At 45.1% G+C, this 60,948-nt stretch overlaps 1 protein-coding gene across 2 annotated transcripts; it reads left to right on the top strand.

Annotated features, from left to right (window-relative positions):
* Positions 1-945: 945 nt before the first annotated feature.
* pkp3b (plakophilin 3b) lies at positions 946-55,987 on the top strand. 2 transcript variants are annotated; one of them, XM_079497040.1, is made up of 14 exons: positions 946-1,442; positions 23,132-23,223; positions 27,917-28,240; positions 28,659-29,044; positions 30,419-30,542; positions 31,224-31,428; positions 34,567-34,741; positions 35,767-35,884; positions 37,698-37,862; positions 41,634-41,816; positions 43,907-44,060; positions 46,918-47,113; positions 49,259-49,346; positions 55,510-55,987. In XM_079497040.1, the coding sequence occupies exons 1-14, from the start codon at positions 1,175-1,177 to the stop codon at positions 55,549-55,551; spliced, it is 2,520 nt and encodes an 839-aa protein (XP_079353166.1). In that variant the 5' UTR covers positions 946-1,174; the 3' UTR covers positions 55,552-55,987. The 2 variants fall into 2 exon arrangements, with proteins under 2 accessions (XP_079353166.1, XP_079353165.1); XM_079497039.1 differs by having other exon boundaries at positions 28,656-29,044.
* Positions 55,988-60,948: the final 4,961 nt, after the last annotated feature.

Below are 60,948 nucleotides of genomic sequence, written 5' to 3'. Positions count from 1 at the left end.
CTTTTTAAAATATAATATAGGCCAGGGATTCTCAACCTGAACCAGTGGTCCATGGACCACCAGTTGTCCTTGACGGAGTTCCAGGTGGTCCCCAGCTAAGAAAGTCTACACAATTTGAGAATGTCAAAGAATTTTTATTTTGATCTACGTTTGCCTGTTATCTCTCCTATACTATACCAACATCAATAGGCCTACAGTATGGAATTGTGGACAAATCTTATCCAAATATAACAAAATATTCTAAGTTTTGGGTCTGAGAGGATGAAATTAATCTCATCAAATGGTGGTCCGTGGCTCAAATGCCGAATAAGTAGGCTAATGAAAAAGGTTGAAAACCAGGCTTTACAGTCAGTATGTTGTTGTGGTGACTCAGTGGAGATTCTCCAGCTTGGAACCAGACAGTACACACACACACACACACACACACACACACACACACACACACACACACACACACACACACACACACACACACACACACACACATGCGCGCGCGCGCACACACACACACACACACACACACACACACACACACACACACACACACACACACACACACACACACACACACACACACACACACACACACACACACGGCTAGCAGCAGGTGTATTCGGGGACATCACATCTGCCAGTCAGGGTGACGTGGTCAGTAGGCCCCGCCTCCTCCAGAACTTATCCAACACACATGAAGTGGGAGCGACACGTACTGAGCACACAACACGGACGCACACACACGGACGCACACACGGTCCCGGACGCACACTGGAGTCTGGATAGAGTCTGGATTTACAATTAAACACACTAACTAAGCTATCTTTCTTTAAAGCAGTGGATTATTTCACCACCAGCACGTCAAACCAAACGTTATAGAGGATTTTACATAATTACCATCATGTTTTTCCTAACGGGTTTGTGAAATAACATATTTTATTTTCACGTTATAATATTTCCATTTGGAGCAGAGGAGCGGAGCAGAGGGCCACTCACCTCTTTTACCGGACCCGAGAAAACATTTTAACCTACTTTTTCCACTTTCTAATCGGATATCTTAAAGAACCATCAACTCAACCCCTCTACCGGATTCCGGAGGATCTTTTCACTTTGATATCATCTTTATATATTTTTTTAATTCCATTATTTGTGGGTGCATTTTTAATTCTTTCTTCCCACAATGAGCGCAGCCGTGGCCACTGGGGGGAGAGACGGCTGCTTTCTGTCCGCCCTGCAGCCCTCCAACTCGGCCTGCACCGCCTACATGGTGCCGTCGGACCTCCAGATAGCGGCCGGACCACTGGGGGTCCCGTCGTCAGCGGCTGCGGGCGTCCAGGACCCCTCGGCCCGGGCCAGGAGGGTCCAGGAGCAGGTCCGCATGAGACTGGCCGAGAAGAAGTCGTCCTCACTGCCCAGGCTCAACGGCTCTGTGTGCGGATCAGCAACAGGTGAGAGAATAGAGAAGAGAACCGTATGGTGGTGGTGAGACAGCAGTGTCACGAATCGATTCTTATCATTTATCAGCATACAGGGACAGGGTTTCTCAAAGTGAGTGCCGTGGCATCCTAAGGTGACTCAGAATACTTTTATAATAGCCTATTTATGTAGGCTATTTTCACACTGGTTTAGATTAATGTGCCTGTCTGTCATATGATTTCAGCTTTCAGTACAGTTTGTTGATTGTGTGTAGATCAGCATAGCTGTATAGTTCTCAAACGTTTTCATGTCAAATTGATGCATTTTTAAAGGTTTTGTGCAGGGACCCCCCAGAAGAGAGAAAAATTGGCTATTCCAAACATTTTCGATGTCTTTCAAACTATGTGAGCTTGTACATCAGTTACTTTTTAACTGCCAGCATATAAAGTGGTTAAAATGATTGTGATGCTATATTAACTACTTTGGCTGGGGACCCCCTGGAACCTCCCCAAGGACCCCTGGGGGTCCCCGGACCCCACTTTGGTGTAGTAGTATTGACCGTCGTCTTATGTAGAGGTTAAAATCACACCTGTGTGAAGTGAGTGGTGCAACTCCATGTGGGGGTCCCCAGGGGTCACCGGAAGTTCCAGACCCACAGGACCACGCCCGTGCCGTGCCGGCCCGGTTCCGGTAAGACGCACCGCATCCGAAACGGTTGAGAAATGACAGAGTTACCGTGTGGGGGTCCCGGGGGGGTCAGTGACACAGGTTGCAGTGACACATGGTGGTGAAAACCAACCAAATGCTATTTTCGTGCTCGGACCCAGCCAGGGACCCAGGGACACTATAGCTGTCTAATAGGAGTGGTTGCACCACTCAAAAATGTAATTTAGATAATATTACTTGTACAGATTGACCTGTTTTAGTCGGTTAATTGTTTACCTGATCCTATAGGCCCTACTACAGAGTCTATATGTGATCCTATAGGCACTAAACTTATATGTGATTCTAGGCACTACACTGTATGTGATCCTAGGCACTACACTGTATGTGATCCTAGGCACTAAACCTATATGTGATCCTATAGGCACTACACTGTCTATGTGATCCTAGGCACTACACTGTATGGGATTCTAGGCACTACACTGTCTATATGTGATCCTAGGCACTAAACTTATATGTGATCCTAGGCACTAAACTCTCTGCATTCTATTGCATCTGTTTACATTGATTAGTGTAAGTCACTGGATATACAGTAAAGAGCGTCTGATAAATGACTAACTTGCACATTGAATATTGATGATGTCGCCGTTATCTTAACATGACAGCGTGGCCTGCATGTGTTTTTATTACCTCATCATTTTGCTGGTTCTCCATCTAGTTCAGAGTTTCTTAAACTATGGTTCGGGAGCCCCAGTGGGGTCGTGCGAAGATGAGGGTGTGGCTGCACATTGACAACTGTAGTGTGTAAATGTAAAAAGGTTGTCCTTTTCCGTCAATTATGTTTTATTTGTTACACATCAATTACACATTTGAAGCCTTTGATTCATGGAGAATGTTTAGTTTTTGTCACATTACTGAGCCAATAATGTGATGAGCGGGTCATGGGCCAATAGGAGACTCAATAATGTGATGAGCGGGTCAAGGGCCAATAGGAGACTCAGTAATGTCATGAGCGGGTCATGGGCCAATAGGAGACTCAGTAATGTCATGAGCGGGTCATGGGTAAATGGTAAATGGTGCATTTATATAGTGCCTTTATCCAAGGCGCTTTACATAGATTGTGCATTACATTCACCCATTCACACACACATTCATACACGGATTGCGGCGGAAGCCATGCAAGGTACCAACCAGCACATCGGGAGCAATTTGGGGTTCAGTGTCTTGCCCAAGGACACTTCGACATGTAGCCAGGAGGAGCCGGGATTCGAACCGCCGACCCATGGATCATTGGACGACCTGCTCTACCTCTTGAGCCACAGTCGCCCCTATGGGCCAATAGGAGACTCAGTAATGTCATGAGCGGGTCATGGGATGTTATGAGTACCTCACGATACGATATCTGTGGCGATATTAGGCCCTCGATAATGATCATAATCACCATATTCGATATATTGCTATATTCAATATATTGAATATACACGATATCTGTAACTTAAAATAAAGAAATAACCATAAAAGGCAAAAATCTGGAATTATCTATTTATTCCAACATCTTACAAGATTTTTTGTGTCACAAACTGGCCAATAAGTAGGCTACATGAATCTAAACTGGCCAATAAGTAGGCTACATGAATCTGGCCTCCTCCAAACTGTGAAACACTGACTGCAACTTTGCAACTTGTCCACAACTTGTCTGTCCACAACAATGGGTAGCCTACTACTACTAGTACTAACTAATCAATATACAATGGGTAGCCTACTACTACTATTACTAACTAATCAATATACAATGGGTAGCCTACTACTACTAGTACTAACTAATCAATATCACTACAATGGGTAGCCTACTACTACTAGTACTAACTAATCAATGGGTAGCCTACTAGTACTAACTAATCAATATCACTGTCTGTCCACAACAATGGGTAGCCTACTACTACTAGTACTAACTAATCAATATCACTGTCTGTCCACAACAATGGGTAGCCTACTACTACTAGTACTAACTAATCAATATCACTGTCTGTCCACAACAATGGGTAGCCTACTACTACTAGTACTAACTAATCAATATCACTCCATATATCGTCCCACGACTCCCACCCCTAGTAACCACATGGTCGTGTCAAGCAGCTTAAGTCCCATCCACTCCCATTATAAGGGGAAAACCGGAAGTGCTTTGCCCGCGCTATAAGTCGAAGCCGCGCACTAGTGTGAAATGCATCAACCAGCTGGGCTGACGCCTCTTGACGCGACTGTGTGGTAACCCCCTGTGAGGCCAGTGCAGCAGCCAGCCAATCAGGGCTGGCCATGTAGGCAGACAGGGCGGGGCTGCTACTGCTGGTCATTTGCAAGTTGATGTTTGCTGCTTTGTTTATGCTTGTTGTCATTTGTTTAGACCCACACACGCGCACACACACACACACACACACACACACACACACACACACACACACACACACACACACACACACACACACACACACACACACACACACACACACACACACACACACACATACACACAGGAGCTGGTTAGATGACTCATTTTGGGCCGCTTAGGGTAACAGGAAGATTGAGATCGGATCTGGAGACAGATAAAACAGGTCATTATTTGTACCGTTTCACATTGTTGTCGGCAAGTTATGGAGCCCAGTGGTTCTCAAAGTGGGGTCCGCTCCTTGAGAGGGTTTCAGGGGGTCCCCAGCTAGGTCTGTGTAACTGAAGTGACAAAGGAACTGCCCATAACTCTGACATCCCTGTTAGACCGACATAAATGAGCCGTCGGACTACGTTTCTCAATTTGTCAGAAACGTCAGTACATAACGTTTGGCTTGGGGGACAGGGGTGTGACACGGCACCAGTCAGATGCCCAGTGCCCACTTTATAGGCTAATTACAGGGAAGATCTGAGAGAAAACAGGAGTAGTGCTGGGAATAAATTATGTTGTGTTGATATCGTTCGTGATGTGACACTAAATACACTAATAGTCATCCATGCAATATCCTCACTATATCCATGTGGAATGAAGGTATTTGGTTAAAAAAAACATGTTGTGATATGGTATTTGATTGAGTCCATATGACCCAACCCTACCACATGTGATTTGAATTGTTTTGGGGTGTTGGTTGTAAAGTGTGTGTGTGTGTGTGTGTGTGTGTGTGTGTGTGTGTGTGTGTGTGTGTGTGTGTGTGTGTGTGTGTGTGTGTGTGTGTGTGTGTGTGTGTGTGTGTGTGTGTGTGTGTCGATAACTCAAACATTATGGTCCACATGTGTCTCTGTGATGCAGACCACCTGCTACAGTATGGTGTTCATTTAACTCTGACAGTGTAAACATGGATCCATAAGGATCAATTTTTACACCGTCAGTGTGTTAACCCATTAAGAGTAAGACCTGAGGTTGATTCTACACATTTTTTCTAGATCAGTGTTCTGTAAAGTGATACAAAATGATATGTATTTGGCCCCCGACCCCCCATGTCAAATTATTTTCTTCCAGGGACCCCCAGAAGCAAAGATTTGTGTAAAGAATGTTCACTTTAAAAAATATATGAAGTGTGTGTGTGTGTGTGTGTGTGTGTGTGTGTGTGTGTGTGTGTGTGTGCGTGTGCGTGCGTGTGCGTGCGACCCCTGCGTGCGTGCATGCGTCTGCTCATGTGACTTTTGGTTGCTACCTTTTAAGTTTTTTCGTAAACCAGTCGTTTCTCTCGCAAAATCTGACAACAGTGGTCAGATGTTTTGAGTTCAAGGTCGTCCTACAGTGGCCTATCAGTAGGCTGTGCATCATTGGCTGGTGATCACATGATGCGTGCCGTGGGTACATTCCTGACCCAATCAGCTCTGGACAGGGTCTTATCAGAGAGCAGGATGCTGGTCATGGTCTATTTTAGACCACTGTGGGTGTCATAGTCTGGTCTGGGTCTGCTCAATGTAGGATGTGTTCAGGCTACAGACCCCAGGTCAAAGTAAGGTTCATGTCAGGCTACAACAGGGTGTGTTCAGACTACAGACAGGTCAATGTAGGGTGTATTCAGACTACAGACCCCAGGTCAATGTAGGGTGTGTTCAGACTACAGACCCCAGGTCAATGTAGGGTGTGTTCAGACTACAGACCTCAGGTCAAAGTAAGGTTCATGTCAGGCTACAACAGAACCCATGTCAATGTAAGGTTCATGTCAGGCTACAACAGACCCCAGGTCAATGTAAGGTTCATGTCAGGCTACAACAGACCCCAGGTCAATGTAAGGTTCATGTCAGGCTACAACAGACCCCAGGTCAATGTAAGGTTCATGTCAGGCTACAACAGACCCCAGGTCAATGTAAGGTTCATGTCAGGCTACAACAGACCCCATGGTCAATATAAGGTTTAGTATAGATAAAATAGCCTAACCCAAAATTGTTTTGAAAGTGAAATTAAGCATTAAGGGGTTCCAAACAGACCCTTACAGGTCTGTAACTCTGAGAGTGTACACATGGAAACAAATGGACCCATGCAGGTCTGTGACTCTGAGAGTGTACAAATGGACCCCTTACAGGTCTGTGACTCTTAGATTGTACAAACAGGGTCTATTTGGTTCAATCTATTTGTATAATCTCAGAGCTATAGTGGTCATTGAAATTAAAAAGTTAGAGAACCACTGGAATTGTAATTGTATAGCAGAAGTCCACAAACCAGCTTTGACTAGTGTGATAATTAAACATCTCTTCTCTTCTCTTCTCTTCTCTTCTCTTCTCTTCTCTTCTCTTCTCTTCTCTTCTCTTCTCTTCTCTTCTCTTCTCTTCTCTTCTCTTCTCTTCTCTTCTCTTCTCTTCTCTTCTCTTCTCTTCTCTTCTCTTCTCTTCTCTTCTCTTCTCTCTTAATCTCTTCTCTCCTCTCTCCTCTACTCTCCGGCCATAGAGGAATGTGAAGCTCTCTCACTAAAACGTGGAACCATAAATCACTGACATGCTTCTAGTTTTGCAATCAGAAGCTCAGTAGAGAGAGAGAGAGAGAGAGAGAGAGAGAGAGACAGAGTCCTGCTAATTATAGTCATAAAATGTAATTGAGGAATGGGTTTGATTGGAAACACATTTGTGCATCATATAATAAACAGTTATCTGGTCTCTCTCTCTCTGTTTCTCATGGCATGAAAGTTGCTAAAGAAATAAGTTCTGCTGTAAGGTTGTAGCTGTTATTTACCTTCTAAGCCATTATTGTATTGATTGCTTTTTCAATTAATTGAATAATTAAGACGCACATTTTTGTTAATTTGTTTTTACTTTTCTTTCTTTATTATTATAACAATTAATCCTTCATAACAAATAAATGGACACAATCAGATTAGTCAGATTAAGCCATTTTTGTGCACAAATCAGATCTACAAGCAGACTGTACTTTCTCGTTGAACTTGTTGATCTGCTCTTTTTTAAACTGTTATTTTACAGAAAGAAAACAGTCAAAAGACCAAGTAATATGCCCAAAAATACAAGATACAAAATACAAGACAAAAGCTCAGCACAGGCTATTGCGTCTCCCACCTCTCTTCGGGGGGACTGCCCATAAGACAGCAGGGACACCACTACATATCGTATGTATGGCGACTATTGAAACAAACTTATTTTGCTACCGAGAGGCTAAATCGTGGAAACGTTTGCAATCACCATTCCAGGATACTCCGTTTTGATAATTTCCGACTAGAAGGCTTTCTTACCTTTATTTGTAGTTGTTACGTCCCCACCAAAGAGGTCCAGTTTGTGCAAAAGCACTATTTTCCTTACCATAAGCCATCAATGAATTGAATTGGATTGAATTGAATGGGGCATTGGGTTGTTGTGCTAATTCGCAAATTTCCATCGCTATCGTCTCTTCATAATGTAAATAGTATCCCAAGCGGCACACTTTACTACTTATTTAGAGGGAAATAAGTGAATTAGCATGAAAACCCCCATTGAGGGCTCAATGCCAATTAAATAGCCAATAATGCACTTTTGCACAAAATAACACCTGGACCTCTTTGGTCTACAAATAAATAAAGGTAAGAAAGCCTTCTAGTCCGAAATTCTCCTTTAAAGTAAAAAAAAAATCATTTAGTTTCATCTCATAACAAAGTGAATCAAAGCGTCTGCGTGCAGTCACCAAAGTTGGACTGTGTGTTGTTTTCTATTAATATGATGGATTCAAGTTTATGTGTATTTTTGAGAGGCGCTAGCCCCTCCCATGCACAGCTTTGTTTGTGTGTACCATAGTGAAGATTTGATTGGCTGAGCACGGAATGTGATGTATGATGATGTATGATGATGTATAATGATAAGAGCGCCCCTCACTTCACACAGGAGTGATTTTTTTAAAACATTTAACCACTTTAGTTTAAACCCTCAAAACGTGACAGTTGGCTCTGTACTTGGCCTGCTCTTTTTCACATCTAAACCTCTTCGCTGAAAATATCCGATCTACAAGTTCACAACACTGAACGCTGCTATGCATTGTGAACTTGTAGATCGGCTATTCTCGACTAATGTCCTCCTCGGAATAGGGATGCAAGGGTTCTAGTGTTTTTTTTATAAAGTTGCTATCATACAGAGATTTGCCAACCCCCCTGTAGTAAGTCTGAGGACCCCCTAGTGGTCCCGGACCTCTTATTGATGACCTGCTGTAGTATTTCTTGTCCTATCGTGACTCGGGATGTTATGATGATTAGTTTGTTGCTGGACTTTCCGGTCCCAGATATTAAAACGCCCAAAACCCTCATCTGTCTTCAATCATCCTAACTTTATGTAACTTGTGCAAAAAAAGGGTAAAGAAAGAAACATTGGGAATGCATGGCCCTCGGTTACGCAATACCTGTTGTACCCGTTAGACAGACAGACAGACAGACAGACAGACAGACAGACAGACAGACAGACAGACAGACAGACAGACAGACAGACAGACAGACAGACAGACAGACAGACAGACAGACAGACAGACAGACAGACAGACAGACAGACAGACAGACAGTATGGGGGTAGCCTGGAACTCACCTATGCTTTTTATGACATAGGCAGCTCCCGGCTAACCTGACTCCGGAACTATTCCATTGAGCACTTCCGCATTCCATTGTTACAATGAGAGTCAACGGGAGTGTCGTTACTCTCTTACTAGATTACTCTGACACAGTGCTGCCTTGATCCCGCCTCTAGCTGCCGCTGATTGGCCAGGCCGTTTTGTGGCCGGAGCATCAAGTCTGCCTGAGAGTTCCCAGATGGGAGCAGGAGGGGGGAACCCAGTGTACTCTCTGTGTGTGTGTATATGTGTGCGTGTGTGTCAATTTAACAAAGGTGCAGACGATCAGAAATCAGCAGAGAGTGAGTGATGTTTGCGCTACTCTATGCCGAATTGAAGTGGACTCGGACCCAGACCTTTTTTTCCTCCCTGGAAATAAAAACGTCTGGGTTTCCGAGGCTAGTATGGGGGTGGCAGTAGAGTGGCCGGTAGAGCGGCCAGTTCAATCCCTTGCGCCCCCAGAGTTATTGTCAAAGTGTCCTTGAGCAAGACTCTGAACCCTTAATTGCTCCTGATGTGCAGGTTGGTGCCTTGCATGGTTTCCTCTGCCAACACTGTAATGTGTGTGTGAACCATTTACCATGTATAGCAAATGACAGATAGATAGATAGATAGAAGATAGATAGATAGATAGAAGATAGATAGATAGAAGATAGATAGATATAGATAGATAGATAGATAGATAGATAGATAGATAGATAGATAGATAGATAGATAGATAGATAGATAGATAGATAGATAGATAGATAGATAGATAGATAGATAGATAGATAGATTGATTGGGGTCATAAAGACCCCTTTGCGTCGGGATCTGATCATCCTGTTGGGGTTTTTCTCAACAATGACCGCCGTCAATTATCACTCTCCTATCTCTCACTCAAACTTTTACTCAAGTACATTTTAAATTCCATTTTGATACTTGTATACAGAGTATTTCTACATTGCAGTATTGATACTTTTACTTTAAAGGAGCATTCAGTGATTTGGGTGATTTGGAAAACCACCCAGTCCGCCCCGGTAACAAAATGTGCACATGCACGCTCTACAGTGGGGGGAAGTGCAACAGGCCAACAGCATGTGCACCAAGGCCCGCCCCCACTCGATCATGATTGGAGGAAGGCCCCTCTCATCCTGATTGGATGAAGGCTTTGCCACCCAAAGCCCAAACTGAAACTAGTTTTTTGACCCCAGGGGCTCACTGGGGACAGGGAGGAACTCCTTATATGGTCAGCACACTCTATAGTAGGGAGAATTATCCAGAAATAAAGAAAAAATAAGTGATATTTGAATTAAGTCAAATCACTGAATATACCTTTAAGTAAAACATTTGAGCGTGTTTTTCACCACTGATGAACAGCCTCCACCATTAGGCTACCAAAGGCATGACCACCGCCTGCCTTCAGGCTGGCCTTTGACTTTTGCTGTTTCTCATGGACCTACCTACATGTGTCTCGGAATCTGTCATCCATCTTTGATCTCTCCTCGATTGTAACTGCGCAACAGCGCCCCTGGCGATCAGAGTTGCGCAGCCAGTTGCACTCATAGGGGGAGACGAGGAGAGACCCAAGGTGGATGACATGACAGATTGGACAGACAGAGTGGATCAAAACACTTTTATTGAAAACTACGGACCTACAGGTTTTAAACGCTGGACATATGTAAATATGTACATAACACATTTCTTATAGAGGTCAAGTTGGGGGTCGTTGACATGATAATGGAGGACCACTGTTTTAAATGGATGATGTCATCACCCAATGACACCACATTGTCGTCATCGTCAGCCATTTTAAAGTGAATTGTCAAATACACATTATTAAATTTGGCAACGTTTTTCAATGAGTGCCAGTCTGTAGGTCACGTCCCACTGAAGAGGAGTGTCTCCTATATACTGGTTTTGCCCTCTGTCCTGAGATTCTTCAAGGACTTTCTGCTTTCTTTGTCGACAAAGCCTGCTCGAGAGGACACCAGTTATCCTACCGGTCAACGTCTTGACCGGTCCAGTTGGACACTACGTCAGTGACGTGAAGAATGCCCCACTGGGCGAAGCATCAGGAAGGACGAAGGAAGTACCGTCACGTTGCGGTGACGGTCGGTCAGAGGATCTACTCGTTTGGAGGGGTCAGTCACAGGAACCACGCAAGTCAGGTCGGCGTGTACATCTTCAACACAGTGGCCCTGAACTGGATGAAGTTGCCCCCGGTGAAGTCGCAGAACACAGAAGCACGTCCCGTAGTGTTTCCCTCCTTTCGCTCACAGCACACAGCCGTGCTAATAGAAAATACCATCTACATCTGGGGAGGCTTTTCCTTACCGCAGCCCACTTTATGCAAAGTGCTTTTTGCATTTGATGTCAACACCCACAGATGGTCCAAGCCCCCGGTGTATGGAACCATTCCGCCGGTGAGGGGTGGCCACTCAGCCTGTCTCTTGGGGAAGGACATGTATATCTATGGAGGATTACTACTGTGGAAAATCAAGTTCTTTAATGACATGTACAAGTTGAACACCACCACTATGGTATGGTCTTCAATTAACACCAGAGGCATTCCTCCACCTGCTTCATCATGTCACTCTGCCACAATCATAGGGACACATATGTTTGTATTTGGGGGAATAGGAACAGACATACCAAAGTGCTCCAACAACATCAGAGTGTTTGACACAGAGACCGACTCCTGGCTGAGAACACCTCCTGCACAGCATCCTCCAGAAAGACGCTGGGGTCATGCAGCCTTTGCCTACAATGGAGAGCTGTACATATTTGGCGGCATGAAAGGTTGGGAGGCCTTCAGTGATCTGTGTAAATACAGTCCAGAGACCTTCTCCTGGGAGAAGGTTGCGCCTGAGGGGATAGGCCCGTGGAGGATGTTTAGGATGTGCTGTTGCGTGGTGCAAGATTGTGTCATCCTCTTTGGAGGAAACTCCCGATTCAATCTATGGGATAACCTGTTCATCTTAGACTTCAAGACCCCAAGTGACTCCGACGATGACGACTCACGGGAATCGTTAAGGAATTGGACAGTTAAGAGTGAATCACTAAGGAACCAGACTCCTAAAAATCCTAAAAGACCCCAAACCTAGTGGTTGGTGTCTGGTGTCATTCTGAATGGAGGACAAACACTGGTTTATTATGATCCAGGGTAATGTAATTTACTATAAGACATTGGGAATGCGGGCGGGGCTTGAATGTGTCGCATGTTGAAATACAGAGCAAGAATATGAGGGGAACCTTTGGTCAGAGTTGGAGATGGTTGAGACATACACAATGAATGTTCTTTTCTTTTACTATCTCCCCAAATCCTCCCTCGGGACAGATTGGACCCTTTCACGGTTGTTATCAGGTGGGGACTTCCCTCGACCATGGGTCGTCCCCCTCATGCAGGTCTTAAGTGTCTTCACCCTCAGACGGGTTCTTCAGGGGTGTTCCCTCCTGAACTCATACGAACTTCATTCAGTGCATCTTCTCAAGAGGTTCCATTTGTACACTGACCGCTGCTCCTTCACTTGGAAAGGAGCCAGTTAAGGTGCTCTCTGGTTGGATGCCTCATGAACGCCTCTCTTTACACAGGTCCTTGGTGCATGTTCCACTGGGAGGAGACCCCCTGAGAACCAGATGATTATATCTCCACAGTGGCCTTGGAACGCCTCATGATTCGCCAGGAGGAAGTGGCTAATGTTGCCTGGGAAAGGAAACTATTGGAATTTGTGCCCCTGCGGCCTCAGTCTGGATAAATGGTTGAAGATGGATGGATGCTAATGCTAATCACTCACAACTGCATAAACAGACATGCCCCTCCCTACCTACATGAACTAATTAAGCCTCCACAAACTTCCACCCGCACCCTCAGATCTGCGAACAGCTTCCTCCTCGAGGTCCGCAGTACCAAGCTATATGCACCATGGGGGATCAGGGTCCAGGTACTAAGCTATGCACCATGGGGGCTGGGCCTTATTTCTGCTCGGCAGCACTGCGCCTCTGGAACAGCCTTCCTAGCGATTGAAGAGCACCGCAGACCCTGGACTCCTAACAGTCTTAACATGCTAAAAACCTTTTTATTTAGGAAGGCCTATTTGTGTTACGTTGTTGTGTAGCTAGTAGCTACTATCATCAATATCCTCTTTGTGCTTGACATTTTTTAAAAGCTTTTAGTTGTTTGTTTTAAATTCTCTTTTCTAAAGCCTACATCACCGAAGACATCTTTGGACGCCTGTTGCAAGTTTCTGAGCAGTGTAGCCACTCCTATGCACAGCTTTGTGTGTATGCCCATTTTAGCACGGAATGTGTTTGTAGCACGGAATGTGATGATTTGATTGGCTGATTTATGATGACGTTATCATCATGATGAAAGGCACCGCTCACTTCACACGAGTGTGATTTTTAGTTTATACGTTAGGTGGCGCCCTTCTAAAAAACCTGAGTCACCCTTTGACTCTCTGTCAAACAGATCCAGGAGATCGCGGAGATCCAGGAGATCACGTGATCAAGCTTTCCTTGGCCGTTTGCTTCCTGTTTATTTCTCCAGGGAAATTGTATCACATGTCGAGAGTTGTGTACACATCGCCAAAAGCATTTTCACTTTGACCCATAGGGGGTGCCACAAATGCACAAAATGTAACCATTTGGTACAAAATTAAGATTTTCGGTGACGTGACAATGTATTTGGCTTGCAAATATATGGGAGAGGAATATTTATTTAGTGGGAGGGGCCTATTTCTTAAAAATCAAAACTCCATACATCACGATTGCAAGATTTGAATTTGAATTGGAAGTCACGGCCTCCGACGGTATTCCTCCCAGCGGACACAAAGGTGTCTCGTCTCGGTGCAACCACACTTGCAATTTCCCAATTTTTGCACCTTTCTACTTAGGGGCCAAGCCTGAAGGGGCCTTCGCCCCTATTGTTTTCCTACCGTATTTTCTTCTTCCGACTCTTTGCAATTCTGTGCTGTCGCTTTCCATGAAATTCGGCAATATGGTGAAGGATCATGGGAAACGGTCAAGAACTGAAGCTCAGTCATTCGTCAACGGACCACTGACGTTTAGATCTCCCAATTACATGATTGTATGAATTATATGATCCACTCTATCCACTCCACTTTTCGTAGCCTGGTTAACCACCCTTGAAATTGCATTTCCATTAACACAATAATTCCCGGGATTCCTTCAAAATAGGAGCTCTGGGGTGCCGGGGAAGACATGGCCGCTTTTACTCTGAACCTTATTCAGCTTTTATTGTCACTTATCGCTGCTATCGAGCTATTGAGCTATTATTATTATTAATAGTGTGCAACCAGACTAAAGTTATTGTCACACTTTATTATATTTTGGAGTAACCTACCTAACTTCCGCTGTGATTGGCAGAGTTTTGCATACCGTTTGTAGTAGCTAATTGGCTGTTTTTGGTTACGTAACCAATCTATGTTTTACAATTGTTTATAAAGACATAAATTCCCTTGAAGGGCAGAAGACCAAAGTATTCAAGCGTTATATACATTTTCAAATTAGGGACTAACTGCGGCAACCACACTTTGCAATTTTTCAGAATTGCGACTTTTCTAGTTATTCTAGTTATTATTATTATTACAATTATTATTATTATTATTATTATCATTATTATTACTTGCAAGCAGAGCGTGCAAGTAATGTTATCAGTCAGGTGCTACGATGCGCGTGTCCGGGGCCAGCACATGCAGGTATGTTTTCCGTCATGCCACAAAGCATATGTCCCATGACGTGATGAAGATATGTACCAATGTCCCTTAGAATGTACGTGATATGATGTCATACGGACATATGGAAGCTGACCGTGCAGGTATGCTTTCCGTGAACCGTGATGAAGATTATGTACCAACGCCGGGGTATAATTGGTTGACGATGGTGACGTAATGATGATATGTTTCAGTGTCAGGGACATACGCATCAAACCACCTGAGTAACCACATTATACCACCAACCACTCAGAAACTACATATACATACATATAGACATATACACATATATAGACATATGAGCATATGACATGATGAATATATGTACCAATGCCAGGGTATAATTGGTTATCGATGGTGACGTAACGATGACGTGTTTCAGTGTGATTTCGAAAAGGTTATAATGAATTACCATAATTTTCTTCAACAGATGTTAAAAGTATTTCATACTGATAGCAGTAAGGAGCATGAGACTAGCTGGCCATTACCACCGAGACCAAGATACCACTAACCAACTCAGAAATTACATATACATAGACATAGACATAGGCAAGCTGGAAGGTACGTAGCCAATAGCTGAATCTAATAATTCAATATGTGAGGCTAAGATTTGAAAGTTTGTCGGGGTCTACAGCACTTTATGGCCTACTTGTGTGCAACAAGCAAGTAGGCACTCGACAGAGTGCAGTTCTAGTTATTATTATTTTCTTAGGACCCCAATCCGCACTGTAAAATCACAGTGTACAAGCGGAACCAAAATGCACCCTTATGGGTCCACTTGGTTCCGTTTGTGCACCAGTAGGGGTCCTTTTGGACCCCTCATGGTCCCTGGACCCTATATTGAAAAACAGTGTGGTAGCCTATATCTGTCCTTGTTGTAACTATTCCTCTGAGCCACATGGTGTGTGTGTCACGTGTGTGTGTGTGTGTGTGCGCGCGCGCGCGTGTGCGTGTGCGTGCGCGTGTGCGTATGTCCTCGCTCTCGGACAGACCAGATACGACTCTCACATTACAGACTCCGCCACTCGGTCACCATGGTTAGATCATGGTATTAGCATACACTAGCATACATTATGCAACGTTTGCCATGGTTACACAGCTCACACACTAGCTGCTGCAAGAGCTGCACCGTGCATCGAAAATAGCAAATCTACAAGCTCACACTGCAATGTGGTGTGAGCTTGTAGATCTGTTTTCCATTATGGTAATTTTACCATAATGGTTCTCACGATGTCCATTTATCTAAATTTACTTTATTTATTTAAGTAAAAATCTCGAATTAAAAATGTACTGTTATAAAGGTAGAACAGTATTGGTATCAAAATATACTTAAAGTACCAAAAGTAGAAAGTACTTATTGTGCAGAATGTCCCATTTCACAAGTTTGTGAGTGAGTGCATTGCATTGTGATTGTGAGCTTGTAGATCGGGTATTTTCAAATGGCTGAAATGTATATAGGGCTGAAGTGGTTACTGTATTTGAGTACCTAAAGTTTTCTAATAATTGTAGTTGAGTAAAAGTACAATGTTTGCCTCTGAGATGTATAGTGGAGTGTCGGAAATTGGAAATACTAATATAATAAGTAAGACCGCCACCTACCTCAAAATTGTACATTACTTGAGTAAATGTACTTTCCAGAACTGACAATAATTAAATTACATGCCATTACACAGAGCAAACAAAGCAATACAAAAACGGAGGTACAAAACAGGTATACATACGTAAGGCTAAGACAAAAAATAAGATGTTATTGCTAAGAAGTTATTGTATGCTTGAGGGAACAGTTAGGTCTCTCACAAGTACACAATAGTACATACACGCATACGTGCGCTCACACACACACACGCACACACACACACACACACACACACACACACACACACACACACACACACACACACACACACACACACACAAACACACACGGGTTAGTATTTCATTATGCAAATGAGTGGGTAGATCAGTGTAGGAGTGGGTGGAGTTACCAGGGAAACCAGCCCAAACACAGTAAGAGTGTAATTCAGGGGTGCCTTGGATGAAAAGGTTATTTACAGGGGTGACCTGAGCCCAAAAGATTTGAGAACCACAGGCATATAGGGTGCCCCATCGTTATCTTGGACGCACTGTGACTCTGCATAGCGTTCCCCCATCGGCCCATCGTTATGTTAAGTGGCAGTTGTTGTTGTGCAACTATGAGCATCCGAGGGGAGGATCATGCATCTGTCATTATTGCTGCTGCTACAACTTTCCCACAATCTCCACGTGAAGGAGGGTTTATTTTGTGTAAAATCTGCTGTGTCGTGGCTTTTCTCTGTATAGCATGTCTTGTTGAAGAGCTATAGGGCAGGGTGGTTCGTGTATTCCCCTCGGAGGGTGCTTGTCTCGTTGGACGACATTGGCAGTGATGGAAGATGTGCTCACATTTTTTTACTTACGTAAAAGTGTCCATGCTGCAATTAAGCCATATGCTGTGAGCTTGTAGAATCTGTAGATAGCTATGTCTGTATCTATTTTCAGATAGCCAAAGTACGCAGAGGGCTGGTTAATGTACGTTTCAGTTACTAGTTTCTTCAATGGGCCCCCAGTAGGTTGTCTTCCTTGACAAATGTGGCCCTTCTGTGCACTGGCATTGAGAGTTGTGTTTGCCGCCCCTATGTTCGTTGGTGGAAAGTAACTAAGTGCATTTACCCAAGTTACTTAAAAGTAACTAAAGTTTTCAAAAATAATTGTAGTTGAGTTAAATGAAAAAGTGCAATATTTGCCTCTGAGTGGAGTAGAAGCAAAAGTATAACATTGGAAATGTAAAAGGAAAAAGTAACAATAGCTATAATTGGACTTGAGTACAGCACTTGGGTAAATTAAATGTACTTAATTACTTTCCACCACTGAACATAGGGGAGGCACACATGAGAGGAGGGTCTGCAGAGACTCAATGCCACATTTATCAAGGAAGACAGCCTATCGGGGGCCCAGTCAAACCATTAAAACTGTTAAAACCATTCATACCACTAACACCAGTAAACTATCACCAGACACGTCTTTGTGTCTGGATGTTTTGACCGCAGACACTTGAAGCCTCCATTCAGATTCCATGTCTCACACCGCAAAATCCTAAGGTTTAAAATTTACATTTTTGTTTTTAAAACAGTTTCTTCGGTTGATTAAAGAGCGACAGGAAGACCTGTGTTACTGAACAAACTTTATAGCAATGATTTCTATCACAATATAGAGGTATTTTACACTGTTACTGAACACACTATAGCAATGGTAGGTATAGGTGTGTGTGTGTGTGTGTGTGTGTGTGTGTGTGTGTGTGTGTGTGTGTGTGTGTGTGTGTGTGTGTGTGTGTGTGTGTGTGTGTGTGTGTGTGTGTGTGCGCGCGTGTGCACGTTGCACGTGCGTGTGCGTGGTTTCCTGTTGGCAGTAGGATGTAACTGAGGTTGTGCAACTCCATACTGTACTCCATACTGTACGTGCCACATGGGAAGTGTTTTGTTACACTAGTAAAATCGAGGGTATTAATTCATCCATTTGTAACCCTGAGAGAGTTCACATGTCTTCAGTCACTAGTCGTGCTGTTCCAATAGTATGTTTTCTTTTGTGTGTGTGCGTGCGTACGTGTGCGTGTGCGTGCGTGCGTGCGTGTGCGTGCGTGCGCGTGCGGTGGACCCTGCAGTGACCTTTCCAGTGACCTGGTGATTCATCTGCCTAATGTCAGCGTTCAGACATCCACACACACTTCCCTCCCCCCCCTTATCTCCTGGAAACCCCCCCGCCTCCCCTCCTTCCTCCTGTACCCTCCCTCTCATCCTACCATTACTGTACAATTCATGCTTTTATCTCTATCTCACCCTCTTTTCTCTCACCCACACAGTTAGATCAGGGCTGCCAACATTGGACTGTGGGAATCCAGGATTTTATTTATTTGGGGGGGGGGGGACTCCCCAAGCGGGGCATCTGGGGGTCCGGGGGTCCTCCCCCTAGTGAATTTGGGGGGGTTTGATATACTTATATCAGGTTGTTGTGTTACATTGAAACCTAGATAGAAAACTATCTTTACCAAACCATAAGAACTGTGCATTTTCTGTCAGAAATATAGTTCTAAACCCACATAGGAAATGAGCGGTGCTGGGGATAAACTTTAGAAATCAGCCGTATTTCAATGTTTTACATTCAATTGGTATAATACAAATTTCAAATGTATTATACCCCCCCCCCCCCCCTCTCTCTCTCACTCTCTTTATCTTGGTTCCTCCAAGCTCTCTGCCTCTCCTTGGCTCCAGTTTAAACACACAAACACACACACACACACACACAGTGGTTTTTTTCATCGTTTGCCAGACATCACAATTTGTGAACCAGCCACCCTGGGACAATGCTAGGAAAGACTCCCCACCCCACTCCACCCCCGTAAACATAAACTACTGTACTGACTAAGTACTGCAGGCCTTCTGACAAACTGTTGGAAACATTGCCGTTTTCTTCCCATGTCTTTATTTCTTCGCTAGTGCTGCTGATTATCGGAGGGGCTGTTTTGTCATTTTATGTTTTGTGGTCCGCCTCTCTTCATGCCTGTTGGTTGCTGTTAATATGTTCGGTTCTTGTCTATTGTAAGAATAAGAGTATTTGAAATAAGTGGTCAAACTAGCGATAGAATAGATTCAAGATTACTTAGGGTTTTATTTCATCAAAGCAAAGGTTAAAGCCTCAATCTGCAATTTCTTCAACTGGTTGCCTGTATGAGAACAGGAACAGTAGGTTTAGAATAATAATAAACACCTTAACATAATTCTACATATTGTATTAATTGTTTATGAGTTGTGGCACACAGCTCTAGTGTGGGGGACTTCTTCTGTGCTGTTTCACAAATCACACATTACAACAACAAAATGTTTCAGGCGTGAGATTTTATTTTTGCTTTAATCCGTGAGGAGGCAGTTTGGCTGCAGTGCAGATTACACAGTGCAGTGTGAAGTGTCCACACCCTGTTTGTTCCCTCTGAACAGACAGGCTAAAACTCCTGGATCCTTGGTGACGTCTCCATTTGAACAGGGCGTTTCACTGACACTTTGGAATTCTGCTTTTACTTCCTTTTTTTTGGTGGCTGGACCACAACATCTGCGTCCTCTGTATAGCTGTAGTACTTTTAAATGAAACTGTCTGTCTGAGTGATAAACTAACTGTGTAGCTCAGTCGGTAGAGCTCTCACCTTTGGAACACAAGTTCATGCATGGGTTCGATCCAGGGCACCGCACCGCCGCCAACTCAGTGTATGAGTAGCACGGCTTGTGTGCAGCAAGTCGTACGGTAAGCACGGATTGGACAGTCTGGCAATTCTGGCAGATGCCAGAAGGGCTGGGCAGTCATGGGGCCGGGGCTGAGCCAAAACAATAAGAAAAAGTAATTAAAAAAAGACATAGTAGCGTCTTTGGGCCATATTTGGGCCGGTGAAGACCACAAATGTCTGCAGGGCCGATTTTCTGTGCCAGTCCGTGCCTGGTGGCGCTCCACCTCAGCCTCCATCTCCTAGGGGTGTAGCGCATTGTAACGGGGGCAGACTCCTGTGTGTTACCACTCCAGACCCACTTACTTACTTAACTAACTAACTAACTAGTTATCTCTCCTGAGTGGAGGAAATTGCTATCCCGACCTGAAAATGTACTTTTCTATTTGTGTTTACTAAAAAAATAAGCTGGAGAGACGGGAGATACTGAACAAACACAGTTGACCAGAGTCCCACAGGACTACCAGGACTCTATACCAGTGACCCCTCTGTTGTCTTTGCTGAGCCAATCTGGTTGTTGTGAGCTTGTAGATCTGATCTATTTTCACTGAATGTTCCCCTCAGAATATATCCACGTGCTTCCAGTGTCCCATGAGGCCTTGCGTGAATTATGGGCACTTAAGTGCTGTGTTTCATATACAGTAAATGGCTGACTGCTGTTGCTGCTGTGACACCTGAATCTCTGCATAAGGATTAAATAGTGCTCGTTAAGTGACTTCAGCAATAGAGTTAAGTACCGAAGTCCTGACGTCACTCCCACTACCACTGGGTCACGGCGTTATTGTTTTGTATTGGGATTCCCATAGGGGAATCTTGGATCGCGTCATATTATATTATTAACTGTGTTCCAAAAATAAAAAAACCACCCCTGGCAATTGTGTCAGTTATGTGACTCGATTATGATATCGAGGTACATTTGATAACGTCTGTGTTTGTAGAAGAAAAAAATAATCGTACTCTTAAATTTGTACTTTTTACCGTCAGTTGATGCTTTATCCATGAGTAAAATTGCCCGGCTGATTTGTTTATTTCTGGAACACAGTACTTATATGGCATGACCTAAGATCCCCCCAATCGGAAATCCAATACAAAAAATAACGCTGTGACCCAGGGGGATAGCGCCCCCTAGCGGCAATGATGTCAGACTTCGGGTTCTCTATAAGCATTGATCATTAACTTGAACCAGCTGTGCGGCGGGAGATCTTGTCGGGTATAGGAAGGCTAATTTGACCCTTTTAGTTTTCTGTCAGGTTGTGTTCTCACATTAATGTTGACTGATTTGATCACTCAAATTAATTGATCGTGTGGATATATGCTAGGGTTAATGTGGTTAAAACTCATCTCCGGCCATCAGACGAAGACATTGTGTGGGATTGTGTTCCTTTAATTATCATTTTTGTGTTTTTCATTCCACTGAGATGATCTCATATCCACACCGCTGGAACGGAGATGATGACCTCACTTTCACACATACATGTAACATGTAACACGGAGCTGCCTCTCAGCCAATCCCTGTGACCCACAAACCTTTTTAATCGTCCGTCATATGGTTGTCTTAATAAAGCAAAAAAATCTCTCTCTCGGGTGTAAATGTCATACTGTACGTCCAAAATTGTTACTTTTCACGATTCAAATTACTTGATGTGGATCTGTTACTTGCTTTTGTTGATGCCCTTGTGTGATGCTGTAGTATATGATCAAGTACGACATTCATTTACAAAAAAAACACAAGAAGTTAGAATATGAGGATAAGAGGATTCTACCTCAACAGCAACGATATGTGTGTCATATCACTATCAGTAGTGTGTGCAAATAGTTGTGTCTGTGTAAACACCAGGGTTGAGTTGATAGCAGGTCATTGGGTTAATGCTCTACCCAGTGTAACTGATGCATACTGATGTGGTGGATTGTGTCAGTGGTTCTCTCAGATCAACCAGGCTCCGTCTCTCTTCCTCTGTGTGTCTGAGAAGAGCCGTGGTTCTCAAACCACAAGCTTGGGATCTGAAGAAACAAGGCATTGACTTGTTCGGATCCACTCTTTAATGAAATAGAGCGGTGCCTGTTGGGAAGGCATGCCCCTCAAACCTCAGACTTCTCATTTTGTACTTTTAACACAATACCTTTTCTTCTTTCTCTCGCTTTGATTGAGAGATTGAATACTTTATTAACAAGTGTGTTAATTGCGACCGAAGGTCGCATTTACTATGAAAACGTGCAATTCCCGGCCGTCAGTCAGTCAGTGTATCACTCAAAATCCCCATACATGGGAAAGCCCCCATATATGGTGCCCAGGTCTCGCGACATCACTATGACATCTGATGTCATAATAAATGTGATCTGCTGTCGCAATTAAGCCCATATGGAAGCCCATATGGAATGTCAGAACAGGTTCTGACATTCCATATGTTGATCCTTCCCCATCCATCCTTCCTCTTCGATGTCTCCCTTTTGACTGATACCTGTCCATTCAAACTCTAGACGGGCCTGCTCCAAAGTTAATTAGTGCAGCCGCGCCCGGCAGCCGGCGAAAACTAGAGTTCTCAACAGACCCGAAAATTAAGGCCCGGCCCTCATCAAACCCTGTACCCTCAAGAGAATGTCCCCGTTACCACCCTTAGATCTCCATATATGGAGCTGACCTGTTCTGACATTCCATATGTTGATCTGAGCTCATCAAACCCTGTACACTCAAGACATGCTCCTTCTATGGCCAGTACAGAATTCACTCCATGTTGATCTGACCCCCCCATGCCAAAGCGCCAGCGCTCACCCAGCAGTCTGCCGTCAGCGAGGCGGATGCGTGCGCACGAGCACCCGACCCAAAAACGCTGTGTCGGGTTCGGACAGAATTTGAGAACTCTAGACAAAATACAAGTAGACAAAATACAAGTAAACATAATGTCTGCAGACAGACTAGACAGTCTGTCTTGATCTTTCACCATATCATTGTGTCTCACATTCTCTCTGCTATTGTCCTCATGTTTGATCTCTCTCTCTCTCTCTCTCTCTCGCTCTCTCTCGCTCTCTCTCTCACCCAGACCACAGTGCTCCATCATACAGAACATTCACGTCCAACCACGGAGGCTTCAGCAGCAGATCCATGGTTCACACACCCAGTCGGGTCATGGCTGTGAGTTCACTCTCTCCACTGTTCCTCACCAACTGCACTCTGCTATCTAAACCACACTAGTTACAGGACAACAGAAGGTCCCAGGTTTGATTCCCGGCCTCGGGTGATATGTCAAGGTGTTCCTAACTGACTAGTTTAGCTGGGGACCCTCTTAGAACGAGCAGTCAGTGGGTTTGTGTCTACAGAATAAAGAATGGCATCTACTGGTAAATACCATCATACCTCACATAAATACCACTCCATTCACACTGTCCCCACAAGACTTCATACAAACCCAAATGGAACGTTTCACTGTCCCATTTCTGTCCCGTCTGTGTGTGTGTGTGTGTGTGTGTGTGTGTGTGTGTGTGTGTGTGTGTGTGCGTGTGTGCGTGCGTGCGTGCGTGCGTGCGTGCGTGCGTGCGTGCGTGCGTGCGTGCGTGCGTGCGTGCGTGCGTGCGTGCGTGCGTGTTGTGCGACCACACCCTGACAGCAGCATGCAGTATTTCCCATCCGTTAAAACAGCCAAGTCCCAACTGTTTATTTCACTAATTACTTTATTTTTTCCTCCTTATTGTTGTTGATGCATCATCGAAGAGCAGACTTAATGATTCGGAATCTAATAATAAAAGCATGGTCTCATCAAGCGTGCGTCTGCGCAGCTCTCTGCCAGGCCGGGTTGCCTACCCTGGGCCTGTGAACTTTGGAAGGCAATCATATTCACTTGAAATGGGATCTGATAAGTCTGACTGATGCATCTTGATCACATGTCTCCAGAGATAATGTGTATACCGATTTGTGCCAATGAGCTTTGGTCACAATTTGTTGGAGGCAGCAGGTCCGTAATGTACTGGGGGGCAAGACCTTTTTGGGCCCTTTTTACGCTTGAAACCCACCAGGCTGCACATCAAGCATCAGCGCACGGACGCTGATTTTCTTCCACTCCACGTCAAGGAATGCAGCTGTTCTGTTCTCACTGACCATGGACGTGAAGATTTATTTCCCGTTCCGCAGAGAGGAATAAAAGCTTTTCCGTGCGTATTCTCATTGAAATGCATGTCCTGCTGTGGCCAGGTTTACCCACACAAACGTTGCACACAAACATCTCGTGCACAATGAAAGCGCGTGAGCGAACGCCTTTTCTTTTTGTGGGTTCCTCTTAGCCCAGTGATCCCACCAGCCAGGCACTGGGCCAGCTGGCTGCAACAGCCCTGACATTCTCAAGGATTTCTTCCTCATTAACTGGACTTCCACAGGGTTCACGTTAAGGTCACAAACATAATGAAGAACCTTCCTGTGAATAATAAACAGCCTCACCTTTGCCTCTGTAAACCTGGCATATACATATTTTAGGCGTATTATTAGCATTATTATTAAAATAATTCACAGCATTATTAGTTATTTACCTACTAGTACTATTTCCCCCCAAAAGATCAAATATGTTACTATGTGTGTAACGTGATTAGCACCAACATGGTTACAGAATATACAATTACAATGGTTTAGAACAGGTTCTCGTAACATAGAGCACTCATCCAGCATAGCACACAATTCTCTTACTAAAATATATATAAAAAATAGATAAAGATAGATAAAAACACACACACACACACACACACACACACACACACACACACATGTATGTGTACGTATAGGTGCTTCCAGCGTGACAACGCCGGATGCACCGGTGGATTTGAACCCACAACCTCTGCGGTGGTGGGAGGGCCCGTTAGCACCTGTAGATGTAGATTATAGGATTAAAAATAGGATTGTAGATTATATACAGTAGGATTAAAAACAAAAAAAGGTGTATTTCCATTGTGGTCCTTTATGAATCACCCAGTCAGCTTCTCGTCAGGCTAAATAAAAATAAGATGCTAAAAGCTAACCTGGAAGTGTAGTTGGAAAAGGTGCTTTCAGAACAATGGTTACGTGTGTGTGTGTGTGTGTGTGTGTGTGTGTGTGTGTGTGTGTGTGTGTGTGTGTGTGCGTGTGTGCGTGTGTGCGTGTGTGCGTGCGTGTGCGTGTGCGTGTGTGCGTGTGTGTGCGTGCGTGCGTGGAGGGGGTGTTCCTAAACAGGAAATGGGCTTTGTGTCACGGCGGCTTTTCACCAGGTCGCTCTGACAATGCAAACGTGCAAACATTGTGTGTGTGTGTGTGTGTGTGTGTGTGTGTGTGTGTGTGTGTGTGTGTGTGTGTGTGTGTGTGTGTGTGTGTGTGTGTGTGTGTGTGTGTGTGTGTGTGTGTGTGTGTGTGTGTGTGTGTGTGTGTGTGTGTTTTCCATCATAATGTGGAAACCAGACTGTTGGAAAATGGAGGATGTTGATGATGATGGAATTTCTGACTTCCTGTGCTTGTGCTGTGTTTGTGGTCTAGACCTGAAAAACACAGTCACGCACGCACGCACGCACGCACGCACGCACGCACGCACGCACGCACGCACGCACGCACGCACGCACGCACGCACGCACACACACACACGTCCATACACAAGATCAGTTGTTATGGGCCAGCACCACTGTGTGGACTGCACACGCGCCCTGTCCGTTAAAAATCACACCTGTGTACCGACCTGTAAGTAACCGGTGGTTATCTCAAAGTCCAATCCAGACCCCACCCCACCCATTACCTATATGTAATTACATACAGTAGTGTCCACACAGTTTGGCTCAATTTAAACTAATGAGTTCAAAACATTATTAACTGTAATAACTGACTTGGTGACTAACGACTGTCGGATGTCGACGGTCGCATGATGAAGGTCCGACCGCCCGCCCAACAGATTTGACGTCAGATGTAGAGTTGCTGGCCAATATTGATGACATCAGGGATCTCCATATATGGGCTTAATATTGATGACATCAGGGATCTCCAAACATCAGGGATGTTATCCATCCCTGATGATGTCACGTGATGTCACGAGGCATGACCATATATAGTCATGCCTGGGGTGACCAACCAAACAAACAACTGACGGGAAATGCACGATGTCATAGTTAACTGCGACCTGCTGTCGCAATAAATACTGAAACCAGATTTAATCGTTAAGGATTATGTCTTAAATTATGAAAGTTTACGTATGGCCATTAAGTTGCATTCTGGTCAGAGAGTCTATCTGACCAGCTCATACCATGGAACCGGTCAGATCTTTGGACTGCACCCCCCTTCCCCCTCCTCATGTCCATGCAGTATTTGACAAGACCCCTCCAAGCTGAAGTTTAACAGGATTAAATTCACACATTATGAATGGTTCAGCTCTGCAAACAGCTGAGTCATACAGCTAATATTACACACAGCTTCATGTTTATCTGTGTGGTGAGAGAGGAGGAGGGTTTGCGAGGCTGTTATTTCATGATCCATTGCGAAATGTTCTCAAGTGAAAATCTGTCGACGATAAACACGTACAGTAAACTAGGATCACAGGTAACATACAGTACTACCAGAATAATATAATGCACTTTGAAACTATAGGATATCAGGTAAACGATGAACCTTGCATGGAAAGATTGGGGGATTTTGTATTCCCAAAACGATGTGAAGATATTACAAGTAATTTCAAAAGTCCATTGGTGGTACTGTATAGTGTGTAACTACTGTGTCGCACCTGGCCAGCTGTCCCCCCTGTGAAGAAGAGGTCATGATCAGGCCTGATAAAAGCAATATATCTGTACCCAAACAAACCAGTGCAAGCAAACACGGATGAACAGATTTATTCTTGGTCTTCCTCTAGGCCTCAAGCCTGGCAGTTCCATTGAGAGCTCTTAACTGTCGGAATGTCGGGTCCCCTCGGATCTCAGAACCAATTTCACCGGATCCGTCATTTGAAAAAAATCTCAGTTGGGTCTTGGAAGTATATTCAGTTCCAACCTCAGCATCCTTACCCATATGATCACTATCCGTCCCAGGGCCGCTGCCTGTTGTTACTGTCAGGCAGAAACCTTAACCTTGTATCTCTGTATTTCAACTTTTTACGTTTTTTTCTAAAATTATGATGCACTGCAGCGTTGTACGTAGAGTGTCACGCAAAAGTTACAAAAACTTTATAAAACTGTAGGAGCCAAATTAATTTGTGTGACCATGGGGTGGCGCTCTGCTGTGTATGTGTCAAGTTCACTGTCAAAATGATGATGATGATGATGTTAGGCCAGTTAATATCAACAGTACGGTATTAGGCCAGTTAACATCAACAGTACGTATTAGGCCAGTTAATATCAACAGTACGGTATTAGGCCAGTTAACATCAACAGTACGTATTAGGCCAGTTAACATCAACAGTACGTATTAGGCCAGTTAACATCAACAGTACGTATTAGGCCAGTTAACATCAACAGTACGTATTAGGCCAGTTAATATCAACAGTACGGTATTAGGCCAGTTAACATCAACAGTACGTATTAGGCCAGTTAACATCAACAGTACGTATTAGGCCAGTTAACATCAACAGTACGTATTAGGCCAGTTAACATCAACAGTACGTATTAGGCCAGTTAACATCAACAGTACGTATTAGGCCAGTTAACATCAACAGTACGTATTAGGCCAGTTAACATCAACAGTACGTCAGCCAGGTCCAGCCACGGGTTCAACTCCTCAAGAGCTCCGTATATGGGAGCTTCATGGTAACACTTTTGGACATAATAAGGTTTCTACCTGACAGTGACAATGGAATTCTGTCATTGTGACCTGTGTATGTGTGTTGACCCTTGACCTCCAGGTGGCGACAGGACCCCTCCCCTCCTCCGCTGGCTTCTCCTCTCGCTCCGCCGTGGATGTGGGTGCGAACCACACCTACCGGGGGGCCAGCCAATCAGGGACCAGCGCGGTCCAGAGCAGCTACCAGACCAGCCACTCGCTTAATCATCGCACCAGGACCACCCGCTCCAAATCCCTATCTGACCCGGAGAACCTCCCTCCTGTGTCCCTATTGGTTCCCCCAGGAAGCCCCGCCTACTACCCCGCAAGCCCTGCCCTCGGCGCCATAAGGCGGAGCCTCAGTGGGACTCTGGCCCGGGGAGGGGCCGGGGCCTCTAACTGGCAGGTAAGGGATACAAATTTTAAAAATAAATAATTTTGGAAACTTGTTATAGTTGATTGATCACGTTTACAATGAGGTATAACTTGTAAGCAGTGGTGGAAAGTAACTAAGTACATTTACTTAAGTACTGTTCTTCAGTAAAATATTTAGGTATTTAAGTATTTCCGATTTCCAATACTTTTACTACTCCACTACATCTCGGTTCCAAATATTGCACTTTTACTCCACTACATTTATTTGAAAACTTGAAAGTTCTAGTTACTTTATAGATTGAGTATACTGTATTATTACAAAACATACAATTTATTCAAGTATATTTTCCATTACCTGGTGCCCCTCACTTCACACAAGTGTGATTTGTTTTGTCATTTGTCATTTCAATCTCTTAAGTAATCTCTCATGTCTAATTGCTAACTAGCAGGAGGAGGAGCTAGCCAGCCAGCACGCCTACAGAGGCCCCTCCCACCGCACCATCAGTCGCATCACCAACCGCCAGCAGTACCACCACCAACAGCAGCAACCCTGGGGGCCACAGGACGGGCTCTGGGGCCCCGGGGGCCCCGGGGGCACTGCCAGCAGGGTGGGCTCCATAGCAGTGGGGGGGAATGGCTGGGGCGGCGCCTGGCAGCAGCAGCAGCAGCAGCAGGTGTCCAGGGTGAGCGGAGGCAGCAGCAGCGTGTTGGGGGCCGGGCAGCAGTACCAGGCGTCCATGCATCGAGCTGCGTCGCTGCGCAGCATGAGGAGCGTCGGGAAGGGAATGGACGTGATGGACGGAGCCTCGACTCATAGCAACGACCCGCTAGGAGGGTGAGTTTATATGATAGTGTTGTAGTCGAGTCCCAAGTCAAGACCACGTCCGAGGGTGGGTCCTATTCAAGACCCAGTGTGGGAGGGGGTCGAGTCCGAATCAAGACCGAGACTTGACGGGAGGCGAGACCTAGTCGAGAACAAAACCATATATGTATATATATATATATATATATATAGGTACAGAAAACACTGCGAGAGAAGGCAGGTGCGTCAGCTGCACTCCGTTAATTAACAAGATAGTCTATAAGCGCCAGACAGCTCTCTTATAAGGTTAATGTGAATGGGCTCCTTAAAATATGGGTATAAAGCCGTAACCACACCAAAGGGTCGCCATGCAACTCCTTGGGTCCAAACGGTTGCGAGGAGTTGCATGGTGACCCTTTGGTGTGGTTTCACTTGGGACAACTTGGGACGACGTGCGTCAACGTGCAACAGGACATATCACACCGCTGGGACAACGCTAAAACCGTCTCGACTAGTGGTGCATTCAATTAATCGATATGGCAATATATCAATCGAACATCCGGACGATAGCTGAATTGATCGAGAGGCTGCTGTATCAATAAGGCAATAAACGGCGCATTATCTGGGTGACGCAGTGTTGCTAAACGTACCTCTGTTTAATGTTATCAAAGCCCCCCTTGCAAGTTGCAATGTACTCCCTTAATTCCCAGACCCCTTGTTAGGATGTTTAGACATTTTATTTTAATTTAAATATCTCTGTGGGCCTGAAAGTGTTTTATTGTATTTGTGCAACATGGTCATTATTTTGAATAATATATCGATATATATATATATATCGATATATCGATATATATATATCGATATATCGATATATATCGTATCGTGGCCTCTGTATCGTGATACATATCTATCGTGAGATAGACACCCTTTGGTGTGGTTAGGGCTTAATACATTAATTTCATTTCATTGTAGTGACTCGAGTGGACTCAGTGGGGGGGAGTCCTGAGTCCCTTGGTAAGTTGGTCCAAGACCAAGTCAAGACCGAGTCAAATTACGTGTGAGACCGAGACGAGACCGAGTAAATTAAATTGTGGAGGGGGGAAGCGAAGGTCGCTTCAGTTGGATTTTTCCAGCTGGGGCCCCACTTTGGGAGCCGTGGCTATAGAACATAGTAACGACCCACCTTATACCATATCTCCATGGGAAAAAGTAACTGGCTTTTGGAATTGGTAATTGGAACTAATATATATAGTGTGTGTGTGTGTGTGTGTGTGTGTGTGTGTGTGTGTGTGTGTGTGTGTGTGTGTGTGTGTGTGTGTGTGTGTGTGTGTGTGTGTGTGTGTGTGTGTGTGTGTGTGTGTGTGTGTGTGTGTGTGCGTGTGCACGTGCGCGTGCGTGCGCGCACAGGATCCAGGGCATAGACATGCCCACGGCGGTCAGGTATCTGTCAGAGAATGATTCAGGGATGCATGTCCTGGGAGCCGCCTACATCCAGCATCAGTGTTACCATAGCAATGATGCCAAGAACCAGGTATGTACATGCGCAGGAGTTACACTTCATCATTTTAGAGGCAAGGCCACTTGGCCTTTTGGTGTTGCACTTTTTTTAATGGCCAAATGCCTGCAACAGGAAGGCCATAATACTGTAATAATTCTGCAATAATTCAATCAGGTACAGTATAATTAATACATTTTTCAGTGAGGACCCTTGAATAAAGCTTACAATCTGGGAAAAGAACCCGAGATAAATGCATGTTTCTAAATCTGATAATGTGGAGGCGGACGACAAGCGACATTTCTGGTTGTATATGGTAGGAACCGAATAAGAAATGGTGAGCACCAGGTACCCATACAAATAATTTAATTTCGGTACTGCATATCAGTTCTATTATTATTTATTTATTTATTTATTTATTTATTTATTTATTTATTTATTTATTTATTTATTTATTTATTTATTTATTTATAAATAAATGTATACATATTCAAATGTATTTATTTAACATCTCTCTCTCTCTCTCTCTCTCTCTCTCTCTCTCTGTCTCTCTGTCTCTCCCTCTCTCACTCTCTCTCTCTCTCTGTCTCTCTCTCTCTCTCTCTCTCTCTCTCTCTCTCTCTCTCTGTCTCTCTGTCTCTCCCTCTCTCACTCTCTCTCTCTCTCTGTCTCTCTCTCTCTCTCTCTCTCTCTCTCTCTCTCTTTCTCCCCCAACAGGTACGTTCTCTCCGAGGCGTCCCCGCCCTGGTCCAGCTGTTCTCCAGTGAGAACCAGGAAGTGCAGCGGTTCTCCACGGGCGCCGTGAGGAACGTCATTTACGAGAACGCCGACAATAAGGCGGCACTCATCGACGCCGGAGGCGTCACGCGATTGGTCGAAGTCCTGAAGGAACCAGACGAGGAGCTACGCAAGAACATCACAGGTAGTGTAAAAGTACTCAATACAAGAACATCACAGGTAGTGTAAAAGTACTCAATACAAGAACATCACAGGTAGTGTAAAAGTACTCAATACAAGAACATCACAGGTAGTGTAAAAGTACTCAATACAAGAACATTACAGGTAGTGTAAAAGTACTCAATACAAGAACATCACAGGTAGTGTAAAAGTACTCAATACAAGAACATCACAGGTAGTGTAAAAGTACTCAATACAAGAACAGCACAGGTAGTGTAAAAGTACTCAATACAAGAACATCACAGGTAGTGTAAAAGTACTTAATACAAGAACATCACAGGTAGTGTAAAAGTACTCAATACAAGAACATCACAGGGAGTGCAGTTATGTGGCAGCGGTGGCCGAACGGATAGCGGCGCGGTCTAGATACCGGAAGGTTCCCAGTTCGAATCAGCCGTCCGACACGTTAAAATTACCACAGCTGAAATGCCCTTGAACAAGGCATCAACCACTACGATGAAATGTGTTCTATGAGCAGGGCCTGGCTGGAAACAAGTTCTTGAGCTTAGCCCAGATACCCTGGGTAAATATAGATTTCATTTCATTTCATTTCATTTCATGTACCGATACCGAGCAGTAATATGCCTCCATGGAGCAATTATAGATGGATATGCTTTAAAAGTGTCAATGTTTCACTTCTCGACATCTTTAATTATCGATAATGCTGATAACTCACATTTCAGGCTTAAAAAATAGGAAAAATCATGTGAAGTGATGGGTGCCTTTCTTTTTTCGTCACGGGGACATGCTTAAAGCAAACATTAAAAGGTCCATAGACTTGGCCCCCACGTGACGTCATGTCTGAAAGCCAGACATTCTAATCCTGGTCTCTAAACTGCCTCCCCCTGGCCAGCCAGGGCGCCTGATGGAGGGGAAAGGAACTGGTTGGAATAACGTGTTCCTTCCACGTGCTACGTCCAACCAGGGAAACTCCCCCCCGTCAGGTGTAAAGGAGCAACTTGGACACTCATGCATGAAGGAAGCATGAGTTCAAGTCCGTTGCTCTCCCCATGTCCCCCATATATGGGGACTAGGTTGGCGGAGGGTGTGTAGAGCCCAGGATGAAATGAAATGAAATGAAACTAGAAAAAGTGCCCTTCCGGGCACAGGTCTCCACCAGGAGGATAGGAGTGTGTGTGATGTTTGGCAAAATGTTTAGGAGGATGTTTTTTTTAATTTGTTTTTGCAACAATTTTCTTCATTTTGTTGAGGAAATGCAGAGCCAGATCACTCATAGCATCTCTAAGGATAGAATTCTGGATGAGCAGGACATGTGCAGCATTTTGTACAAAACGGGCCACTCCTGAAAACTTTGGAAGGCAATCTTAGCCAATCAGTGTACAATCTGAGAAATCCAACAGACTCGTCTTGATCACATGACTACAGAGATCATGTGTACCGTTTGCCATTTCTTCATACGCCTTTGATGGCAATTGGATGATTTGAGGCATTTTGTTCCAAAAATGTGTTTTGCAAAAATCAACCTGTTGGTGGAGCTATAACAGGCCAATGTGAAAAGGGTGGGATATATTCCTCAGCCTAGTAAGAAAATGTGTGAAAGATTTGACGTAAATTGCATGCTGCGTTCATGATTTGAGGCTTTTGTTCAAAACGGGGCAATCTTGCAAACTGTGAAAGCCAATTATAACCAATTAGGATGGAATATGAAATATGGGACAGATCCAACTTGAGCACATGACCATAGAGATACTGTGTAACGATTTGTGAGATTTTTGAACAGAATCTGGAGGAGTAATATCAAAAAATGTGTTTTACAAAAGTCGGCCTCCTGGTGGCGCTATAAAAGGCAGATGCGGAAAATGCAGGTCAAAGGTTTGTCCTCGGCCTCTGGGGAGTGTGCATGCAACGTTTCACGCAGATCGGTGCAGTTTTAGGTAACAAATGTGAAAAGCTGCCTCATGGTGGCGCTATAACAGGCCGTTCTGGAAAATGTGGGGCAGAGGTTCATCGTTGGCATCCAGGGAGTGTGTGTGCAAAGTTTGGCATCGACCGGGTTAACGGTGCCGGAGATTAGCTGTTCACAGACGGACGGAAGGACGGAAGGACACACGGACGGAGTGCAAAACATACTCTCTCCCCATGCCTTCGGCCTGGTGGAGACAATGAAATGATTACTATATTTACCCAGGGTATCTGGGCTAAGCTCAAGAACTTGTTTCCAGCCAGGCCCTGCTCATAGAACACATTTCATCGTAGTGGTTCAATGCCTTGTTCAAGGGCACTTCAGCGGTGGTAATTTTAACGTGTCGGACCGCTGATTTGAACTGGCGACCTTCCGGTATCAAGATCGCTCCGCTATCCGTTCGGCCACCGCTGCCACTTAGATAATTGACACAGGATCACATTAGATAATTGACACAGGGGTGAAAAATGGGTTACAAAATCGTGGGATAAAAATTATAAAAAAAAAAAAAAGAAAGCCAGACATTGGGGGGGCTAGTGTCCCTCAAAATGAAAAGCATGCACAATTGAGAGGGGTTGGGGGGGGGGGGGGGGGGCATGTGTTCCCAAGCTCCATTAATATGCAGTATCAACAACAACATGTTCTCTGTAGCCAATCAGAAACCACCCATTTTAAAGAACTATTTATGTCCTTGTCAGGCATGAATATGGAGTTCATTACAATTTTGATTCTTTTTCTAAAAAATGTGATGAATCTCACAGAGGAATTTTCATTTCAATTATCAGTTGTTATATCTGCTGAACGTCGAGGATCAGTTACTGATTCATCTGGGATTGATTTGTGCTGGTTGAACACACACACGTGCATGCGTGCGCGCACACACATGCACGCACGTGCGCACACACGCACACACGCACGCACAGACACAGTGTTGACTAGTGTTGGACTAGCTCTGTGTCATTTCATCCGTCCTTGAGGGGAAATTGTGAAAGCATGAATTAATAATAAATAGTCTAAAATAAAAACGTATTGTATTATATGTGCATTTAAGGTGACCGAACACCTTTTAGATTTCCCACAGCGCACGAACCAGAGCCAAGTACAAATTAAGCCCTGGCTTAATTTGTCTGTGTGTGTGTGTGTGTGTGTGTGTGTGCGTGCGTGTTGCGTGCGTCGTAGGTATCTTGTGGAACCTGTCGTCCAAAGACAACCTGAAGGAGAAGCTGTCCAGAGAGGTTCTGTCAGAACTCACAGAGAGAGTTCTGGTTCCTCTCTGTTCCTCTGGAGACTCTGGATCCATCCAGCTGAGTCCTTCTGAGAAGGACATCTTCTACAACACCACCGGATGCCTCAGGTAGGACTCTCACTCTCTCTCTCTTTCTCTCTCTCTCTCCGGACGTATAGCGTGTGGATGGAACACGTTATTCCAGTTCCTTTCCCCTCCATCAGGCCAAAGGGTCCTTGACCTGAAATACGTTGAAGACCCCTGAATCTAGAAGCTATTATCATAATTTATGATAAAAACGTGAATATATGCAGTGTTGATTTCGTCGACTAAGACGAAAAATGTTCGTCGACTACCTTTTTTCACTGACGAAAACTAAACGGAAACTGAATTAAAACTTGCATGCTGAAAATAGCAGATCTACAAGTTCACAATCGGCTATTTTCAGCAAGTGTAAAACAGTCATTGCGACGGCATCAAGACCTGATAAAATACATTTTAGTCGACTAAATCAACTAGATTTAGTCGACTAAAATCTTATGACATTTAGTCGACTAAAACTAGACTAACACTAAAACATTCCAGGTGACTAGTAAAATGTGACTAAAACTAAATGAAAACTATTCAAGAGACTATGACTAAAACTAAAATAGAAATTTTCTGCCAAAAACAACACTGATGTCTTGTTGCTGTGGGCATTTTAGTGACATAATAGTTCATTCATTAACTGTTGTAAATGTTCAACTAGCCTGGAGCTACATTCTTACTGAGCACTCAAATTATACGTAGCCTACTGTACAGTAATGGCCACGGAGCTTAGGGAGATAATGCAAATTACTCAACTGTCTGTGTGTGTGTGTGTGTGTGTGTGTGTGTGTGTGTGTGTGTGTGTGTGTGTGTGTGTGTGTGTGTGTGTGTGTGTGTGTGCGCGTGCGCGTGTGCGCGTGTGCGTGTGTGTGTGTGTGTGTGTATGCTCTGACATGATAGTTAAGTCATTATAGCTTTAAACTAGCCTGTAGTTGCAGCCGTAACCGTACACTCAAATGAAACCTAATGGTGGAATAGCCAAGAAGATTGTTAGTGATAATAGAAATGACTGCTGTTTGACTGTTTCTTTGGTGTGTGCGTGCGTGCGTACGTGCATGTGTGTCCAGGAATCTGAGCTCCATCAACGAGCGCACACGCCAGCAGATGAGAGAGATGCGAGGTCTCGTGGATTCTCTGGTCTGCTATACCCAGAGCAACCTGCAGGAGGAGCAGTCTGCCGACAAGGTGAGCACTAGCCATTGTATCCTGTACGTTATGAATGTGTGTGAATGAGGCTGCCTCCATACGTATCTCCATGCACTGCCAGCGACACCATGCATTAATACATTGAAGCTATGGGCATGGGACGATAATCGCTATTATTGTTTATCGTGATAAAAAACCGTCCTCCATCCACTGTCAGTTCAGTTCAGTTTATCTTTGAGTGCTGCTAGCCACTCCTATAGACAGCAAGCATAGACAGCGGGGGGGTGCTGTCGGGGGCACTCGCTGAGCAGCCTGCGTCGGGGCCCACTGACATCTAGTTACGTGTCTGGTCCATATGTATGTCCCTGTGTCCCGAGTGCGGAAATAGCATTTGTTGACCACCAGGTGTCACTGTTGCGCAGCCTAACACACACACACACACACACACACACACACACACACACACACACACACACGCACACACAGGCCAGGGAGGAGAGCTTGTACAGTACGTACAGTACAGCACCACTCAGTTCAGACGGGTCTGATCCTATTTATAAAAATCACCCCAAGGGGTCTTTGCAAATATACAACAAAAACATACAAGAAAGTCTTGTGTGATTGAATGACATCAATGTGAATGACTAGATGATGAAAGTGTTTATAAAGTGCTCCCATGGCTCTGAACAACACGTTCCCCCTCAGTATCTGTGTTTAGTCTTCTGTGTTTTGGGAAGCTTGAAGCTAGGTCACTGAACCTCTGGCAGGAACAGACCACAGATTTCCGAGAAAGTCCGACCTCCCCTGAATCTCCTAAATCCTCTCAAATAAAAGAATAAAGCTGCTTATAGTCAGGCTGCCTTCCTGACGCCTGAGTCACTGAGTTTTCTCTCTCACAGACAGTCAACCTGACCAGTGAAGAGTGAAGACTAACCATTACATTTTCAGAGAGGAAATAACACGACTCAGCCCAAACCATGGCTGTATTTGATTGTTTACTTTGTTTATTGTGACCCGCGCAGATCGCATTTACTATGAAAACGTGCAATTCCCGTCAGTCAGTGTATCACTCAAAATCCCCATACATGGGAAAGCCCCCCATATATGGTGCCCAGGTCATAGTCAAATAACGATTTGCTGTCGCAATTAAGCCCATATATGGAGATCCCTGATGTCATCAATATTGGCCAGCAACTCCACATCTGACCTCAAACCCTTAGATCTCCATATATGGATATATGTCTGAACCTGTTCTGACATTCCATATGTTGATCCTTCCCCATCCATCCTTCCTCTTCGATGTCTCCCTTTTGACTGATACCTGTCCATTAAAACTCTAGACGGGCTTGCCCCAAAGGTATTAGTGTCGCGCCCGGCAGCCGGCGAAAACTAGAGTTCTCAACAGGCCCGAAAATTAAAGCCTGGCCCTCATCAAACCCTGTACACTCAAGAGAATGTCCCCACTACCACCCTTAGATCTCCATATATGGAGCTGACCTGTTCTGACATTCCATATGTTGATCTGATTCTGACCTCATCAAACCCTGTACTCTCAAGACATGCTCCTTATATGGCCAGGACAGAATTCATTCCATGTTGATCTGACCCCCATGCCAAAGCACCAGTGCTCGCCCAGCAGTCTGCCGTCAACGAGGCGGATGCGTGCACGTGTGACCTTTAGGGCGAGGTCGCTTCTCGCCCTTAGGCGTCTTACTGGTTGATATTGCTATTGACTATTGTTGTATGTTGTTTACGTACAGTGAAGTGAACCTCTTCCTTACCTCTTCCTCTATGTTTCTCTCTCTCTCTCTCTCTCTCTCTCTCTCTCTCTCTCTCTCTCTCTCTCTCTCAGGGTCTAGAGAACACTATGTGTATTTTAAGAAACCTCTCCTACCAGCTCTACTCAGAACTCCCTCCGTCGGCCCGCCAGCGTCTAGACGGCCCGTCCAGAGCGTCAGCCTCCAAGGAGAACCAGGCTATCGGCTGCTTCACTCCCACCAGCAAGAAGACCAAAGAGGTAGAGTACCCTAACCTTAACCCTAACTTTTTGTCCCACGATTTTGTAAACCATTTTTTACCTGATGCCAATAAGCTGTACTACTCTCCTTCTGCCAATTCCCGAACTGAGCTCATGCTAGCTTCAATACATGAGGAGTGAGCAGGCCTCTTCTTATAACCTGACAGGGGGTTTCCCCGGTAGGACGTAGCGTGTGGAAGGAACACGTTATTCCAACCAGTTCCTTTCCAATCCATAAGGCAGTATAGAGACCAGTATTATACTGCATGTTTTTTGTGAGGGTCCCTACCTACCCTAGGGGACACGGGGAGAACATGCAAACTCCACACAGAAAGGCCCTTTTGCCAATCCCACCTAGTGTATGGGCACTGATGACGCGGAGGAGAAAACACGCCCCCCAGCGACCACAGTATCCCCAGTGGGAATCGAACCCAGGACGACCTAGCTGTGAGTGAAGCCAGAGTGAAACCGACTGCACCACCTTAACCATAATCTTAACCCTAACCCCCACGGCAAGAAGACCAAGCTTGTTACATAGATCTGCTCAGTGCAACACCTGAGTGCAAACATAAAATAAAACATAAAATGACTTCTACTGGATCTCTTCTCCACTAGCCCCTCCCTAAGTTTTTTGTCTAGTTTTTATTTGTTGACAAAATGGTCAATATATTTAGTCGTACTTTTAGTCATCATAGCTTAGGTTTTCTTTAGTTTTCAACTGTGAAAAAATATAGTCGACAAAATGAACACAGATATGTGTAGATATGTAGAAAGCTATCAGACAGGCCTGGTGGGAGGGTGTAGATAATAGGTAGTAACTCTAGCACAGAGTGTTGGCCTTCGGGGAGCATCGCCTTACAGCGGAACCACAGGCCAGCTCACCTTACTGCTATGAGGCCCCGCCCTCTACATGTATGTTCTCATTAGCCGTCCTTTTATTAGCTGGAACAATAACCACTCATGTGACCTGTTTTCACACGTAATCTACACCCCTCTCCTCTTCCTCTTCCTCACCGACCCACGCCACCACCCATCCCCCCAGCTCTGTTCTCTGTCTGTCTGTATGTATGCTTCCATTGGCTCACCCCCCCCCCCCCCCCCTCTCTCCCTCTCTCTCTCGCCTCTGTGTGTCTCTAGTTCAATTCAACACTTCTTTATTATCAGGGATAACATACATTTATATTGTAAAAGAAAATGTGAAATAAAACAAATCAAAACTAAGTCATGTATTAGCAAACGAAATATAATACAGATTGTGTAAACATTGATATTGCGCAAACCTGCACGTTTTGTTTTTGCAGTAGAATGTTTTCAGCATTTTTCCCCCTTTGTTTTACATTTTATTTTATATATTTATTTTTGCCTACCCTAATGACATACGGTTATGACAATCAGAATGTCAGTCAACAAATAGCCTGGCCCAGCCACCGTGAGGGGTGCCGCAGGGATCACGGCGTTGGATCATATTGGTTCTGAAAGCTCACCCTGGTAGAAAACAGCGGACAACACTGACGTCACCAAATTTGGAGTGATGCCCCTCTGCACTGTAGTTCACTCATAGAGTATTAAAAGGATAGAGACTGAACCGGAGCGATAGCCCCCCCCCCCCCCCCCCCGCTATTCGTTTCAGTGGAAGTTGCTCAGTGGCCTTTTGAAGCACCCGGAAGAACATTCTACTTCCGCATTTTTTCCGATTTGGACAACAAAATGTGGTGCCCAAAATGCGGAAGTGCAAACGCGCTCAATGTTAAACACCAGCTGCACAGGATTTCCCCGTGGGTACCGAGGCTAGTCAACAAATAACTGGACTTTCCAGAGAAACCAGAGATTCTTAATCCAGTACTTTCCCCACCACTACTGAACTGTGAAGTGTGAAGTAACGAATACGGCGGTGAGCGGTGGTGAACCGTGAACGGTGTTCAAATGAAATAGTCACACAACACTACTTAACAATAATGTGTCCAAATTAAATAGTCACACAACACTACTTAACAATAATGTGTCCAAATTATATAGTCACACAACACTACTTGTGTTCACTGTCCAAACATTTGTCTCTGTAGCACGTGACCTAGTTTTGACGACCATGCAGCCTAATTATCGCCTGCTTATTTGTAACAAGTAGCAAATGAGCAAGCAATACTATTGTTATTGTTTTGGATATGTTTTGGGCATGTCAAAAAGTGTACTTTTTTCTTCAACCAGCCAAAATTCTCACACGTCTCCCCCCTTCTCCGCTCCCCCCATTGGCTCCCGGTCGCTGCACACACAGAATACAAATCTCTGATGCTGGCATTCAAAGCAACCGAAGGCATGGCTCCCCCATATCTTACAAGTATGATCGAACCCTACAAACTAGGGCATTCACTAAAAAATCGATTTATCGATTTATCGATTTCATTAACACAAGTCGATTCACATTAGGACAAGTCGAAAGTTAAAAAAATAAATAAAATAAAAAGTTTTCCCCATATCATATTTTGTATTGTGTTATCGGGCTGCTGCGCTGTGCTGCGCGCTGCTGCTGGCGCTGTGTGCCAATGATGCCCCCTCTCCTGTTGGGAACTGCCCATAGATCCGAAGTCCCGTTAGTCCGAACATGCACTGCTCCCGTGCTTGCGGTTATGTTTAGGTTAGGATTAGAGATAGGGATAGTAATTTCGGAACAAGGAACCTTCTGACTAACGACACGGCACCCTCCTGTTGTGTTATCTTTTCTGGTCTGTGTTGAGTGATCCAACTATTGCAACTTCAACGGGGGAGAGAGAGAGAGAGTCGCGTTAGAGAGAGAGAGAGAGAGAGAGAGAAAGAGAGAGACGCGTTAGAGAGAGAGAGAGAGAGAGAGAGACTCAGAGAGAGAGAGAGAGAGAGAGAGAAGGGCGGTCGCGTTAGCAACAGGCTAAGCTCACAGCATATCGCTACGTTCGTTCTATAAAGGGTAGATCCGCCACCGTTTGGGGGGCTGCTGAGAGTATGGCTGAGAGCCTAAACTATGTGTATACACTTAAATAAGTTGAGCCTTTGCATACGCCTGTAAGGTTGTCGAGGTTAGGCCAAGTGCTACGGCAAGTGCTACGGGCTAAAATGGAGACTGAAGAGGTGGGTTGTCAGACTATGGAAGATTGGGAGTCTGCAGTTCTGATTTCAATGGGAAGTGCATGGTTTTGGAGCCAGAAGGGAGAAGAATTATGGGACGTGTGGAGCGTTGTCCCGGCATATTTTGTGAAGGTACTTCGAGCTTCCCTGTGTTGGCTGATCTGAGCGCACGGGAGGGTTTGTAGGGTCCGATTAGACTTGCGAGATATGGGGGGGCCATACCTTTGGTTGCTTTGAAGGCCAGCATCAGAGTTTTGTACTCTGTGCGGGCAGCGACCAGGAGCCAATGGAGGGAGCGGAGAAGGGGGGAGACATGTGAGAATTTTGGCTGGTTGAAGACCAAGTGAGCTGCAACATTTTGGATCAATTAGAGAGTGCGCATGCCGGTAGGCCAGTAAGGAGGGAGGTACAATAGTCAAGTTTTGACATGACAGATGTCTGAATAAGGAGCTGACTCCTGGGTGAGGAAGGGTCTAATTGGTCGGATGTTAATATAGAGTCTAAACCTGCAATATGTTTACCTTAATATTGTAAGTCACTCTCTGTCTGTCTGTCTGTCTGTCTGTCTGTCTGTCTGTCTCTGTCTCTGTCTCTGTCTCTGTCTCTGTCTCTGTCTCTGTCTCTGTCTCTCTCTGTCTCTCTCTCTCTCTCTCTCCCCCCCCCCCCCCCCCACAGCAGCGTAACCAGGAGTTGTCAGTGTTTTCGGAGGTGTCTCGCCAGCCTAAGGGAGGTGAGTGGTTGTGGCATCCCCAGGTGGTGGCGCTGTACAAGGGCGTGGTGCAGAACTCCAGCTGCAGCTCCACCACGCGAGAGGCCGCCATCGGAGCTCTGCAGAACATCACTGCTGGAGACGTCAGGGTAACACTCTTATTTGTTTGTTTGTTTGTTTGTTTGTTTGTTTTTTTTGTTTGTTTGTTTGTTTGCTTGCTTTTTGCCCCCTTTTCATCCCATTTTAGTCATTATGCCAATTAACCCATTCTAGGCGGGAACCAGTGGCGTTTCCAGGAATTACATTTTGGGCATGCAATATGTTTTAATTGTTGTCCCCCGTGCACAATCAGTAGCACTAAAGGTTTTCAAAGAGATATACCTGCCAGACAGTAGGATACAAAGGCTGAAAGGCATGCATTTGCATTCCAGTGGGTGATTGAAGGTCGCGCTCTATACGTGCAACGGCCAATCCGCTGTCCACTAATAGTTCTCAGGTCTTGTTTTTGTCCAAGCTTTTGTCCAAGCTCGTAGCGCGCCACCGAGTGCCGCGCTACGAGCTTGGAGCTTGTAGATCTGCTATTTTTGAAAAATCGTGGCGTAAATCTTTGAATATACTGTATATTCTTTCAGCGCAAACATTTTTAACTCTTGCTTCTGAGGGGTTCCTGGAATAACTAATTATAATTGACATGAAATATTGAACACCACTGATATAGAAACATGAGGTTTTTCAGAAAACTGTCAGGATTTAGAAGACATTTTTTAAATGTCGACGTCAGGCCTAAATGGGTTAATTCTACAGACATGTGTGTGTTGTCACTGTCGCTGTTGTATCCTACTGACTCACCTGCCAGTCAGGAGCTCCTACCGGGAGGACGTAGAGCCTTCGTCTTACCCCTCCCGCCTAACACTCCTTCTGACAGGCTCCACCCCCAGCCCGTTGGAGTACAGCTAGTGACAAATATTACCCTCCTCACCCGGCCTATAGTATTTGTATCGACAAAGCCAAAAAGCACCGCGGTGGATTCTAACCCACCCGAGCGCCCATAAAGCACCGCGGTGGATTCTAACCCACCCGAGCGCCCATAAAGCACCGCGGTGGATTCTAACCCACCCGAGCGCCCATAAAGCACCGCGGTGGATTCTAACCCACCCGAGCGCCCATAGAGCACCGCGGTGGATTCTAACCCACCCGAGCGCCTCATACTGTCTTCAACTAACAATTGGTTCCTCTCTACACTTAATCTCTTCACTAAACGTAACCGATCTACAATCTCACCATGACCTTGTAGATTGGCTATTTTTTCCCACATAATATGGACGCTTCACGCCAGGGCAGTGGTTCTCAAATATTCTGCTGCCCAATGCTGCCTGTCTGTCTGCTGCCCGGAGCTGTCTGTCTTCTGCCCAATGCTGCCTGTCTGTCTGCTGCCCAATGCTGCCTGTCTGTCTGCTGCCCGATGCTGCCTGACTGTCTGATGCCCAATGCTGCCTGTCTGTCTGCTGCCCAATGCTGCCTGTCTGTCTGCTGCCAAATGCTGCCTGTCTGTCTGCTGCCCAATGCTGCCTGTCTGTCTGCTGCCCAATGCTGCCTGTCTGTCTGCTGCCCAATGCTGCCTGTCTGTCTGCTGCCCAATGCTGCCTGTCTGTCTGCTGCCCAATGCTGCCTGTCTGTCTGCTGCCCAATGTTGCCTGTCTGTCTGCTGCCCAATGCTGCCTGTCTGTCTGCTGCCCAATGCTGCCTGTCTGTCTGCTGCCCGATGCTGCCTGACTGTCTGCTGCCCAATGCTGCATGTCTGTCTGCTGCCCAATGCTGCATGTCTGTCTGCTATACTCGGCCATTACTCGGCTATATCTTCTCCATTGGCCTGGTTTTCTTCTTCCAGGTGGTGAGGTGTCCATCTCATGGCTATTCCCTTGGGATGGTCCATTCTGCACCCATGTCCATTGTCCAATCCACATCCACCCTCTGATACCTGACCACACTGGAAAGTGGGGTCAGGCCAAAATATCCTCATTGTTTTCCTATGGCATCTTGTTTCACCATTATTTCCACTCACCTTTGCTCTCCACACAATGGAGGAGAAATAAGCAGTTCTGTCCCTTAGTTGTGGGCCCAGTAGCCCATTTTCATTGGCTATATAATTGTGTATTGTCAGTGTATCAGTGAGTGTGTATTCTATGTGGTTGTGTATTTTCGATGTATCAGTGTGTGTGTGTGTGGTTGTGTGTTTCAGTGGGCGTCAGTATTAAGTCATGTGGTTCTGGACCAGGAGAGAATGATTCCCATCCTACTGGACCTGTTGGACACCCACTCTGACCTTGAACTACGACCTCTGACCGGACTGCTGAGGAACCTGGCACGACACACACGCAACAAAGACCACCTGGGTACACACACACACACACACACACACACACACACACACACACACACACACACACACACACACACACACACACACACACACTAGGGTTTAATGCCGGGATCCCGTGATTTCGGGCCTCCCGGGAATAGGGCACGCAATTTCCCGCCCGGAAATTTCTTCGGGACCTGTTGTCCCGGAGTTTATTTTTTTATTGTAGGGAAATTACACTAAAGGAGTTTCCCCTTATCTATGAGTGATCAAATGTCCAATCTGAACCCTCCCATCATTTTCAAACATGTTTGATGATATTTATATGGAATTATAATAATAATAATAATAGCTCAAATTTATATAGCGCTTTTCTAAATACCCAAAGCGCTTTACATAGGAACACTAGGAACAGACTTTAATAAGAAAAGAAAAAAACAAAGCAAAACATAACATAGCAGTACAGGGTTAAAAAGATAAAAGGATAAACGAGGGAAGGGGGGGACATCCTATCCAGACCTCAGCTGGGGAAAGCTATCCTGAAGAGGTGGGTTTTGAGTGAGGCTTTGAACGAGAGGAGAGAGGGAGCAGCTCTGAGATGGTTGGGGAGTTCATTCCAGAGGTTGGGGGCCGAAACAGAGAAGGCCCTGTCCCCCCAGGTGCGGTGCTTGGCCTTGCGGACCTTCAGGAGGTTGGCTTCACTGGACCTGAGGGAGCGGAGGGGGACATATGGTTCAAGAAGATCGGAGAGGTAGGGGGGAGCCAGGTTATTGAGAGCTTTGTAGGTGGTGAGCAGGATTTTGTAGTGAATTCTTTGTTTGACGGGAAGCCAGTGTAGGTCGTGGAGGACGGGTGTAATGTGGTCTCTGGAGCGTGTACTGGTGAGCAGGCGGGCAGCGGAGTTTTGTACGTGTTGTAGTTTGTTGAGGATTTTGGAGGTGGTGCCATTGAGTATACTGTTGCAGTAGTCGATCCGGGATGTGATGAATGCGTGGATGAGGGTTTCGGCAGCAGGGAAAGACAGAGAGGGCCGGAGGCGGGCAATATTCCTGAGGTGAAAGAAGGCGGTTTTGATGGTCTGGTTTATGTGGGGGAGGAATGAGAGGGTGGAGTCAAATGTGACACCAAGGTTACGGATGTGGGGGGAGGTTGTAACAGTGGTGCCATCGATGTTGAGGGTGAAGTTCTGGATGGAGCTGGTGAGAGAGTTAGGGCCGATGACTAGGATTTCTGATTTGTTACAGTTGAGTTTTAAAAAGTTATTTTGCATCCATGTTTTAATATCACTGAGGCAGGTGGTGAGGGTGGAGTGGGTGGCAGCAGTGATGGTCTTGGTGGAGAGGTACAGTTGAGTGTCATCGGCGTAGCAGTGGAACTGGAGGTTGTGGTGACGGAGGATTTGCCCAAGTGGTAGAATATAGATAATGAAAAGGAGAGGACCAAGTACAGAGCCCTGGGGGACGCCGTGGGTGACTGGGGCAGTGGAGGAGTGACAGTTGTTGATGGAGATGAACTGGTGGCGGTCAGAAAGGTATGATTTCAGCCAGGAGAGGGCAGTGTGTGTTATTCCAAGGGAGGACTGAAGGCGTGAGATGAGGGTGGAGTGATTGATGGTGTCAAAAGCGGCAGAGAGGTCCAGGAGGATGAGGATGGAGAGGGAACCAGAGTCAGCGGAGAGTAAGATGTCGTTGGTGACTTTGAGGAGGGCTGTTTCTGTGCTGTGCATTGAGCGGAAACCAGATTGGAATGTTTCATAAAGTTTGTTTGAGTCCAGGTGTGATTTAAGTTGGGAGGCGACTGCTCTTTCTAGGATTTTGGAGATGAAGGGGAGGTTGGAGATGGGGCGGTAGTTGTTGGGGGTGTCAGGGTCTAGTCCGGGTTTTTTGAGAATGGGGGTGACAGCAGCCAGTTTAAGGGCAGGTGGGATGAAACCAGTGGACAGGGAGGTGTTAATGATTTTGGTGATGGTTGGGGAGAGAGCTGGGAGGCAAGCCATAACTAGGGAGGAGGGCATGGGATCCAGGATGCAAGTGGATGCCTTCATGCCGGAGGTTATGGTGGATAGGTCAGATGTGGTGATCTCGGTGAAGATGGTGAGTGGTTGACCAGAGAACAGAGGGGGGGTAGGTTCAGGATCCGGATTACACTCGAGGGCTGCAAGCTTGCAACGGGAACTGGAGCCAGCGGGACCCAACGTAAATGTTGGCGGCGCGGGCGGTATTTAAATAGCCTACCTGCGGGCGGGCAGGCACGGCCGCCGGCCGGTCAAGATGAAATCAGTGGGACCCCACGAATCCTGCATCCTCCCGCAATTAATCAGATAGGCCTACAGAGTTTATATACACTTAAGCAAAATATGAATGTCTGACAGACATCTTCAGGCACGCTCCCAAAGCTGCTGCACCTGTCAATCATTAGCCTAATCAGTCACTCTGTGAGAATTGTGTGTATTACGGACGGAGCGAGGAGTTTCCTTTCCCTGTGATGGACATTGTCACTTCTAAACCCCTTTTTGCTTTTGCCTGCATGTGTGCAGCAATAACGTGAAACGGAACACAAACAAAGATGAGTAGGCTACAATTTGTTTTATAATAACCACCAGCACGCAGCGTCTCCCTCTCTCTCTCTCTCTCTATCTCTCTCTCTCTCTCTCGCTCTCTCTCTCTCTCTCTCTCTCTCTCTCTCTCTAATAATCACCACTTTTACAGAACAACATAAATGATGTCCCTGTCCAGCTAAGAGCATGGTGAACGTGCTGGTGACTAAGCTGCTTGTGTCTCTGTCCAGCTAAGAGCATGGTGAACGTGCTGGTGACCAAGCTGCTTGTGTCCCTGTCCAGCTAAGAGCATGGTGAACGTGCTGGTGACTAAGCTGCTTGTGTCTCTGTCCAGCTAAGAGCATGGTGAACGTGCTGGTGACCAAGCTGCCCAGCGACGGCACGCAGAAAGAGCCCTCTGGTGAGGTGGTGGTCAACATCTGCGGAGCCCTCAACCACCTGGTGACCGGCAGCTCCCTGGCAGCCCGGGACATCTCCTACTTCGACGGGCTGCCCAAGTTGGTGGCCATCAAGACCACCCATGACAACAGGTACCAACAGGACCCCCACCCCCTCCATACAAAGTTTGTTGTCGTTAAAATGTCTCAGAAACATTCAAAGGTTTTCAAATTCTTTCAAAGACGTCTTGAAAGTATAGATCTACAAGCTCACAGCATGTTGTGAGCTTGATCGTCTATTTTCAGGGTATTAATGTATGAACAAAATGTTAAAATGCCTGACAGGAGGGAATACAACAACTAACATATACTTAAAACTAAATAAAATTTAAAAAGGGGAAAGATAGGCTTTGTTGTGTCATTTTGATAATACTGTAGATCTTTGTTTCTGAATACTTAAGGGACATTTCTTCAAAAGTATGGTCCTCTAGCAGTTCATAAATCAATTTAATATTTAACTTACACTTGGTTGCATGCTGAAAATAGCTCACAACGCATCGCAGCACGTTGCATTGTGAGCTTGCAGATCTGCTATTTCCAGAGTGCAAACATAAAATGACTTGTCTTTTAGTTCTACTGCATCTCTTCTCCACTATTCCCTCCCTAACTAGTTTTTTTTGGACAAAATTGTCAATATTTCAGTTTTAGTCATCATAGCCCTAGGGCCGATTCATACGTCAGAAATTTTCAGCAGCACCGAAGAGCCGACTTTAGGACGGTACCCGCCCCCCCCCGAACCTCAAATGACGTCACATTGTAGGCTCTACAGAGCCGAACCGACTTTTATTCGGCTCTAAAATAGGAGTATGAATCGACCCTTAGTCTTTACTGTTTTTGTTTAGTACTCGTTAGTGAAAAAAGGTAGTCAACGAACATTTTTCGTCATACTGTAGTTTTGGTCGACGAAATGAACACTGATACAGACAGCTCCCTGTTCAATGAGCACTTCCTGTGGACACAGCCCTTAATTAGATATAGTATCTACTGTACTATAATTATCTTCTCACCACCCACCCACACACACACACACACACACACACACACACACACACACACACACACACACACACACACACACACACTGTGTAATCACATGGATCTGTGTAGCTTGTGGAACAAACTGTCACAGTTTGTCTGATTAATGTTTCTCTTCAAGCACAATGACACATTTAGTGTTTCTACACTATTTAGTGTTGTGTAGAAATATGACACATTGGTAATTTGGTAGAGTTTAGTGTTGTGTAGAAATATGACACATTGGTGCAGTTAGTGTTGTGTAAAGTAAAAGTAAAGAATGCGTGTAAGTCCTTTTTTTCCACCACTGGGGTGGTGGCCATCAAGACCACCCATGACAACAGGTACCAACAGGACCCCCTCCATACAAAGTTTGTTGTCGTTAAAATGTCTCAGAAACATTCAAAGGTTTTCAAATTCTTTCAAAGAGTGTTTCTAGAGTGTTTCTAGAAATATGACACATTGGTAATTTGGTAGAGTTTAGTGTTGTGTAAAGTAAAAGTAAAGAATGCGTGTAATTACTTTTTTTCCACCACTGGGGTATTGTGTGTTCTTCCGAGTTATAAAGTCAAACTGTCTGTATTGTCCGGCAGGCAGAAGGAAGGGAAGGAAAGGACAGTAAATCTAATAAGGAGGCGATAAAGCTCTACTTTCCCTGTGGGAACGTAACTTGGTGTATGAATGAAATACTGTTGTACAGCAACAGACTCTATACTGTCCACACGGGAAATGAGCTGAACGTTGTTGTACTGATTATACGCTAAGCTGACAGCACACACGCTGCTCCGCTGCTGCACATAACCACACGTAACCCATTTAGACCTGTTTACCTTAATATGTTGTTATTATATCCAATATAAAAATTACATCCAGAGAAAAACGATATCCAGAGCACAGTGCAGCTCCGACCGTGCACGCTGGCTCTTAATTGCTTATTTTGATAGCTCGATAATAATAATAAAAATAAATTCTATAAAATCTAGCTTTCAACAGTGTTTTGTCCCAAAGGGGCTTCTGTAACTAGGCGGATGAGTCTAAGACCCAGCGCGCATACTCTGAGCTGTGGTCTGAATGTTTATATTATATATTATTATTTATATTATAATTCAAACTGTTTTTACATCTAGTGTGTGTGTGTGTGTGTGTGTGTGTGTGTGTGTGTGTGTGTGTGTGTGTGTGTGTGTGTGTGTGTGTGTGTGTGTGTGTGTGTGTGTGTGTGTGTAGTTCTGGCAGGTTGAAAGCAGCCAAGGCAGCGTCTACAGTGTTGTGTAACATGTTCCAGTACAACAAACTACATAAAGACTACAAACAGGTAAACCACACATTAAAAAACTACATAAAGACTACAAACAGGTAAACCACACATTAACAAACTACATAAAGACTACAAACAGGTAAACCACCCATTAACAAACTACATAAAGACTACAAACATGTAATAAACACATTAACAAACTGCATAAAGGGATGTATCCCTTATCCCTAAACTTATTTGCAATTCTTTACTATTTTCAAAAACATTTTAAAATAGTTCAACTAGCTGATCTACCTCGACACGTTGTGAGCTTGTAGATCGGCTATTTGAACTATTTTAAAAGGTTTTCAAAATAGTAAACAAATAAGTTTAGGGATAAGGGGTAAGGGTAGCCCAAGACAAGGTATAGCCCAATGAGTACAAACCGATAAACAACACATTAACAAACTACATAAAGACTACAAACGACACAATAACAAACTACATACAGTAAAGACTACAAACGAGTAAACAACACATACAGTACACAGTGTACAGTAACTCAACAAAAATAGCAGATCTACATGCTCACAGCATGTCGCAATGTCTTTCAGTTCTCAACAAATGATTAAACGTGAAACCTCAGTGAAAGACAGCAGCAGAAGCGTTTCGGCGTGCATGCCTTCGTTGGTGTTCGAATAATCCTAACACATTCTAATTCTGCGCGCCAAAACTCTCACTCTGTTTGGTAGACTGCTGCTGCGAATCCTAAAACATTATTAAACAAGACTCCTAAGACTACTACAGAGAGTGCAGATTTTATATTCCTTTTTACGTATTATCTGAATCGGCACCCAGTATGTTTCTAAACTCTTCCAGACTGTCCTTGAGCTGAGCAAGCCTTTCCCTTGAAGTGCGTTGTAGTAGTAGGCCCTAACCTGCTGTTTTAGGAGTACTTTGTTCAGATATGTGGAGCATAAAAACCTAACATTTAGTTGTGATTATTATTATTTATTTATTTTCAAAAAAAATTATCCCACGACTTTGTAACCCATTTTTCACCCCTGTGTAAATTATCTAACGATCCTGTGCTCTACACACCCTCCGCCAGAGCAACGGACTTGAACTCATGCTTCCTTCATGCATAAGTCGCTCCTTTACACCCGACAGGGGAGAGTTTCCCTGGTTGGACGTATAGCGCGTGGAAGGAACACGGTATTCCAACCAGTTCCTTTCCCCTCCATCAGGCGCCCCGGCTGGCCAGGGGGAGGCAGTTTAAAGACCAGGATTACTGCATGTTTTTTATGAGAGTACCTACCCTATAGGGACACGGGGACAAATTGAAAAGATCCAACAAGTATAGCAAAGCTCTTCTGTGTAACTTATGATTTGACTTAAACCCAGTATTCACACAGAAAATAGAGCAGCCTGTCCTGATAGGAGCAGACATGAGCTTTCTGTGGGAAATAAATAATGTGCGTGCGTGCGTGCGTGCGTGCGTGCGTGCGTGTGTGCGTGCGTGCGTGCGTGCGTGCGTGCGTGCGTGCGTGTGTGTGTTCCATCACCTTTTGTCTGCTTCTTCCAGCTGCTTCTCTCCTCCCATCTGCCCACATCCGTTCCATTCTCCCCACTGACCTCCTCTCCTCCTCTCACCTCTCCTTCCTTCCTTCCCCACTCCCTCGAGTTGCTCATTCCTAGACCCTCCCTCTTCATATTGTATTACAGTCTATAGCAAGGGTTTCAACACTCTTCAGACCACTCTGACAAGCATATGGGATCAACATTTAGCTTGACTCGGTTCCACAGCTAAATGTTGTGAGAATAGAGCACCGAAGTCTGACAACAATATCGGTAGAGGGCGCAAATACACAGGTTCATGTACTTTTTATTTGCACATAGGGGGATTTTAGATCGCCTCATATAAGAACTGTGTTTGAAAAATAAACATGTCATCCCGGCCATTTCACTCATATGCATATGAAGAATCAACTGACTGAGAAAAAATGCTAATGTTACTGCTGCTGAATTAGTTACATTTTCGCTAGTATCATATATGAGTGACTGACTGTCTCAAACGATACAGAGACACCTCCCTGACAATAACGCAGAGACAGCTTGTTTATTTTTGGACCACAATGCTTATATGAAACGATTTTAAGATGACCCCATGTTATTCTCCATAGTGAAATTACTTCCGTGAACCAGGCAGAACCAGGGGATGAGCGAGTGACGTCAGGACTTCGGCGCTCTATGGCCGATCTAGAATTGATCACTTCAGTTTAACCTCTTAAACACCCTTACAGTACGTTTTAACAGCGGGTGACAACCAGACGAATTCGCCGGAAGTGCATTATTTGTCTATGGGACCCGGCGACTACCGGCGATAGCAGGCGAACGGGCGATGGTCGAAAAATGGGCGGGGCAACATCGCCCGAAAAGATACAAATAATTCATCTTTTCGGCCGATGCTCGCCTGCTGTTAAAACGTACTGTAACGCTACGCACCCTGTTCTTGTTCGATCAGTGTCTGTAAACAAATGAAAAGAACCACTGCAGTATATATAGTCATACGAATATATCGCTGATGATCTACAAGCTCACACCATGTTGTGTTGTGACCCGTTCTGAGCTTGCAGATCAGTTGTTGTTTGTTGTGTGAAAGGTCTCTCTCCAGCCTCTCTCCTCTCTTGTCTCATCTTGAAATCTTTGGTGCTGCGAACATAAATATTTTCTCTGGATTCATAATTCAGTTTGAAAGGCTCTTAGGAGCTGTCCACACAGAAATGCGGCCAGACCGGGGTTTTGTGTGTGTGTGTGTGTGTGTGTGTGTGTGTGTGTGTGTGTGTGTGTGTGTGTGTGTGTGTGTGTGTGTGTGTGTGTGTGTGTGTGTGTGTGTGTGTGTGTGTGTGTGTGTGTGTGTGTGTGTGTGTGTGTGTGTGTGTGTGTGTGTGTGTGTGTGTGTGTGTTTACGGTTACAGTAAAAGTGAAAGAGTTAAGACATTTTTGGACATTTTTACATGGTGCAATTTTCATAGTTGTGGAAATGCATGTTTTGAGTGCAGCCACCACCGCGTTTGACGTCAGCTTGTTCCAGCAAATTAAAGTAAACTAGCTCACAGCGATTCACTTACATTTTGACCAAATTATTTGCGACTTTGACCATGTTTAATATGAACATCCAACATTCACAATGGTAAATGATAAATGATAATCAGGGACCCATTTGTGGGTCACAGACACATTTTTATTGGTCACGAATAAATGTCAAAACAAAAAAAGTAATAAAATGCAACATTGTTCATGAATTCCATGCCTGATTGACTAACAGGATTAGAACAGGCCAAGTCAGCTGAATGATGATTGGATATAATCCCAAGGAGAGGAACGGAATCCATTTTTGGTGTTATCCGTGTATTCAGTAATTTGTTCATTCATTCATTGAAGTCATTACAGTATAATTACTTGCGCAAGCAGTACAACAGCAGTTGTTTTAGACATTAGTTGGTAGTACTCAAAGTAGAGAGAATTTACAGAGGATTTAGACCAGCAGTTGTACCAGGCAGTAGACACTACCGGACACTGTAGGCCTACTTCAAAGTAGCTTATATAGGGACTCTATAGTCTATACTCGGTATAGACTCTATAGGGACTCAGAGCAGCAGTCGTACCCAGACAGAGAGCTCTATAGGGACTCAGAGCATTATATCATAATCTATCAGGTTTTCTTTTTTGAAGTGGTGATGGCAGAGAGAGTTTTTCTAGTTATTATTGTTTGCAGTTTGCACTCTATATCTAGTTGTCACATCACAGGTGAACTATTTTATTTTATTTTCTATTTTTGGAAGCTCCATCGTTTTAGTTGTTTTCAGGAAGATAAAAAGACAAAAGGGAGGGCAAGGGAAAATAATTATCATTCAGTAAAGAGCAACATGTTCACGTGTCTGTTATGATCTGTTGCTGTATTTTTTATATTACTGTATTCCTAATCCTTCAGTCCAGTAGTTTACCGTATTATCTTTATATACTGTCCTGTATTCCTTCAGTCCAGTTACAGTAGTTTACCGTATTATCTTTATATTCTACTGTTCTGTATTCCTTGTTGTTCCTACTGGGTCCATGTGGTCACTGGACATCAGGTTGAGGTTAGCAGCATTCACTCACAGCAGTGGAATGTGGAGAATGTGAAGGACTGCGTTCTGAAACACTAGGAACACTCTAGGAGAACACTCTAGGAGGAATGAGAACAACGCCACCGTTTAGTCACAGCCGGTTGAGCACCTGCTGTACCCGTTAGGTTCTAACCCAGTGGTTCCATGTACTGTACAAGCTCGCAGCGCCGCTTGTACATCTGCTATTTTTTAACATGTAAAAGAAAAGGGAAAAAAATAACGAAAGAAAAAACGAGAAAATTAGCCCTTAAAAAACGCAAAAGTTTGAGAACTAGGCTACTGATTTAGAAGTAATTTGTAGAATCAATTAACCTCAGGTCTTAATGGGTTAAATTAGTTTCATTACTATATTGGTCTGATGTGCCAATGTGTGATTTGATGAAGGATTTGTCTGAGTTTAGCACAGTGGCTGCTTTCCTGTCCATCACACTTTCAGGAACCTCGTCTGAGTCATTGGTCCATGTTTGCTTGGCACTGCAGGTGCATGTTTTGTTTGACCACCATGGATGTACTGGTTTTAACATGCGTTAGAAAGAATCTAATCCACTGTACGTGCATGTGCGCGCGCACACACACACACACACACACACACACACACACACACACACACACACACACACAGTCACACACACACACACACACACACACACACGTCACACAGAAAAGTCATCTAGTGCCATTCATAGCATTCTTGTGTAGACTCCATCCAGGGTCCTGACTAGGGTTTAATGCCGGGATCCCGGGATTTCGGTTCTCCCGGGCATAGGGCACGCAATTTCCCGCCCGGAAATTTCTTCGGGACCCGTCGTCCCGGAGTTTTTTTTTTTTCTTGTAGGGAAATTACACTAATGGGGTTTTCACACAGTGCGCGTTCTTTCCCCTTATCTATGAGTGATCAAATGTCCAATCTGAACCCTCCCATCATTTTCAAACATGTTTGATGATATTTATATGGAATTATGGATTACACTCGAGGGCTGCAATGGGAACTGGAGCCAGCGGGACCCAACGTAAATGTTGGCGGCGCGGGCGGTATTTAAATAGCCTACCTGCGGACGGGCAGGCACGGCCGGTCAAGATGAAATCAGTGGGACCCCGCAAATCCTGCATCCTCCCGCAATTAATCAGATAGGGCCTACAGAGTTTATATACACTTTAGCAAAATATGAATGTCTGACAGTCAGACATCTTCAGGCACGCTCCCAAAGCTGCTGCACCTGTCAATCATTAGCCTAATCAGTCACTCTGTGAGAATTGTGTGTTTTACGGACGGAGCGAGGAGTTTCCTTTGTGATGGACATTGTCACTTTTTGCTTTTGCCTGCATGTGTGCAGCAATAACGTGAAACGGAACACAAACAAAGATGAGTAGGCTACACTTTGTTTTATAATAACCACCAGCACGCAGCGTCTCTCTCTCTCTCTCTCTCTCTCTCCCTCTCCCTCTCTCTCTCTCTCCCTCTCTCGCTCTCTCTCTCTAATAATCAGTGTGCTGTGCACTGGACGTGCTGGCTAATTTAACACCCAATCGGACTTTTCATAAAGTACAAAGCGGGATGATCACATTATCTGCAGCGGAGAAGGGGACCCACTGCATGCTCAAAGGGTGAAAGACCATGGCTAAGGTATCTATGTGAAAGACGTGAGGTCGTTTATTTCCCCCCCCGTGCTTAGTCACATTAGTGCAAACTCCTGTGTCCCTTTTTCTGAATAGCGTAGTAGGCCTAATAACATTATTAATATTTTAATGTAATACTTTTATTGTAGGCTATATGTTCATATTTCGTTCAAATAAAACGTTTTAAACCAACAAATATCACTATTCTATTGAACATATGAAGTATACATATAAATGCATTTTGGTGGGCACTTTTTTTCTTTTTTTTCTGACGGGAATTCCCGCGGGAGCCCGGGAAAAGGTCCGCAAATTCCCGGGAATTAAAATGAGCCAAATCCGGGAAAATATTAAACCCTAGTCCTGACAGCACATGGATACATTAATAGTGTGTAGATTATTGGAGTGATTCAGAGTCATGCAGCATTGCTTGTTTCTATCTCTTTGTCACCGCGCAGAAAGGATTCGCCAGGCGAGACTTTACCGACACCACCATCTAGAGGACTACGCTACCCACAATGCAACGGGACGTTTAAAGGACCTTACTGTGTGGATGAAAGCTGCTGATTGGCTGCATCGTAGAGGGGAGAGAGAGAGCGAGAGAGAGAGAGAGAGAACAGAGACATGTGATTGGATGGAACTGCTGTTACTCACTGCCTACCCTGAGGCTGTCTGGTGAGACTCACTGGGCATGGTGGCATCCAAAAAGAAAAAATATAGCGCTTTTATCCAAGGCGCTTTACATAGATTGTGCATTACATTCACCCATTCACACACACATTCATACACCGATGGCAGAGGAAACCATGCAAGGCAGCAACCTGCACGTTGGGATGCAATTAGGGGGTTCAGCGTCTTGCTCAAGGACACTTCGACACTAACTCTGCGGGAGCCCTGGATCGAACTGCGGGAACCTCGCGGTTCCCATCCGGCCACTCTACCCCTGAACCACTGCCACCCCTGGCACCATGGTGGCATCATGAACCACTGCCGCCCCTGGTACCATGGTGGCATCATGAACCACTGCCACCCCTGGTACCATGGTGGCATCATGAACCACTGCCGCCCCTGGTACCATGGTGGCATCATGAACCACTGCCGAGCCCTGGCACCATGGTGGCATCATGAACCACTGCCGAGCCCTGGTACCATGGTGGCATCATGAACCACTGCCGAGCCCTGGCACCATGGTGGCATCATGAACCACTGCCACCCCTGGCACCATGGTGGCATCATGAACCACTGCCGAGCCCTGGCACCATGGTGGCATCATGAACCACTGCCGAGCCCTGGCACCATGGTGGCATCATGAACCACTGCCGAGCCCTGGCACCATGGTGGCATCATGAACCACTGCCGAGCCCTGGCACCATGGTGGCATCATGAACCACTGCCGAGCCCTGGTACCATGGTGGCATCATGAACCACTGCCGAGCCCTGGCACCATGGTGGCATCATGAACCACTGCCACCCCTGGCACCATAGTGGCATCATGAACCACTGCCGAGCCCTGGCACCATGGTGGCATCATGAACCACTGCCACCCCTGGTACCATGGTGGCATCATGAACCACTGCCGAGCCCTGGCACCATGGTGGCATCATGAACCACTGCCACCCCTGGTACCATGGTGGCATCATGAACCACTGCCGAGCCCTGGTACCATGGTGGCATCATGAACCACTGCCACCCCTGGTACCATGGTGGCATCATGAACCACTGCCACCCCTGGTACCATGGTGGCATCATGAACCACTGCCGAGCCCTGGTACCATGGTGGCATCATGAACCACTGCCACCCCTGGTACCATGGTGGCATCATGAACCACTGCCGAGCCCTGGCACCATGGTGGCATCATGAACCACTGCCACCCCTGGTACCATGGTGGCATCATGAACCACTGGCACCATGGTGGCATCATGAACCACTGCCACCCCTGGCACCATGGTGGCATCATGAACCACTGCCGAGCCCTGGCACCATGGTGGCATCATGAACCACTGGCACCATGGTGGCATCATGAACCACTGCCGAGCCCTGGCACCATGGTGGCATCATGAACCACTGCCGAGCCCTGGCACCATGGTGGCATCATGAACCACTGCCACCCCTGGTACCATGGTGGCATCATGAACCACTGCCACCCCTGGTACCATGGTGGCATCATGAACCACTGCCACCCCTGGTACCATGGTGGCATCATGAACCACTGCCACCCCTGGCACCATGGTGGCATCATGAACCACTGCCACCCCTGGTACCATGGTGGCATCATGAACCACTGCCACCCCTGGTACCATGGTGGCATCATGAACCACTGCCACCCCTGGCACCATGGTGGCATCATGAACCACTGCCACCCCTGGCACCATGGTGGCATCATGAACCACTGCCACCCCTGGCACCATGGTGGCATCATGAACCACTGCCACCCCTGGTACCATGGTGGCATCATGAACCACTGCCGCCCCTGGTACCATGGTGGCATCATGAACCACGGCCACCCCTGGCACCATGGTGGCATCATGCACCACTGCCACCCCTGGCACCATGGTGGCATCATGCACCACTGCCACCCCTGGTACCATGGTGGCATCATGAACCACTGCCACCCCTGGCACCATGGTGGCATCATGAACCACTGCCACCCCTGGCACCATGGTGGCATCATGCACCACTGCCACCCCTGGCACCATGGTGGTGTCATGCATGCCATCACTGTGTTATGATGGTGACACGGTGGTGGAATGTCACATCGATCAGAGTGATGTCTGTTTGAACAGTAGCCCCACACACACACACACACACACACACACACACACACACACACACACACACACACACACACACACACACACACACACACACACACACACACACAGGCTGACTGGACTTTATCCCCTAAAACTGGTTTCCCACATTGAGCACACAGATGGTTCAATAGAACGTCAGAACACAGAGTACTTCACTGCCTTGATCGTTCATATTCAGTGTCTGATTCAGTCCAACAGGAATGTGAATCAGACAACCTGTTGATTGTTCGGTGCCTTGGAACAGCCTTGGAAAGTGACACATTGTCCAGTCCCACAATGCAACGCAACTGTCCTAAAACCGGGAAAGCATCTGTGTCATTTTAGATTTTAACAGTACAGTATATATACTGTATAGCACATTGCTTGGATATTTCAAAAACAGCTATATGCAAGCTCATAGCACGTCACATTGTGCCGCGCTATGAGCTTGAAGATCTGCTACTTTTGAAAAATCTTGAAAATGTGTGCACCTCTTTGAATATACACCTCTTTTGAATATTTTTAAAAGCAAAAAAATGTTTCTGGGGTGTCGCTGGAACAACATATTTTCAGATGTACGTCGGTGGCCAAAATACATATAACTTATAGGCCATAGGACCTTCATCAGGCTAACAGGCTAACTGTAGGATGTAACTGTAAGATATTCTAGAGTCGACTTCAGGTCTTAATAAGTTAACAAACAGTCCTCATTCACAAAATAATTATTTGCGTTTTTCAGCTGCAGTCTGACAAATGGACGCGTTTCGGGTTCTCAGACCTTCATCAGCATTTGCCCTGGCTCAGCGGAGGTGACCTCTATATCAATTATTTGGGGGCCGTCCGTCCCATGACGTTATTTCAAATCCAACACTGCCATTGACGTCCCCAGACGTCATTTCAGGGCTTTCATTGAAAATGTCGTTAGATTGTGCTCTTCGCCAACGTATGAATGTCTCTAGGTTGCTAGGAGACAGATAAAACCGGAAACGAACCAGAAGTGAAAAGTCTGTCTCAGTCCGCCTCGATGTAAATAGATTTACTAAAATGCATTTATCTCAGATTCTTTTCACAGCTTGTGTTTTTGGTCAAAATAAGCTTTATTCAACAGCCCATAACTAAAGAGCCGATGATCGCGGTTACAAAATGTATTTTCTGGGTGAATGAAAATACAATCGCCCGTCACTTTACACAGCGTTTATTTACTTCTGGTTCACAGCACCGGACCCGTGGGCCTTCAAAATTAGGGTCTCTACTGAAAAACCACTCGCAGTGGTGTACAAATTAATTAATGAATACCTGGTAGTCAATGGTTAAGGTTAGAGGAGTGTGTTTGTGACCGAAAGGTTCCCAGTTCGATTTCCCGTACCGGCAGGTGGTGTGTGGTGTGTGGTGAAGTGAATGGCCACCACTTATCGTCCCATCTTCTCCCCCCCCCCCCCAACACCACTGAGCAAAGCACTGAACCCCCAAACTGCTCAGCAGTGGAGCTGCTCAGTGGGCGACAGTAGAAGCCTGTGGTTGTACTGGTGTTTGTGTGTTTATGGACAAAAAGCACTCGTGCTCAGCCAACCTCTCCTGGGTAAATAAAGATAAAAGAAGAGCCGAAACGCAACTATTTGTCAGACTGATGCTGAGCAATTTATTTTTCTAAAGGCAAAGAATGTATTTTGTGAGTGCAGACTGTAAGAAGTATTTCTATGAAAGTTATTAAGTGATGTATGCTAAGTTGTGTGCCTGCCGCCTGTGTCGCACGGCTAAATATGGCCCGTCTACCTGCCGATGTGTTGTGAGCTTGTATACCGGCTATTCCCATCGTGCAAAACCTGCAGAGAGTGCAAATGCGGCTCAGCGTTGGTCGGGCCAGGTGGACTAGTAGCGTGGTTGATCCAGACACACAGAAACATCCACACATCTCTGAAGGAGAAATTGTACAGTAGCAGCCATCAGAAAATATGAATTCATTATTACTGCAGCGGTTCTCCAACAGAGGGGGGTTCCCTACTCCCTAGCTATTAACCAGACAGTGTTAATTTTGTCAACTAAAACTGTTCAACTAAAAAATGTTCGTCGACTACCTTTTTTTCACTGACGAAAACCATATAAAAAACTAAGCTATAATGACTCAAATTGAGACTAAATTGTCTAAATATATTGACAGTTTCGTCAACAAATAAAAACTATACCAAAATGTTAGAGAGGGAGTTGAGGGACTAGTGGAGAAGAGTTCCAGTAGAACTAAGAACTAACTATTTTCAGCATGCAGCCAAAGTGTAAAATCACACTTACAACGGCTGCCAGAATATATTTTTTGGTCGACTTAATCAACTGTAGATTTAGTTGATTAAAATCTTATGATAGCTAGACTAAAAGTAAAAAGTTTCAGATGACTAAAATACTACTAAAACTAAATTTGCTGTCAAAATTAACACTGTCTCAGAGTGGAGCTAGCCCCCACCCCTAGCTAAACGATCGATAGTTACTAGGAACCAAATGGTCTGAACTCTCAGTCAAGAGTTATGTGGGTCCATGGCACCAATTTATACCAGACTGAGGGTCCTTTGAAATGAAAAGGGTTTGAGAATTGCTGCGTTTTACTTTTCAATGTAGCAAAGAAACGGATGCTTTTTATTTAACATTGCTTCATGTAGGATATTGCAGCGTCTCACATACACTATTAAACATTTTTCATGTGCAGGCACTTTTTTTCCATTTTGTTTATGAACAGTAAGTCAAGTTTATTGTCATTACACATTTCAACAACAATGTGCTTTACATAACAAAAGAAAATAGATATTAAATGAGCACTTCACCCATTTTCAAGCACAGTAACAGTACAGTAACAACTAAAGTCTCTTTAATGTTTATGGTGTACTATTACTACAAAACAATCTAAAATAAAGGGATTTAAGATCATTAAAGCTGGGCTGTTGCCTGAGTCCAATGCATTTCTGCCTACTTCCGGTCCAGGACTTGTCCCAGTTGGTTGTCCCCATTCTCAATAGAAGTCTATGTAGGAGAGCCGCCATTGGACTGGCCCCATGAAGTGAACGCAGTTTGCGTAACTCTGTCTATATCCAAGGCTCTGGTGAGGACCAATTATATGA

This window comes from Electrona antarctica (assembly GCF_951216825.1).
Source record: "Electrona antarctica genome assembly, chromosome: 3".
Lineage (NCBI taxonomy): Eukaryota > Metazoa > Chordata > Actinopteri > Myctophiformes > Myctophidae > Electrona > Electrona antarctica.
This window is presented reverse-complemented; position numbering and strand designations above follow the sequence as displayed.

Excerpts from the sequence above, each read along its gene's own strand:
- pkp3b (XM_079497039.1), top strand. The coding sequence starts at position 1,175 with ATGAGCGCAGCCGTGGCCACTGGGGGGAGAGACGGCTGCTTTCTGTCC. Across the intron at positions 37,863-41,633 it reads CCAGCAAGAAGACCAAAGAG|CAGCGTAACCAGGAGTTGTC; the intron begins GTAGAGTACCCT and ends CCCCCCCCACAG. Across the intron at positions 47,114-49,258 it reads AAGACCACCCATGACAACAG|TTCTGGCAGGTTGAAAGCAG; the intron begins GTACCAACAGGA and ends GTGTGTGTGTAG.